This window comes from Salminus brasiliensis, chromosome 4 (assembly GCF_030463535.1).
Source record: "Salminus brasiliensis chromosome 4, fSalBra1.hap2, whole genome shotgun sequence".
Classification (NCBI taxonomy): domain Eukaryota; kingdom Metazoa; phylum Chordata; class Actinopteri; order Characiformes; family Bryconidae; genus Salminus; species Salminus brasiliensis.
In genome coordinates, this window is record NC_132881.1 from 42404020 (window position 1) to 42474889 (window position 70870).

Here is a 70870-nt window from a genome sequence, read left to right on the forward strand (position 1 = left end):
AGACTTCAACTATGGACACATATTGCAAGTAGGTCAAGTGACAAAGCAAGTGGTTCACAAGGCTGATGCAGACACAGATAGTGTGAAAACAGATGAGGTGTCCTGTGCAGGTCCTGTGTTCATGGTGTGAGAGCTGCTGGGAAACCATGACAGCAGAAGCAGAGTCATCAGTGAGAGAACAGTGGTTATAGTCACCACCGTCAGCAAACTACGAGGCCTTGACGGAAATATGGAAGCCATAGAAAACCCCTCTGCTAAGCAGACCTGTCAATCATTGTTAAGCTACAGTCCGAATTCGCTGTTATTGTCTGAGAAGTTAAAGATAATCTCAGTCTGGGATTGGTTTTGAAGAAATGCTGCACAAACAGAAAAACAATCGAGCTTTCATGTAGCATTATCTGTGTCTGAAACCACACACTACTGTACTATAAATACACACTACTCCTAATGTACTGTGTGTGTTTGACCTGCAATTTAGAGAGGAAGTGTGCAATAAACAGATTCCAGGCTCTTTTTTCTATACATTTTTCTCCCAACAAACCCACCCATTTCTAGCTTCCCCTAGCACTAGCAATGCTGCCGACACTAGGAGGGTAAAGACTTAACGCACGTCTCCTCTGATACATGCAAAGTCAACTTCCTCTTTTCAAACTGCCGCCCAATGCAGCATTGCCAGGCAGCTCACAGGAAAGCACCCGTTCCCCAGCTCAACCGCACCAGCTAACAGATGCCTAGGATGGCTAACATCAACTAAAAGTGATGAGGGGAGAGAGCGCCACCTACCCACCTGGAGAGGGCATGGCCAATTGTGCTCTCTTTGACTCAGACTGCTGACGGCAAAGCAGCATGGTTCAGGATTTGTACTCTATGCAACTATGCAACGCATTAGTCCACTGAGCCCCTCAGAGGTCCCAGATTGGCTCTTTGAAACATACAAACATTTATATTTAAGGCATTTAGCAGACACTCTTGTCCAAAGTGCTTCACCGTTTAATCAGAAAATATCCTTAGGTATTTTGTAGATGCCAGAATCTAGATACACAGAAGCTAGAATAGATATAATACAAAAGTCAGTATGGATACCTAGATTCAGAATACTCAACATACTATCCTTTGAGTGAATGTCAATCGTAAGCCTTAATAAATACAACATAAGTGCTGATTTAGTTACTCTAGAAATAGGGGGGTCTTCTGACGGTCTTTAAAGAGTTTAAAATCAGGGGAAGTTTGTTCCACTGCTCAGTAAAGAAAAAAGTGTGGGTGCTTGACTTCCATGCATCTTTAAGGAAGGCCGAGCCGTACTTAAAGCTTGAAGGGGTCTTGGTACGAATCAGAAATTGACCATTTTCATCAAGTATGGAGGGGCTGGTCCTTTCCTGGCTTTGTAGGCCAGAATTAGGGTTTTGAGTCTGATGTGGGCGGCTACAAGAAGCCAATAAAGAGGACACAGCAGAGGAGTTACGTGGCTGAACTTAGGAACACTGAAGACGACCCATGCCGACACTCTGGATCAGTCTGGCTCAAGGGCCTGATGGTATGCATAGTATGTGTAGCCAGAAGGGAGCTGCAGTAGACAAGTGTTAATATGACGGAAGACTGAACAAGTCTGGGTGGCCTCACTAGGAAAAAAAGGTCAAACTCTCCAGATGCTGTAAAGTAGAAATTGCTTGACTGAGAAATGTAGTACATGAATTGAGAAATTAAATCTGGTGCTTCTGCAGATGGAGAGACCAGGAAGTTTTTGAGAGAGACTGCAAGATCATGGTGAAGTCCTGTAGTTCCAGGAATGTACAGCAGCTTAGTCTTGCTGGGGCTAAGTTTCAGGAGATGGGTTCCCATCCATGACGAGACATCAGCGAGAGATGCAGAAAAGAGAGTTGAAACTTAAGCATCAAAAGGTGTGAAAGAAAGGATGAGCTGAGTGGCATCACCATAGAAGTGGTAAGAGAACCCAGGAGGGGATATTACTTCTCCAAGAGAGTGAGTGTAGAGTGGACCAAGCACAGAGCCCTGAGGGATGCCAGTGGAGAGTCTGCATGGAGCAGATGTAGCCCCCTGCCAAAGTACCTGGTAAGAGCGCTCCTAATTAACTGATCAGCACAGTGATTTATCAGTCTACTCAGGCTTTAGTAGAGCTCAGTAACACTGAGATAAATAACTGATCAGCACAGTGATTTATCAGTCTACTCAGGCTTTAGTAGAGCTCAGTAACACTGAGATAAATAACTGATCACACAGTGATTTATCAGTCTACTCAGGCTTTAGTAGAGCTCAGTAACACTGAGATAAATAACTGATCAGCACAGTGATTTATCAGTCTACTCAGGCTTTAGTAGAGCTCAGTAACACTGAGATAAATAACTGATCACACAGTGATTTATCAGTCTACTCAGGCTTTAGTAGAGCTCAGTAACACTGAGATAAATAACTGATCAGCACAGTGATTTATCAGTCTACTCAGGCTTTAGTAGAGTTCAGTAACACTGAGATCAATAACTGATCAGCACAGTGATTTATCAGTCTACTCAGACTTTAGTAGAGCTCAGTAACACTGAGATAAATAACTGATCAGCACAGTGATTTATCAGTCTACTCAGGCTTTAGTAGAGCTCAGTAACACTGAGATAAATAACTGATCAGCACAGTGATTTATCAGTCTACTCAGGCTTTAGTAGAGTTCAGTAACACTGAGATCAATAACTGATCACCACAGTGATTTATCAGTCTACTCAGGCTTTAGTAGAGCTCAGTAACACTGAGATCAATAACTGATCAGCACAGTGATTTATCAGTCTACTCAGGCTTTAGTAGAGCTCAGTAACACTGAGATAAATAACTGATCAGCACAGTGATTTATCAGTCTACTCAGGCTTTAGTAGAGTTCAGTAACACTGAGATCAATAACTGATCACCACAGTGATTTATCAGTCTACTCAGGCTTTAGTAGAGCTCAGTAACACTGAGATCAATAACTGATCAGCACAGTGATTTATCAGTCTACTCAGACTTTAGTAGAGCTCAGTAACACTGAGATAAATAACTGATCAGCACAGTGATTTATCAGTCTACTCAGGCTTTAGTAGAGCTCAGTAACACTGAGATAAATAACTGATCAGCACAGTGATTTATCAGTCTACTCAGGCTTTAGTAGAGTTCAGTAACACTGAGATAAATAACTGATCACACAGTGATTTATCAGTCTACTCAGGCTTTAGTAGAGCTCAGTAACACAGATCAATAACTGATCACCACAGTGATTTATCAGTCTACTCAGGCTTTAGTAGAGTTCAGTAACACTGAGATAAATAACTGATCACACAGTGATTTATCAGTCTACTCAGGCTTTAGTAGAGCTCAGTAACACTGAGATAAATAACTGATCAGCACAGTGATTTATCAGTCTACTCAGGCTTTAGTAGAGCTCAGTAACACTGAGATAAATAACTGATCAGCACAGTGAGTTATCAGTCTACTTATTTACTTAATTTACTTACTTAAGATTTAGAGTTTGTTAAGAAGCCATTTGCCAACCTTTTACTAAAGTAATAATGATGTTTTGTAAGGACTTTGTTTTCTCAATGTATTAGTTAAGTATTTCTAACAGTATTAGAAACATTCTAAAATGATTCTAGTACTTCATCTAAAGAACACTTAATTCCATTAAAAAGAATTCCCAGTATTGTCACATGCTAAAGGTGTGATTCTTTGGTTAGTGTTTGTTATCACACCATAGGTGATACGATACGTGAAAAAGATGCAGATGCTTTGGTTAACCTTGAGTCACAAGTGTGAAAAACACAGAACTGACACTTTTCTAAATCTGTTTTATAAGGGCTGTGTTATGCAGCGGAGTGCGGTGTATATATACTTTCTTCATTTCTACACAGTGAGTAAATCTCAAATTCATTACTAGAAACATAAGTTTAGAGCTTGGTGGTGTGCTATCAGTTTGCGGATTCAGAGGGAATATCAGTCACAGCAGCAGCAACAAGCTAATGGAGACACATCAAAACGTACTTACATGCTTACATTTTATGAAAGCTGCCACTGAAATATCAGGTAACTGTACATTATGGTATGTTTTCAATGTGCTTGATCATTTCCTCTGCAGAGCAGTGGTCAGGCGCTGCCCCTGGACATGGCCTACAACTCTGTGGATGACTCTTTTAAAGGCTGCAGTAAGGAAATGTCTAAATTAGTCAAGAGAAAGTTAATTGAAGATGAACAACAGCACACCCCTGGTTTCTCAACTGCCTGGACAAATGCACTTCAGAGCTGCACTAAAGGTGGACTCAACGTAAACCAGTCTGCTGCCATTTACCTGTACACTCAGGACTATTCCTTTAATCCACAGTGCTCATATAAACAGTTCAACAAAGCCTGTCAGGAAGGAAAAGCAGCGTATCTGAAAGGAGACTTTCCGTTTTACGCACCCGATTCAGTGGTCAGTTCTGATCATCAGTTCATCTTCAATAAATGCTGCATTTTACTGATTTGCAGAGTCCTGGTGTTGCACTGCGTTAGTTATGCTGAGATGCTGACCTCACTGTACACCACCTGCTTCTAAATGTGCAAAAAATCATGTTTGCTATTAATATAGGCACAGGCATTAAATATTTTCGTTAATATACTGATTTCATTTTCATGCTTTACTTCAAGAGGAGCTAGACAACTACTACCTGCTTTAGAGTCTGAAGAGTTCAGGTTGAAAAATTCACAGAAGTCACAAAAGTTTGTGTTATAAATAATCTTTATTCATTTTTTATATGTAACTTTGTTTTATATGTGCTTTGTAATTTCTGGACTAAAGTTATTAAATAAATAAATACATTCATTAAAGTTGCTTGTTCTATTCCCTCTGTAAAACCCTGGATATTATAAAGTGTGGATGAGTGTTCTCTTACCTTTACTAAACAGTCAGTGATGTATGAGCTTTTTAACATTTCCACAAGATTATAAGAGGTAGACGTTATTTGTGCTCAACAAAATGTCAGTATATTAAATCTTTTACAATGAAAACTGAGCCGTATATCAGACAAATAAATATAAACTGATTGTGGCCATTTAGGGAATTCAGAGTTATGTAATGTTATTAACAGAACCTTAACCCTTTGCTGATTATTAATAAACATAAGAGCTTATTTACTGCTGATCACTGTGTGTTTTAACTGATGTTCAATTAATTATGTATTAAATGCAACTGAACTTTGAACTAAATGTAACCGATTCTATTAACGATCCAAACTTATATAATTATATAATTATACATAACCCTGACCTTACCTTTCACCCAACATCTATACCTATCCCTAGCTTTAACTTTAATCCAAACTCAGCTCAAAACATTTACCAAACCTTAACCTGACCTTGAATTTGACCTTTAACAATTTTAACCCAACTGCAGCAATACAATAAAGCACAAAAGGACACAATGTATTACTAAAAGGATGCAATTCTGAGTAAAACTATAATTACAGGCTAAGTTGCCGCCATGTTTACGGTCCATGTGCATGTTAATGTGCAACACTGATCTGCTGAGTGTTTTTCCTGTAGTCTGAATATGCAGATATCTTATAACTAATTGAAATGATCCAAGACTATGTGAAAGCTATAGGCTGTTGTTGTAGGAAAGGTAATAGCATGTAAAATGTTTTGTGATCCTGATACAGAAGTAATCAACGAACAATGTGTTCTTGCATCATGTGTCAATTCAGCCTCCTCTTCCAGCCAGGTCTGAAAGCACCATGGCACTGGCACTCACCGTCATGTGAGTGGAGGTGTTGGACTGCAGCTGTCTGCTAGGACTTGGTTATAACATAAGTAAGTCCATGTAGTCTACTGTAGGCACTGGTCGCACAATTTTACTTCTCACAAGAAGCAAAACTGGAGCTGGAGCAGGCCTCTATATGAGACCTAAACTCTGCACAAACACTTTGCAGAAAGTTCATTTGGCAGCAAGTGGTTAACATAGCTGGCGCAGGCAGAGATGGTGTCAAAATGAAAAAAGAAAGTGAGCCGCTGCATGTCGCGTGTTCTGAGTGCTGAGGGCTGCTGGGTGACCACGACAGCAGAAGCTGTTATCAGTGAGAGAACAGTGGTTACAGTCACTACTATCGGCAAACTAAGCGGCCTTGATCCAAGCACAGAAACTTTCTGTTTTAAAACAGCCGCTCTTAAGACCACAACATGGTTTTTGCTTTGACAAAAGAAAATATTCAGGGTCACCATATGTCCTAAACCTAACCTTTAAACCTAACCTGAACCTTAACTTCAGCCTAAACCTAATCATTAACCTTAACTTTCAACCAAATCCAATCTAACCCTTAACTTCAACCATTAAAACATTAACCTAATCCTTAACCTCATCCTAACCTTAACTTTAACCCAAACCTAATCCTCACCTTAACTACAACCTTTAAAACAATAACCTAATTACTAACCTAACCCTAACCTTAACTTTAATCTACACCCAAACCTAATCCTCACCTTAACTACAACCTAAAACCTGAAGGATGTTGCAGGCAGCAGATCGCTCTCCACGGCGTCTCCAGACTCTGTCACGTCTGTCACATGTGCTCAGTGTGAACCTGCTTTCATCTGTGAAGAGCACAGGGCGCCAGTGGCCAATTTGCCATTCTTGGTGTTCTCTGGTAAATGCCAAGCATCTTGCACGGTGTTGGGCTGTGAGCACAACCCCCATCTGTGGACGTCAGCCCTCATACCATCCTCATGGAGTCGGTTTCTAACCATTTGTGCAGACACATACACATATGTGGCCTGCTGGAGGTCATTTTGCAGGGCTCTGGCAGTGCTCATCCTGTTCCTCCTTGCACAAAGGCGGAGGTAGCGGTCCTGCTGCTGGGTTGTTGCCCTCCCACAGCCTCCTCCACGTCTCCTGGTGTACTGACAGACACAGCAAACCTTCTTGCCACAGCTCGCATTGATGTGCCATCCTGGATGAGCTGCACTACCTGAGCTACTTGTGTGGGTTGTAGAGTCCGTCTCATGCTACCACGAGTGTGAAAGCACCAACAACATTCAAAAGTGATCAAAACATCAGCCAGAAAGCATAGGTACTGAGAAGTGGTCTGTGGTCCCCACCTGCAGAACCACTCCTTTATTGAGTGTCTTGCTAACTGCCAATAAGTTCCACCTGTTGTCGATTCCATTTGCACAACAGCATGTAAAATTGATTATCAATCAGTGTTGCTTCAGTGGACAGTTTGATTTCACAGAAGTTTGATTTACTTGAAGCAGTGTATAAATATATATATATATATATTAATGTACACAAACATAGCCGCACAATTTTATAGGTAATTGACTTCTGCCAATTCCACTGCCACAGTCAGTCTTACAAGTCAAACAGCCAAACCACGGTGGTCACCCATGTTTTTTTTTAAACCCAACATATGGGCACCCTACAATTAGAAATATATGAAATATATATTTGCTGGCTTTTTCTGTGGCATTTCTTCTTAACCAATCACAGACTGTGTCTCAAACCACATACTATCATACAATACAGTACATATTATACTAATCACACAGTTCACAGTACTGTTATCGCCTATTGTTTCTGATGTACTACTTAGTATAGAAGTGTGCTATTGGACATTGGTAGTCAAAGTGATTTCACCTTGTTTTCTGATTTTTTTTTAGCAACAAGCAGCTCACCAGTCTTTGGTACCATATGCCTCTTCTAATTGACATATATTTAAGTGTTGAACAAAGACATTTAATTCCCAGGGGATGTTGTGGAACAATCCTGATCCAGAAGAACCCACTGTTCTGCAACACTGAGATTAATAACTGATCAGCACATTGATTTATCTACTCAGACTTTAGTAGGAAATTGAGTTTGTTAAGAAGCCATTTGCCAACTTTCCGATAAAAGTAAGTGTAATGATTGTATTTTTTACTAAAGTAATAATGATGTTTCTTTTAAGGACTTTATTTTCTCAATGTATTCGTTAAGTATTTCTAACAGTGTTAGAAACATTCTAAATATGGTTCTAGTTCTCCATGTAAAGAACACTGAGCTTTCTTCCATTTCTATGAGAATTTTTTTTCTTTATCACATGCTGAAGGTGTGATTCTTTGGTTAGTGTTTGTTATTATCACACCAGAGGTGATATGATAGGTGTAAAAGGTGCAAATGCTTTGGTTAACCTTGAGTCACAAGTGTGGAAAAAATTTGTTTTATAAGGGCTGTGTTATGCAGCGGAGTGCTGTGTATATATATACTGTTGATGCTACGCATAGAAACAAGTATCTGATCAGCCTGAACTGTCTGACTGAACCCGTCCCGATCATTTAGAATTGACTTGCAAGCTTGAGCTCCCTGGTGGCCACCGTTCTTTCCACAGCAGGTCAGTAACGTATCTTTGCACTTGTGTTGTTATTATGGTGTTATTGTGTCTAATTGGTTATCAGACAATTTCATTGCAAGTGTTTCAAGTGACTATCAATTCTTTCGCCACAAATTTATATTTTTACCCAAAAATATATTTCTTATATTTTTCTATGATCTATTTTCTATTATTGTCACATAATTGAGTTCATCAAACCCACTAAATTCTGTCTTTAGTCTTGAGCTGTATGAAGATGACTGTATTGATGGTCAGTATGCTGTTACTGCTGACAGCTTTGTCTATAAGGAAGGTAAGGGTCATTTCTACACAGTGAGTAAATCTCAAATTCATTATTAGAAGCATAAGTTTAGAGCTTGGTGGTGTGCTAGTTTGCGGATTCAGAGAGAATATCAGTCACAGCAGCAGCAACAAGCTAATGGAGACGCGTCAAAATGTACTTACATGCTTACATTTTATGAAAGCTGCCACTGAAATATCAGGTAACTGTACATTATGGTATGTTTTCAATGTGCTTGATCATTTCCTTGGTCAGGCGCTGCCCCTGGACATGGCCTACAACTCTGTGGATGACTCTTTTAGAGGCTGCAGTAAGGAAATGTCTAAATTAGTCAAGAGAAAGTTAATTGAAGATGAACAACAGCACACCCCTGGTTTCTCAACTGCCTGGACAAATGCACTTCAGAGCTGCACTAAAGGTGGACTCAATGTAAACCAGTCTGCTGCCATTTACCTGTACACTCAGGACTATTCCTTTAATCCAGAGTGCTCATATAAACAGTTCAACAAAGCCTGTAAGGAAGGAAAAGCAGCGTATCTGAAAGGAGACTTTCCGTTTTACACTCTGTATTACTTTTTGACTAAAGCTGTTCAAGCGCTCAAACAAAGAAAGTGTGTGACGGTGTATCGCAGAACCAATTATACATATAACCTAGTCGTCCCAAAACAAAGAATTCGATTCGGGTCGTTTGCTTCCAGCTCTTTGACAATGAACCTGTTTAATTATGGAAAAGTTTCCTGTTTTAGGATTAAAACTTGTTTTGGAGCCAAACTGGGAAAATACTCAGCTCTGCAACACGAGAAAGAGGTGCTCATTCCTCCCTACGAGGTCTTCCTCATCACTGACATCAACACAAAAGACCTGGCCAGAGATATGAAGTGTAAAGTCGTATACGACCTCAAAAGCGACGGTACTAAAAGTGCTCTGAACTGCAAAAAAATTGCTGTTAGTTCAGAGGATCAGCAGTGGAGCCATCTGTTTTAGCAACACTTCAGCTGGTCATAAAAAGACTGATCATAGATTAGAGGTCATTGAGAGGAAGCATCCGACTCAGTGGTCAGTTCTTATCATCTGGTCATCTTTAATAAATGCTGCATTTTACTGATTTGCACTGCGTTTGTTATGCTGAGATGCTGATGTTTGTGCTCATCTCAGAGCCTCACTGTACACCACCTGCTTCTAAATGTGTGAAATATCATATTTGCTATTAATATAGGGACAGACATTAAGTATTTCTGTTAATATACTGATTTCATTTTCATGCTCTACTTCGAGAGGAGCTAGACAACTACCACCTGCTTTAAAGTCTGAAGAGTTCAGGTTGAAAAATTCACAGAAGTCACAAAAGTTTGTGTTATAAATAATCTTTATTTGTTTTTTTTTATATGTAACTTTGTTTTATATGTGCTTTGTAATTTCTGGACTATTCCCTCTGTAAAACTCCTATATTGGCTATTATAATGGAGTGTGGGTAAGTGTTCTCTTACCTTTACTAAACAGTCAGTGATGTATGAGCTTTTTAACATTTCCACAGGATTATAAGAGGTAGACGTTATTTGTGCTCCACAAAACATCAGCATATTTTCTTTTTTTGAATGAACACTGAGCAGTATATCAGACAGAACCAGAAAAATATAGATATAAACTGATTGTGGCCATTCTGAGGATTCAGAGTTATGTAATGTTAATTAACAGAATCTTTGCTGATTATTAATAAACATAAGAGCTTATTTACTGCTGATCACTGTGTGTTTTAACTGATGTTCAATTAATTATTTATTAAATGCAAATGAACTTTGAACTGAATGTAACCGATTCTACTAACCATCCAAACTTACATATAACCCTGACCTTACCTTTCACCCAACATCTATACCTATCCCTAGCTTTAACTTTAATCCAAACTTAAACTTAACCCTAATCTTAATGTCAGCTCAAAACATTAACCAAACCTTAACCTGACCTTGAATTTGACCTTTAACAATTTTAACCCAACTGCAGCAATACAATACAGCACACAAGGACACCATGCATTACTAAAATGATGCAAGACTGAGTAAAACTATAATTACAGGCTAAGTTGCCGCCATGTTTACGGTCCATGTGCATGTTAATGTGCAACACTAATCTGCTGAGTGTTTTTCCTGTAGTCTGAATATGCAGATATCTTATAACTAATTGAAATGATCCAAGACTATGTGAAAGCTATAGGCTGTTGTTGTAGGAAAGGTAATAGCATGTAAAATGTTTTGTGATCCTGATACAGAAGTAACCAACGAACAATGTGTTCTTGCATCATGCGGCAATTCAGCCTCCTCTTCAAGCCAGGTCTGAAAGCACCATGGCACTGGCACTCACCGCCATGTGAGTGGAGGTGTTGGACTGCAGCTGTCTGCTAGGACTTGGTTATAACATAAGTAAGTCCATGTAGTCTACTGTAGGCACTGGTCGCACAATTTTACTTCTCACAAGAAGCAAAACTGGAGCTGGAGCAGGCCTCTATATGAGACCTAAACTCTGCACAAACACAAACACAGAAAGTTCATTTGGCAGCAAGTGGTTAACATAGCTGGCGCAGGCAGAGATGGTGTCAAAATGAAAAAAGAAAGTGAGCCGCTGCACGTCGTGTGTTCTGAGTGCTGAGGGCTGCTGGGTGACCACGACAGCAGAAGCTGTTATCAGTGAGAGAACAGTGGTTAAAGTCACTACTATCGGCAAACTAAGCGGCCTTGATCCAAGCACAGAAACTTTCTGTTTTAAAACAGCCGCTCTTAAGACCACAACATGGTTTTTGCTTTGACAAAAGAAAATATTCAGGGTCACCATATGTCCTAAACCTAACCTTTAAACCTAACCTGAACCTTAACTTCAGCCCAAACCTAATCCTTAACCTTAACTTTCAACCAAATCCAATCTAACCCTTAACTTCAACCATTAAAACATTAACCTAATCCTTAACCTCATCCTAACCTTAACTTTAACCCAAACCTAATCCTCACCTTAACTACAACCTTTGTTATGTTTGTCGGACTCCAGGAAGAATAGCTGCTATTGTAATAGCAGCTAATGGGGATCCAAATAAAGCAACAGTAAAACACACACAGCAAATTCATGAGTACAATTGTGAGACACATGAAATGTAAGGAGATGGTTTTAGTCATATGCTGTAAAGGCTATTTATTAGATTTGATAAATGAGTAAATGTATATATTTATATTAATGTACACAAACATTGCTGCACAATTTTATAGGTATTTGACTTCTGCCACTTCCACTGCCACAGTCTTACAAGTCAAACAGCCAAACCACGGTGGTCACCCATGTGGCCCCAGTGGGCTTTTTTAAAAAACATTTTTTTTAAACCAACATATGGGCACCCTACAATTAGAAATATATGAAATATATGTCTGCTGGCTTTTTCTGTGGCATTTCTTCCTAACAGACTGTGTCTCAAACCACATACTACTATACTATACAGTACATATTATACTAATCACAAAGTTCACAGTACTGTTATCTCCTATTGTTTCTGATGTACTACTTAGTATAGACGTGTGCTACTGGACATTGGTAGTCAAAGTGATTTCACCTTGTTTTCAGATTTATTTTTTTTTAGCAACAAGCAGCTCACCAGTCTTTGGTATCAAATGCCTCTTCTAATGTACTTATTTTTTATTGTTCAAGTGTTCAATTACATTTAATTCCCAGGGGATGTTGTGGAACAACCCTGATCCCGAAGAACCCACTGTTCTGCACATGAGTGGGCTAGGTGGGTTCCAGGTGGGAATGGGTTCTAAATGGGTTTATACGTACATTTTTAGGGGGGGGGGGTGCAATCAATGCTCCAGAATCTAGTAGAAAGCCTTCTTCCCTGGACAGTAGAGACAGATACTCTAACAAAAACAGGAAAATATCTTAATTACTGAAGAAACAATTAATGACCAGGTGTCCCAATACTTTTGTCCATATAGCATAAGGCCATACTGAACACAGACACTGAATTTCTGAATTTTATATATATTCCTAGTAGCTGTTAGAAGCCAGTCTTGATTTGAGACTCTCGTTCTCCTTCTAATGCATACTGAGCTTTCTTATCTTTGCATCAATTTTGTCACATGCTGAACGTGTGATTCTTTGTTTAGAGCTCATCACACCACAGAGAACACTGTATATGTAAAAGATGTAGATACTCTGGTTGCCCTTTAGTCACAAGTGAGGAAAAGGCAGAACTGACAACCACATTTCTAAATCTAGCAGGGGTATATAAGGGTTCTGCAGAGTTGGGCGTGAACATATCACATATATAAACTTATGGTCAGCTACGCAAAGAAATAAACCTCTCTGGTTTTAGTACAAGTTTTATGCAACTTGAACCGTCTGACCAACTTCTTGACCATCATGGTTTCATCCTGGACGATGAAATCTTAAAGCGAACATTTTCAGCAAGGTGGAGCTCACTGGTGGCCACTGCTCTTTTCACAGCAGGTCAGTAAAAGGTCTTAGTTCGTTGCTGTTAGCAAGGTCATAGTCATGAACAGAACACTGGGGGGACCAAGGTACCATTATAGGGAATTCAGTAACTCATGGGATGATTATTTAATTAGTACTATTATTATTACTATTATTAGTAGTAGTAGGCTCTGTTTGCTCAAGGGCCCAACAGCAGCAGCTTGCCAAGCCCGGGAATCGAACCCACAACCCTATTATTGATAGCCCAGAGCTCTAAGCACTGAGCTACCACTGCCCAGACTGACATCACTTGATTTAGTCTAATATTTCAGTGTTTGTGGACTCAATGATGTCATTTTCTGATAGCCCACAGATCTCCATGCTTAGTGGGCGGATTTTCCGACATTACCCAAATGGAGTAAAGTAGTATTTACTAGATAATAATCTGGAAAAAACAACCTTTCATTGAGGGATTTGAATGCAGTATAAAGCGACTGTAGATACAAATGCTGACATGAAATTAATGCGAAATCCAGGACATTTAACAACAATCCCAGCTGGATGCATTTTTTACATCCCAAAAAAGACCATGTCCTGAAAAAGGTGGAATTATAGGAAACAATACAGGGAATGTTTTTAGTTTTATATATTTTTTACAATATATTAAGGGGGGGGGGGGGCGTATCCCTCCCAATATATATTGTGACTACAGCCTTGGTTGTAGTGTTATTGTAGTTGTAGTGTAACCTTGTCTACAGTACAGTACCCCAAATATACTGTATTTATGATTAATGATTTTCAAGTGAACTGAACTGATTCTCTCTGCAGTCCTGCTGTTTATCTGTTAAAAACACCTGAGCTGTATGAAGATGACCGTGTCTGTGGTCAGTCTTTTCCTGCTTACCGTTTCATTGTCTATAAGGAAGGTAGGAGCCATATTTATTGATACCATGACTAAATCACACACCAATCACTAGAAACACAGAAACAACAGTCACAACAGCAGCATCAATTTTATTTAGACACACGAAACCATCCTTTCTCCTGAAAGCTGCCATTGAATTATCATCTAACTGTTGTGTTTTTTTTTTTAACATGCTTGATCATTCCTTCTGCAGAGCAGTGGTCAGGTTGTGCCCCTGGACATGGCTGTAAACTCCATAGACGACTCTTTTGAAGGCTGCAGTGAGAAAATGTCTAAGAAAGTCATGACTGAATACTTCGAAAAGGAAACTAAGGAAGGTTACTGTAAAGACGCCTGGAAAAATGCACTGAGTAATCACACCAAAGGCAGTCTGGGGGAATACCAGTCTGCTGCCATTCACTTGTACACACAACCCAAAGAAATTAATAAACAATGCTCATATGTCCAGTTCAACGACGCCTGCCGTGAAGGAAAGGGTGCATATGTGTCAGGTAATTTTCAGTTTTACACACTGTATTACTTTTTAACTGATGCCATTCAAAAACTAAAGAAAAGATGGACTCAAATGTGGTGTGTAACCGCATATCGCAGAACCAAACTCACATTTACCGAACTGGCCATCAAACAAAAAATCCGATTTGGGTCATTCACTTCCAGCTCTTTAAAAAAAAAGTGTATCAATTTCGGAAATGTGACCTGTTTTAAGATTAATACCTGTTTCGGAGCAAAACTGGGAAAATATTCAGCTGTCAAACACGAGGAAGAGGTGCTCATTCCTCCATATGAGGTCTTTAGAGTCACTGGCATAAAGAATCACACCAATAAGAATAAACTGTGGTGCCAGGTGGTGTATGAGCTCAAAAGTGCTGGTAAGAGGAGTGATCTTCAATGCAATAAAACAAACACAGAACCATATCCAGAAACTCTAGTGTAGTGTAACCTTTTATTAGAACTGTAATAACACCAATAACGGCTCGACCCGCCATCCCTCAAAATCTGTGGAAGACAAGCGTCCAGGCTTTTTACTGTCCTGCACCAAAGTGGTAGAACAAGATTCCCCTGGGTGTCCGAACGGCCGAGTCGCTCGCTGTCTTCAAACCCAGACTGAAGACCCTCCTCTTCCGAGTGTACTTGGACTAATAGCAGAGTACTATGGTCACCTTATTGTCTTGTGTTTAGTAATGTCTAAACTTAGAGGTATCCTTGAACTATTAGTCTATTCTAACTAGCTGAGGTTTTTCTTGGGTAAATAGCAAAACGCTACTTTTGTAAGTCGCTCTGGAGAGGAGCGTCTGCTAAATGCCTTAAATGTAAATGTAATTTAAATGTAACACCAGTAAACAGGCCAAGAGTACAGAGTACAGTGGATGGCTCTCAGAAATCAGAGAAAGGTCTTAACTTTGTTAATTGCTAAGGTCTTTAAGAGAGGCTGGTCTCAATTTTTCTAAATGTAATAAATGCTGTATATTACTGATCTGCAGATTACTGGACTTGAATCAGGTAAAGTCAGAGCTCATCTCAGAGCCTCATTTCATATGTTTTTGAATTTCAGAAACAACATTTATTGTCATTTGCTTATTTAAATTAAGAACCGTCGATGAATAACAAGCATGCAGCACAACGTAATATATTTATGAGTTTGTAGTGTAAATATATGTGATGGTTGTGTTTGTAAATCAGTGAGCAAATGTCACCAGCTTTCTTCTGAGTGGAGCGAAAACATTTACTTTGCTTAATAAGGTGAAGAGTAAAGTATTCCCTCCTAAACACCACATCAACAGGTGGCTGTTTCAATAATAATTTAAATATTCTTGTGCATGATTGCACATTTTACTTGTGGACATGTTACAGAGAGTTTATGTTTATATTATTTGTTTACTTTTTAGTCTTTATAATTTTCTTTTTTTCTTTACAATTACTAGAATTCCATTTAAATAAATAAACCTTGATTTGTTCTACTTCTTGTTTCAGTTTTTGCTTATCATTTCAGTACATACTGAGTTTGAAAGTCTGTAGGTTCGCCACAAAGTGAAAAACAAGCAATAATTCCATCCCTATAGCAGCGGCCTGGCGTGCAAAGTTTTCCCAGAAGAGTAGATGCTGTTACTGCAGCAAAGAGGGGACATTATGTCTTATACTTGTAACTATTCTGCTAATAGGGAGTAAATCATTACAGAAACTACATTCTCCTCGAGTTCTGCTGGCCCAAAGCAAGTGTTAAGATCATCTTAAGAGGCAGAGAGAGTGTTTATGAATTTATGAATCACTTGGTCATTTAAGAATCATTTTTGTGCCACAGTACTGAAGTCTCCTCTTGATCCCATATTAATATGACTGAGCTTCTGGCTTTCTGCTAGTTAAAGTTATTGTACTGGTGTGATGTTACTGCTCATCACAGAGCCATTACTGGTGGCCTCCTGCTTCTAAACCCTTTTAATTCAGAGCGTGTAATACTGATACCTTTTTTGGCTCGTTGGTGTGTTGCTAAAATGATCTGCATTAGTTCTGGACTATTTTCTTTGTTATCTGGGTTATCTGTTTTTTTTTTCTTAAACACTACAGCATTATAAACTTGAAAAGCATCTTATCTGGGCTTCTGGGGACCAAAACCTTGTCACACATCCTTGCAAATGTCCAATATATCCAAATCAGATCAGGTAAATTCAAGACAAAGCTGACAGATATTCAACTATTTGGAGTAAGGGGAGTTCTGAGAGCAAGAATCCAAAAGCTTTTCTTAAACCTTGCAGCATTATAAACTTGCTTGTGCTTTAGGCAGGTGTTTGCCATGTTGTACATTTAGTGTTTATAAATGAGACTGCAGCTATTTTTCTTACAGAAACTTGATATTATACATTAGACTGATGCTAGTAGACTGATCATACTGTACGGTGGAAGACCTACCTGCCAACACCTGCTTAAGGGGCTTGAGAGGGACAATTAATTTCCCATAAAAAATATTTATAAAAAATGGGAAAAAATGGGATGTTTCCCATACTTTAAGAATTGGTAGGGAAGTAGATATTTTAGAAAATGGTTAATCGTGCATTATCCAAAATCTTTGAATTTCAATGTCAATACATAGACTCCATATGATCAAATTCCCAGAGTTTGGAATATTTAGCTCTGTATTTGAAAGGTGAAAGGTGCACGTATTTGTCACTGTACAGTGTACAGCGAAATGTGTCCTCCGCATTTAACCCATCTGGTAGTGAACACACACTCACACACACACATGTGTTAGGGGCAGTGAGTACAGACACACACCCAGAGCGGTGGGCAGCCAACTCCAGCGCCCGGGGAGCAGAGAGGGTAAAGGGCCTTGCTCAAGGGCCCAACAGTGGCAGCTTGCCAATCGAACCCACAACCCTGTTATCGATATCCCGGTGCTCTAACCGCTGAGCCACCACTGCCCCGTAATGGATGAAGTGAGGGATCTCCAGGTCTGAGCACGGTACAGTGAATAGCAGTAAAGTTTGTTGTTGATTGATGCATTTGGAATTAATACAACTGACCCCATTACACCTGGCCACCTCTCCCCTACACCACTTTTGTTTATTTGCTGTATTTAAAGTCTGTCTGTCCTAAGCCTTTTCAACAGCACTCTGACCTTAGTTTTGATTTTGCTGTTCTGCAGTAACCCTCCTCTAACCTTGGACTGTATCGCTGGTCCTGCATTTATATTTACATTTATAGAGAAATATTTAGTCTGTCTTAGGGTCAACTTTGTGAGTAAATTAAAACTCACATTCACTGAAAACCCAGGAAGTCATAGGACAGAACTAGTATCATGTCCCATGACTTTTGTCATGAAGCCAAACAACGCTGCAGTGAGATGCTGGGTGTGCGCTGGGGGCCTGTATTGATCTGGATGTGATTTCTGCCACAGTCAATTGTCTGTTTGTATGGTGAAATCTAGCCAGAAGCCTCCAGTCACAATCATTAAGCACCTGTGGGCAGACACTGCACTGTCCACTGGGGGTGGAAATGGCATTTTCCTGGTATACATGACACTGTGGACCAAGGAATGTTAAATATCCAGACAACTTCGGAAATCGAATGTCCCATCCACCTGGCACCCACTATCAGGCCTTGTTCGAGCACCGATAATTCACATCGCCTTGCCATTAGCACACTGGCCAGCGTTCAACCTCACTCACAAGATAACACCTCACAGATTATACAGGTGTGGGCGATCCCAAGACGTCCTCTGAGGTAAAAGTTCCTGATCACTTTACATACTGCTAGACCATGACTTCTGGAATGTCTGTGTACATTCCCACCCTAGAGCCCACCCCCTTCACCTTTAGCAGCTTAGAATTCATTACCTGGTGTCAGCCTGGAAAAGCACCTTATCTGGGCTTCTGGGGACCAAAACCTTGTTGCACATCCTTGCCTTCATGCTCTTTTATGTATTAGTTTCTTGGTTTTGCCTAATCAGTACTTCACGGCCTCACTGAATGTAGTGACAGAGCTGACTAGCAAGTGAACCCAAATGTCCAATATATCCAAATCAGATCAGGTAAATTCAAGACAAAGCTGACAGAAATTCAACAATTTAGAGTAGGGGGAGTTCTGAGAGCAAGAATCCAAAAGCTTTTCTTCTTTCACAATAAATTTCAATACAAAAACAAGATTTGCTACATTTTTCTGAACATGTAAATTGTGGTTACAGTAGCTGCGCTCCAATCTATAGGCAAAGTACAGCCCAGAAATGCAACCTATGTTTGGGGTAATTTGGAGGACCCAACTGTTGTACCCTTCCTTGCCCTTGTATACCCACAGTTCTCTGTGCACAAAAAAATAAAAATAAACAGCACAGTGAATAAATGAAAAAATTAAGTTTTTCTGGGGACGTCCGGGAGTTTTTGTAGGACAGTCCTACTATGGACCTGCCCTACCTGCAGCCTTGGGCTTTAGCATGCAGAAATTGTATATGAAGGCATCTGGTTGTAGCTAATCAAACTTACTAACTAACTTACAATTTGGGCTTTACAATTGCGCTCATCACACTTTTATTGTGCTCAAGACTAGGCTGCATAGGTTTTAAGTGGCTTTCAATGGAAATAGTACAAATGATGAATGGATGAGAGGTCAAGTCAGGTGTTCTGCCAATGTATCATATTGACCTAGAGAGAGTGTAGGAGTAAAGAGGTTTTTTTGAGGAAAGCAAAAGAGCACTTTAAATAATGGATTGAAGGATTTAAGAACTTAAAGGAAAGTGAAGGATTCTTTTTAAATTACTATTAAAAATAATTTTTAGTTACATAAACTACATTACATTAACCTCAGTAATTATTTTCAGTTCTTTTTGTTATAATTGTAAAACTGTAATAGTTTTACAGGATCACTAGTATTTAGCATTACTTCAAAGTCAGTGCCTTGCTGAAGTAACCCCCTAATGGCCTCAGTTTTATCTGGATTACAAATTATGCCTACAAAGATCCATAGTTCCAGACAGTATTTGTAATGCAAACCCACTTAATTTGAATGTAAAAAGCACTATTTTTGTCTTGTCTGTCCACAAACCCTTTCTCTACATACAGGCTGGGCTGTTCTCTGATGCTCTGATGTTTTTTTTCTTCAGTAATAGCTGAACTGTCCCAAACACAGTTTGAGTAGCAAAAAGATCTCATAAAATTTGCACACTTGACTAAAAGTGTACCTCAACAGTTAGTAGTATTTGCACAAAGACACTTTATACAGATTGTATGCTTCACAAAAGGCACTGGAGTTGCTGTTTTGCAGATATTCATACTGTTGTACTGTTCATACTACAGCCCCTGCCACTGGTGGTGCTGTACTCGAAGACAAATTGAGAACACAGTGTCGATACAGCAATGTTCATGCTGATTTTCTCTGTTATGGAGCTTCTTATGATAAGATTTGTTAGTATTAGGTTTAGCTGAGACCGGCGGTGAGGAATGTCCTTGTCTAGGCAGTGCCTGGGTTATATGAGGCCACTTTCATTTCCTCACAGATGATCAAACAGTGCTTTTATGCAGAAAAAGTGAACATTTGATGATTTACAGGTAGAATTATATTTGTACTGTAATTTAATTAATTTCTTCACAGTACAAAATATCAAAACATCATTTGTAACCTATACAGTAAATGTGCCTGTGTTAAATGGTGTAAGGTGTTTACTTAGTTTAGAGAGTCATCGCAAAAACAATCCTTTTTTGGCAGAAGGGATTAGAAAACAAATATTTGTTGTTTTTCTGTGGCAGGTTAAAGGTTCTTCACTGCCCTAGAAACAACAAATGAAAGAGAAACTGAACTGCTACTATCTTTAAACAAAGGTAAATATGTAGAAGCAACACAGTTCAAACACGCTGTTCTTAACATTCATCATGATGTGTACTCCACAGGTCAGATTCAGAGCAATGTATCATTTAATTTAAGTCAATGACAGCATTATAGGCACACTATAGAAAGATAAAATCAAAGAGAAAATTAAATCTCAACTAAACTACAACTAATTTTAATAAGTGAAACCAGAAGTGAAGCAGAGCACATTACAGTACAATATGCCTTTACAGGTCAAATATACTGTATGGAATTCCCTTGAAAATCATATAAACCCACCTGGACAATGAAACTACAGTTAACGCACTGCTGAATAGAGTTTCAAGAAGTTGGAAATATACATTTACATGTAAGGCGTTTAGCAAACAATCTTCTCCAGAGCGACTTACAAAAGTGCTTCACTGTTTACTCAGAAAATACCCTTAGCTAGTTTGTATCAGCTACAATCTAAAATATACAGTTGCCAAATACAAAAGTCAGTATGGAGACCACGTAATACACTCTGGCTGAATGTCAAACAGATCAAGTAAGACAATTGTAAGCCTTCACTGCAAGTGCTGATTTAAATACTAAATACTAAAAAAGATGAGTTTTCAGTTGGCATAATACCAGCACTCATAATATTTATTACAACAAATATCTTCAGTCTGCATAACATCCATTACACATTACATCGTAATTATATGTCTAAATCCTACATTATTGCATGGCATATTTACAACAACCACATTCTGTTTACACTAAAATGCAAAAATTTTCCTAAATTTTTATTAAATCCTTAGAATTTTTGCTCTAAAGCTCACATTTCTTAAACCCTGTGTAGATTGTACACCTGACACTATTACATTCAATTCTTAGAAGACCCATAAGATAGTAAAATAATTTGTCCTTGTGAATACATTGTTCACATTTCAGGACATTCACTGTTCCCTGAGGAAGTTTTAGGGCTTCTAAAATGTTCTAAAATGTTAAACTGTGGAGAAACGTCTTAAACGTCTTCTTATTTTTTTTTTTAGAAGAAAAAGGTTTCTTGAAGGTTCTTCAAAGCACCTTTAGAGGAGCCTACTACTTTTATTGTCTGTCTGTCATTGTAATTATTAATTGCAATTAAGCAATTGTATTAACACAAATGTGAATTCTTCTCTCTCAACATCGCTCATTATGCTGTAATTGTATTAAAGCTAGGATATGGTTTCAATTGAAGGGATGTGTCCATGTGAATCATTGGAACATGCCATGAAGTCTAATATGGTCTAAAAAAAACAATTTCAGAAACTTCTCCTCCCTAAAGAAATCACATTCTAAAAATGCCCACCGATAGCATCTACATCTCATCAAGCCTTGATCAAGCTTTGTGCCTTCATACTGCTTCACAGTCCATCAGCTAATAGCTTAACCCTCCTGAGATGTTACAGGTTGAATTGACCTGTAAAAAAGTTTCAAGATACAGGAAAAAAAAGAATCTATGAGGATAACTCATTTTCCACTGTAGGATGTAGGAAGGATGTAAGATCACTGCAGATGGACTCAAACCAACATTAGAGAAAAAAAAGGCACTGGAGCTTGAGCAAATAACATTGATTATTTAGACTGTAGTAGAAAGTCCTAAAGAGTTGCGTAAAAGGATATTGAGGAGGTGGGTTTAACTCTTTATACACATGTACAAAAGGGCTGAGGCTTTATGTGCTCTCACACAAAATAAGCTGACATCCTCACAAGACAAGATCTTTTGGAAACAACTGAGTAAGTGTCTAACATTTTATTTTATTAAAAATAGCGAGTGCTTGTCTGGTTTCTTTTAAATTCCAATATAATTTAACCCATGTCAGTTCACTACAAAGTGGACAGTTTTATATAAAATCTAGCCCAGAGTATCAAAAACTCTTAAACTTTTGCCTAAGAACATTCTCCAACAGCAACTGCTCCCAATGCTTTAGGTGCAATTTTGGCTATGGACAATGCTTTTTCCAGCAGGACAACGCACCTTGTTACAAGGCAGAAGTGATCAAGTCGCTTGGTGAACACAACATTGAAATTTTGGGTCCAATATTTGGGGAAACTCCCATTGAAAACAAGGGTGGACAAACAAAAACACAGAATGGGTTGCAATCAGTCAATAGTTTGTCCAGAACCTGACATCCAGCAGGCCAATGCAATTTGCAGAAGTCTTAAAAAAGACGGGTGACATTGTAAATATTAACTTTGCTTTAACTGGATGTATTTGTCAATAAAAAAGCTTCAAAACTTACGAAATGCATATTATTGTACTTCAGTATACCATATAAACATCTCACTAAAGCATCTAAAAAAACTAAGGCAGTAAATTTTGTGAAAAACAAAATAGGACATGGTATCTTGGCACACTTTTGTGGTCTGTTAATACAACTTAATCATTGCTCCCTGATCATGTGTATCCCTTAATGGTCACAATTTACACATCTTCTAATGTGAAGTGTCTTTTAGCACGGTAATGCACCAAATTTGGGGAAAGCTTTGGAGCATAACTTATGTAATAGGTATGATTCTGCTTCAATAGACAAATGTTTCCCATACCCTCAGCTTAAATTGTGAAAACATGCTCTGCTGGTAATTTAGCTTAAGAGAGCTACGTTCTTAAGTATGAATGGTTTTGTATTGTAATTAACATCAGAGGAAGGGCAGTTAGTCAAAATTATTATCATAATTGCATTCAGAAAGGTATCATCATTTTACATTTCTTATACCTAAAGGATCCGGTTTCAATTTTTTTTGTATTAGTTTTGATCTGTATGCGAAATCCAGCAGAATATTTCACTTTGAGTACTTCAAGAATATAGTAATAGTAAGTAAATATAGTAATATTTGAGTAAATTACTATTCTCAAACAACATCAACATAAAATATGCTTGTTTACTTTTGAATTAAATTATGAACACAAAAACACTAGTAAATGAACTGATGGACTGAATAGACACAATAAGCAGTTGTTTGGCACATCCATAGCAGCTTAGAAACATAATGATACGGGTCCTACAAGTGTATTTCTTTAAAGACTGTTTGATCCTTCTCCTTCTCTCTGCAGTTTGTGGCCTGTCTATTAGCAAAGACTTGAGCTGTGAGCTTGAGAAGATGAATGTGTCTGTGGTCAAAGGTATGCTGCTCCAGCTTGCAGCTTTTGTGTACAAATGGATGGTAGGTGTCATACAAGTTATCTGAGAAAGCTTTAGGGGTTCTAAAATTTGAAACTGTGGTGAAATATCTTAAGGTGCTTAGAAGAAAAGGGTTCCTCTAAGGTTCTTCAAAGCACCTTCAGAGGAGCCTACTACTTCTATTGTCTGTCTGTCATTAGCTACTGTATTAACACAAATGTGAATTCTTCTCTCTCAACATTGCTCATTACGCTGTAATTAGGGCACTGTAGAATAATAAGAATTGAAAATAGAATTAAAGCCAGGGAATTGTTTTAATTAAAAAGGGGTATTTCAACCATAGCATTATTTGGTCAAATTCATTTTCATAATTTCATTCAGAAAGGTACCATGATTTTACATTTATTACACCTAAAGGATCAGGTTTTAAACTTTTTTGTATTACTTTTGATCTGTATGGGAAATCCAATAGAATATTTGGACAGTGATTGGACAGTGACCCTGGGATTGACTGGGGACACTGGGTTAAATTTGTAATTGGGCCAAGAGGATCACAATACTGATTTAGAAGCAACAACTGCAACAACGTACTTAATGCCATTTTATCATGGTTACAACATATAATAGTCTGTCAGTCATTTTGTACCAGATTAATTGATGTGTTTTGTCATTTCTCCTGCAGAGTGGTGAAGAGGTTCTGCCCCTAAACATGGCTGATGACTCCGTGGATGACTCTTTTGAAGGCTGTAGAGATTCTATGCACGCATTAGTGTTGTCAAATTACACAGACTATGAAAAAGAGCATACGCCTGGTTTCAAAGCTGCCTGGGAAAATGCACTTAATAACGACGCTAAAGATGAACTCAACATAAACCAGTCTGCTGCCATTTATCTGTATACAGAAAATTGTTACGTTAATATAGATTGCTCATTTAAAGAATTTAACACTGCTACTCGTAAGGGAAAAGGAGCGTACAAGTCAGATCACTTTCAGTTTTACACCCTGTTTTTCTATCTGACTGACGCTGTTCAGCAACTCAATCTAAGGCATAAGAAGTGTGTGACCACATATCGCAAAACTGACAAAACATTTGAAACTGATGTTTTCAATAAAACTATTAGATTTGGGTCTTTCACCTCCAGCTCGTTGGACTTGAATATCACTGGATTTGGAGAAGACTCCTGCTTCAATATTACAACTTGTCTCGGAGCGGAGGTGTACAACTATTCAAGATATCACATCGAGAAAGAAGTGCTCATTCCTCCATACGAGGTCTTTCGTGTTACTGCCGTTAAAAACAAACATGAGCAGAAAGACCTTTGGTGCAATGTGGTATATGAACTCGAACATGCTGGGAATAAGAGTGATCTTAGATGCAGCAAAGTGATTGGTAGGCCATCAGTATTGAGGCCTCATTTATCTGAAACCAGTTTTGGCAAGTAACGTAACCAGAATAAAATATGATAAGAGTTAAGTATGTATAATCAGAATAAGATTCATGACAATACTGGGCTGTATAAAAGGTACTTACTGATTATTTTATTGAACAGAATGCTTTCAGATCTTTGAGCAAAAGGTGATAAACAAGGAGAAATCTCATGAAAATGAGTATTTATTTATAGAGAAGTCATCTTCCCCTAAATATTAATAACTTTCATGACCTTATCATGACAATATCTGAATCAACAATTCCCATCATTTAAAAATCAGCTTTTCACATTATTGAGAAGAAGGTTGAGCCTACTCCACTGATTTTATACATATATTATAAATTAGCAACTGTTAGGTACTTGGATTCAAGGCAGGACTGTGTGTCAAAAATATACATACAACAAAATATGCTTGTGTCCCATTAATGACAGTTTTTGCTCCCTATCTCACTGTAGAATCATGAACACTAACTTTAGCTGACAGTACAGATACAGTACCTGCAGTTCCTTGGTTGTTCTCCTGGAACCTGTGGAAGCTTAAGGCCTATCCAGACAGCATTCAATTTACACTGGGTTCTGGAGTAATTCTCTCTTTCACAGGGTCTCCCGTGATTTTATTCCCGTGCAGACTGATCATGTCTCTGTTTTACCTCCATTGTTCTATAGTTCTAAATTGTTCTAAATTATCCACCGTTTTTCACTGAACTCAGCAATTGTCCCTTCCAGATTTACATCTCTTACACCCTCCAGTGTCTCTTTGACAGTTTGAATACAGCTGTTGTAAATGTGACTGCTACCTCTGGAGATTTTATTGCTGTCCAGATGTGAGTTTAATCACTAAGGGGTTGTGTAAAATGTGTTAACGGATTTAACTAATTCAATCCGAATAGGGCTTTACTGGATGTGGTGAGGCCACTTCTGGGAAGATTCACAGACTTCCTAGGCCTCTCAATTTGGGAACTGGCTTCCTACCACAAGCAGAAGACAAATCCTGAGCTCTCCCCCTCTCTTACAGTCTTCCCCCAAATCACCATAAGCTGAAGACATGGTCCGAACTAGCAAAGGGCCAATATGTCTACAGAGCTACTGTTATTTTGGTGCAGGTCTGGCCTTTTATAATCGGACTAATTAAAGGCATGGCAAATCTTTATATGCCATTGATGGGGTTGTTTTCGAATACTGTACATATTTTTTATGCATTATACACGGTTTCCAAAAATATTTGAAAAAGTAAAAGGTAGCTGTATTAAGTCCAGTTTGAAAAGGCAGTATTCAGAGAACAGAGGCTATAATTCTGAGTACCATACATATTCCTAGCTTTTGCAGTCCATCCCAACACTGATCTTAACATATCTGTTCTGAGTGTACAAGTCATTATGCATACTATTGATTTCAGTGAACAAAAAACACTACTGTGTTCTGGTTGTGCGATGACAATATAAATGATTAGTTAACATTTGCAGAAAATAAATGCTTAATAAATGCTTGCCTTTTTGCTCCTGCTTAACTGAGTATAAAGAAAATGAATCTAATCACAATCTAAGCCACACTGTAAAACATGCGGATTTGCAAAAATGGTCAAAGGAGTCAGGGCAGAGGTCAAAACCAAAACTGGCAACCAGATCAAACAGAAAGGACAAAACAGCAAGAATGAATCCAAGCACAAAACCAGGGATAGCACTTGGTATGCAACAAGAAAGCGTATCAGGACCTCAGGTCAGGTGAGTTTTACTAAAAACATGTGAGACTGAACACAGGTGAACATAGTTGGTCATGTGGGTCTAGTGAATAGTCTGGGATTGGTTGTCTGAGGACATGTGATGATGACCTGGGGGTTAAATCATGGATACAAAATATGCCAGGTTTGGAGTGCTGTACATGGTAGTATGGGCTTGGGAAGTTTGACTTGCAAATACATACAGGAGCATGATGAACAGTAATTCAACTTAAACAGCAGCATGGTGTGAAAGGCATTCTGGTATATCTGGCTGCCCCCAAGTCCATACAATTCAGGTGCACGTATTTGTCACTGAACAGTGTACACTGTACAGCGAAATGTGTCCTCCGCATTTAACCCATCTGGTAGTGAACATACACTCACACACACACACGTGTTAGGGGCAGTGAGTACACACACACACACCCAGAGCGGTGGGCAGCTAACTCCAGCGCCCGGGGAGCAGAGAGGGTAAAGGGCCTTGCTTCACCTCCTGATGCATCCTCGACAACATAGTCGGAGCAAAAACACATCCAGGCGTTTAGACAGTTATTGGTTAGATGCAGAATTTGGAATGGAACAGTATTTGGGCTGGGACTCTTGACATTTCGCAAGTCCACAAGAACGCAGATTAAGAAATGCCCCCAGGAAGTGCAGTTTGTAAGGCTGAAGGTGATGGAGGAAGAGTGGGGGAAGTGTGACAGTTTACAAGCTGTTATACTTGCCAAAGGAGGTGTAATTAATACTGACAATGCAGGGAGCCTAAACATTTGCTTCAGGCCTTTTTGGTATTTTGAAATGGCAAAAGACAAAAATTAAAAAGCTATCCTGCTTAAAATATTAAAGAAATGCTTTATCTTTAAATCTAAGTCTTTTGAGGTGACCAAACATTTGCATGTCATCACATATTCGTCACCTGATGTTATGTAAAATTACTTGCATGCTTCATGTATGCCGTTAGTTCACACCATAGATGATGCACTATATTGACAAGAGTATTGGGATACCTTATCATTCATGGTTTCTTCCAAAAGCAATGGTACTATCCTGCTTTTCTTGGAGTAACTGTCTCTACTGCCCAGGGATAAAGGCTTTCTACTAGATTTTGGAGCACTGCTGTGAGGATTTGATTGCATTCAGAAACAAGAGCATTAGCAAGGTCAGGATGTTGGATGATCACAACCCCACCTCAATCCCAATTCATCCCCAAAGTACTCGATGGAGCTTCATCATTCCAGAGAACACAGTTCCACTGCTTCCCAGTTCAACGCTGGGTGCTTGTACTTGTCTAGTCTATAAAGACTAGACAAGCTGTGTGTGTGTGCACTTAAACATCTGTGCCAGCAATGCGTTCAACTTGAAGTAACTGAACGCATTTATTAGAAAGGGTGTCCACAAATATTTGGACATATAGTGTATGTGTAAAAGATGCAGACACTTTGGTTACAACTGAGTCACATCCAATGATTCTTCAAGTTCCAACCTTATGTTCTATTAGGGCCAAAAGACAAGCGAGAAACACTCTAAGATGAGAGCAAGACTGAGAGAGATGTCCAAACAAACCAAAAACAAAAGCAATGACCAAGCCTGACCTTACCTCAATCAGTGGTACACCAAAACTGAGGCCAACAAAGCAGCTACATCAAGATGTGTTTGGTCTGGCCAGTGGGAAGACATTCTGAGGAATTGTACCTCAGAATCAGTCCAACATCACCTTGTTCCTTTGCTTAAGCTCCACCAATCAAAACTCGTCCAACCCAGGTCCTATTAAGGGATAAGTGAAAAACAGAAGAGCAGAGAAACAAAAAGATGCATATTAAGGATATCGAAAACTGAAAATAAATTGTGTGTGTAAAATAGAATGACAATATATGGACAAAAGTATTGAGACACCTGCTCATTCACTGCTACTTCTGAAATCAAGGGTGTTAAAAAGAGCTTGTCCTGCTTTTGCTGGAGTAACTAGATCTACTGTTTAGGGATGTTTTTTTTTGGAGCCATGCTGTGCACGCATTTGCATATCTGTGACAGCAATGGCTGTGACTTAAAGTAGCTGAAAACACTTATTAGAAGGGGTGTCTGCATATTTTTGGACATACAGTGTGCAATCTGCAACTGTAGTAGAAACAACTACTATAGCATAAGTGATGGTGTTTTAGTTTCAATTACAATCTGCATGGAAGGTTTGACGAGAACTTTGTTCTACCAAACAAACATCCACTTAAATCATAAAATCAATAAATCATAACCCTAAATACCAAAGAACCGATACTCAGAAAAGGGACAGTGAGCTCTCAAGCTCTCTCAAGTTTCTGTTTTGTCTAAATAGGCTGATACCCTGGTTAAAGATCACGCTGAAGAAAGGCCACATGAGAAAGAGAAGCTACTGTTGCAGATGTCAAACAATGGAAAGTGTTCTTGTGCAAGACACCTATTCAGCCTCCTTAGAGACATAAGGGAAAGCACCATGGCACTGGCAGTCACTGACATTATTAAGGAGCTGATGTACTGCCATATCAGTGGTGTTACCCATTACTTATCATATGTTGAACCACCTAAAATAATCTTTCTGGAATTAAAAGTGACATAATATTAACCATAACCAACTTGTGCTGTACACTGGTCCTCCAGGTCCTGAAGAACCCAACAACTAGTGTAAATCATTGCCAGAGGAACAGAGGCTGTTAGTGCATACGCACTGCCTATTAATACTCTTGATTTAAATATAAACTCAAATATAAACTCAATACATAGAAGCTTGCTCACTAAACTCTGTAGAGAAGCTTTTTAATAATGTTACCTCTGTTGTCTGAATACAGACTAAACACATGCTACTGTTTTATACTAATAAAGGTGCACCATTTTTCATTTTTAAACCTCTTAAATATAGAAGTACAATTCAAATGATTTTTTCAGAGAGGAGAATAAATCTGTGGTTCCCAACATTGGTCCTTGCCTATCCCCTATCCTGCACAATATCCTCAAACTTTCCCTCAAAAGAACAGTGGGGACAAACTAAAGTTCTGCTAGAAGGGCTGGAAAAAATTCCTATCCCCAGGCAATCCCCAGGAAACACTGGATCAGAGGCAGGGTGGTAATTTTGGCCAAGCTGAGCATGCCCTTGAAAACCATAAAGCCCAGACACTATACCTTCAAGGCATGTAACGGACTTCTCCAGCTTAACTTACAGGAGGTTTCCCAGTAATAGCTCTAGTAACAGCCTTAATGACATACCTGATCAGGTTGTAGACACTGTGAAAGTCTAGTTTAGAGGCCAAACAACACAAACAACTGGGGTGGCATTGTTTCCAGGCATTGGTTGATGGTCCTAGACTTTCACAGTGTCTACAACCTGATCAGTCAAGCAGGGGGCATTATAAATATTAGGTAATGCTGTTTGGGCTCTTGAACACATGTAATGTCTACCTCAAGGACATACTCATTTTCAGCTGGTGAATGAGTATGTAGGGAGGCAGAATCTGGGCCTTCTCTTTACTAAAAAACCTCTTGAGGTCCCAGTAGTCCCCAAGAGGTCTGGACTGACTGGGTGCTGGGGGGGTAGGGCACTCCCACTGTGGAGCCCAGCATGGAATGGATCTAACATGAAGGCCCCCAGACAAACTAAAATGGGTAAATTAGCCAAGGCAAGAGTTTTGTTGTTACAGCCATGCTGTAAGCACTGCTTTCTCACTACGAGAGCCCACTATCAACATGGCCTTAACAAAAGGTTCAATAGGCAATATTATGAAAGGTTTAGTGCATAGACTGCAAAACCAGGAGGTTGTGCAGGCTACTGTAGATCTTCCTGTGTGGAACTGGGAGGAACTGGGAGGGCTGCTTCTCAAAACCAGTGAGCACTGCAAGAGAAATCCTCTTCCGGAGCCTTCCGGATCCCCAGCATATCTATTTGGGGAAGCCACACGTAAATCTCTCTATTTAGAGACTGGGTTAGTAGAAGAAAGAGGAAGTGCAGTAACAGGCTGGGCAGCTTCCATTAGGGCCTTGGTTAAGCAACCTAGTACTTCAGGACTGTCTTTAACAACGTTCCACTCTGCTGGGTTTATGATGGTGACACCTTTTCTATCATGGGATGGTCAGGGAGCCCACTCAACTGCAAAGAAAAAACTAAAGAACTAAATGACCTAAATGATAATTATATATGTATACATGTATTAGAGTTAATGTGTAGATAATGCTTAGATGAGCATAATATCTGAACAAAATAAGCGTGGATTGGATGTGTTGGGCGACACTGCCTCACTGTCATTGCCCTCTACCGGTAGCAAGGAGCATAGGTTGACCCCTTACAAGTTCATAATGCAATTAAGAAATGGCAGTTAACAAGAACGCAATGTTAGTGAGTCTAACAAGATGCTTGCAGATGTAAAACAGCAAAAAATATTTACCTGGAAAAGAAAAGCAGCACAAAAGCCAGGCCAGGTCAAAACCTTAGATTCACATAAATGATAAACTGAAAGTAGTCAAAAATACAGACAGGGGTCAAAACCAAAACGGCTAACAAACCTGATTAAACTGAAAACAGCAAAACTACTTGAAAGGTTGGCAGTAGTTTTCAAGAAATACAAATAGGTAAGTATTTATACAAACATATGAGATTGAACACAGATAAACATGGTTAGTACAAAGGTGATGTGGATCTAGTGAATATTCCAGGATTGGCAGAATGAGGAGATGTGACTGACATGCTCTTTGGAACGATAGGAAGTACAGTTTGTGGAGTTCACTGTGACAGAAGGAGAGTGAGAAAGTGACTGTTGTGATCAGCTGTGATACTTGCCAAAGGAGGTGTTACTGATCCTGCAGGAGGCCTACATTTCTGCTGCAAGCCTTTTTGCTTTTGTTTTAACAAAACTATAAAAGCAATCGTGCTTAAAATATAAAAATATATATTAATCTTCGACTTTTATCATTTGGAAATCTGAATTTACTCACTTAGCTATTCATAGTAACAAGTAAATTCTGACAAACATAAAATAATTCTATAGAACTAATGTCTAAAGTCTTGTTGCTCCAAGCATGGGTAAATGTTGGGCTGGTGTTTAATCGGCTATTAGGCAATACAAGGCATACTGAGCTTTCTTATCTTTTTATCACTTTTGTCTGAGGTTGAATAGATGTTTCTTTGTTGAGTGCTTTTAGTTCACACCTTAGATGGTAGGTGTGAAAGATGCAGACATTTTGGTTACCTATGAGTCACAAGTGAGGATATCGCAGAACTGACAAACTCATTTCTAAATTTAGCGTGGGTACATAAAGGTCTGTGTTCTTCTTCAAAGTAGGGTGCGAATATATCACACCTGATACTCAGAGAAACTAACATCCCTGTTTTGTTGTTTTTAAGTTAAATTTTACTCAAAGTTGTCTGACTGACCTCTTCTCTACCATTTCGAATTGATTCTGAAATCTTAAAGCTATTACCTACAGGCTTGAGCTCACTGGTGGCCCCAGTTCTTTCCACAGCAGGTCAGTAAACTGTCTTAGTTCTCGTGTTATTACAGCCTTATTGTTGTAGTTTTAAATTGAAACTTTGTGTTTGATACCATGTTTTACTTTCGGTTTAAGCTTGTGTTAGAGATAGCCTAAATATATTTTTCATAGGTTCATCAGTTGTTTTCTTTACTTCCACACTTTATCATTATTTTAACGATGGGAATCGTGTAAGACGTTGATTTGTTGCATCTTTTTAAATCGATGATTATTTTTGTCAAGTTTTTTTATTTTCTTTAAAAAATAAAAGATTGTTTTACAAAGGTTGCAAACTGATTTGGCATTTTAATGAATGTAATTAATTTAATGATTGCAGTCTGTGTTACTCCTACAAATTTTACAAAGACATTTGAACAACTACAATAGTTTTTGAACAGATTTTGAACAGATGTTGGTGTTTGTTAGTTAACTGATTTCTTTTGCTTGTTGTAGGAGGAGCTGGACAGTTCCTAAGCCTCTAGAGAAGGAAATTAAAATGTTTTTGTTTCCTTTATTTTTTAGGGATATCATGTTTTACTTTCAGTTTAAGCTTGTGTTATTGTTCATCAGTTGTTTTCTTTACTTCTACACTTTATTATTATTTAATGATGGGAATCGTGTAAGACATTGATTTGTTGCATCTTTTTAAATCTATGGTTATTTTTGTCAAATTACACAAAAAAAATAGTTTATACAATGGTGATATGGTCTTACTTAATTACATCAGGATGGAATGAGTTCAACTGGCTCAACTTACCACAAAACACCTGGTTTATTGGTTCTCTTTGATTTTCAGATTTTCTGAGTATATGTTTCTAAACAAAAACTTCTAAAAGACTTCTTAACTAAGCTCATCTTTCCAAATCTGGAAACTGTCTGGATGACAGAAGCTGAAAATTCAAGAGAGCTGAGAGTTAAAGTAGTTTGAGGTCAGTGAAGGTGGTGGTGTTATGGTGCCTGAATGGTCATTATTAATATTATGCAAGTATGTATCTCACTAGTTATTAAACTTCAGCAGCTTTTTCTCTCTAGCTCTTTTTATATGTTCTGATGGCCAGGTATCTTTGATGGGTTTCTGAAGCCTGATTTCTCTCAGTATTGTGTGGTTTTCTTCAACAGACAGACTTGAGCTGTACAAAGATGAAAGTGTCTGTGGTCAGTATGCTGTTACTGTTGACAGTTTATTTGTCTATACGGAGGGTAGGTGTAATTTATTTGTATATATTATGTATGAATATATAGCTTTTCAAGTTAAAACTTTATAATAATAATGATAATAATAATAATGCATTTCCTCATTCCTCCCGAAGTGCAGTGCAGATGTTCTGCCCCTGGACATGGCCAAAGACTCTGTAGATGATGCATATGATGGGTGTAAGGATGCTATGAACAAGCTAGTGCTGTCAAAGTACATGGAACATGAAAAGAAGAACACTCCTGGTTTTGCAGCCGCCTGGAAATATGCACTTAATAAATGCTCTAAAGATGGACTTGACAAACACCAGAGTGCAGCCATATACCTGTATACAGGGAATCCTGAAAAAAATAAAAACTGCTCATATAGAGAATTTAACACTGCTACTCGTAATGGAAAGAAAGCGTACAAGTCAGGAAACTTTAAGTTTTACACACTGTTTTTCTTTCTGACTGATGCCATTCAGCAACTCAAACAAAAGCAAACAGGCTGTTTGACCACATATCGCAGAACTAATGTTACATTTCAAACAGACGTTTTCAATAAAACAGTTCGATTTGGGTCTTTCACCTCCACCTCTTTAAACAAGGCATCCAGCCGTTTTGGTGAGAAGTCCTGTTTTCAGGTGTACACGTGTTTCGGAGCTTCTGTGGAAAAATACTCAAAATTCCCGCATGAGAGTGAGGTGCTAATCCCCCCATATGAGGTCTTTCGCGTCACTTCCATTGAAAAAAACAAGTGGTGTGAGGTGGTTTATAAACTCAAAAGTGATAAAACAACGAAAAGTAACCTTAACTGTGCAAAAACCAAGTAGTGCCATCCTAATTTATTACTGTCCTACTGTTTACTGCTGTGTGGGTTATTTGACGAACAATAGATAGACCATATACTGATACTGTATGTCGATCTTAGAGACATGAGTATCTGGTGAGGAAGCTTCCTGTTGAGAGATCAGATCTGATGGAATCATTTTGTCTTTAAGGGAGGCTGATTGGCTTTAATAAATGCTACAAATTACTCATCTATAGATTACTGGGATAACACTGGGTACGGTTATTGTACTTGGGTAAAATTAGAGCACATCACAAGAGTCAGCGCTACATCACCTGCTTGTTTAAATACACCAATGTTTTAATATATCTGCATTTCAGTCTTTTGTCTGATTAATCAGTAATCTGATCTGGATTGTTTTAAAATTGATCATTTTTTAAAATTCCCCTCATTATTCACTGTTCATTTTTTTAGTTTCTTAAAAAAAATAAATGGTTGTTTTACAAAGGTTGTAAACCGATTTGGTATTTTAATGAATTTAATGAATTTAATGATTGCAGTGAGTGTTACTCCTATAAATTTTACAAAGACATTTTAACAACAATAATAGTTACAGATTTTGAACAGATCTTAAGCCTCTAGAGAAGGAAATGAAAATGTTTTTGTTTCCTTTATTTTTTGGTTCTTTTACTGTTTCCTGAAGATAGTAAGTAAAGGTATTATTGTTATATATCAGTGTGTTATATATCAGCCATGTCACTCCACTGCTGCATTCTCTTCACTGGCTTCCTGTAGCTGCTGCCCACATCAGATTCAGAACCCCCTGAGTCTGGCCTACAAAGCCAAGAACGGACCAGCCCCTCCGTACTTGATGGCGATGGTCAAAAGCTGATCCGCACCAAGAGCCCTTCCAGCTTCAAGTACGGCTCGGCTCGAAAATCCATGGAAGACGAGCGTCCAGACTTTTATTCTGTCCTGCACCAAAGTGGTGGAACAAGCTTCCCCTGGGTGTCCGAACGGCAGAGTCCAACGCTCGCTGTCTTCAAACCCAGACTGAAGACCCACCTCTTCAGAGAATACTTGGGCAAATAGCAGAGTACTATGGTCCCCTTACTGACTTGTGTTTAGTAATGTCTAAGCTTAGAGGTTTCTTTGAACTATTAGTCTATTCTAACTAGCTGAGGTTTTTCCTGGGTAAATAGCAAAGCACTTTTGTAAGTCGCTCTGGATAAGAGCATCTGCTAAATGTTGAGATGTACCATGAAGTAGTCACAGTATCATCAGTCTTGATTATCAGGCTTAAATAAGGAGGCCAGAAATGCAAGTGTGATCACAGCCAGATCTGCTTCACCTCAGGAGGTTGTCTGAGACACATTTAAGCCACATTATAGCAGTGTAAATGCATCCATCTCTCAAAGAAGCATACAACAACCAAAACCCCTCCTATTACAATCAAAATTACTTCCCATGCAGAACAAACAGCCACTTTCTCATTAGCATGGTCAGCCAAAGCTGTTGCCGTCCACCAAGTTTGAAGAAATGCATGGTGCCAAATAAAATTGCTGAAGATGTTTGCTGCCCCAAAACTCTTCAGCACAGTCCAGGAAAAGGCTGAATGGATAAACAACTGCTTGCAGTGTAGCAAGCGTATTTGCATATTCCATCCTACACTGCCACTGAATTTCAGTCCAACTAACCAAAGACGCATTTGACTCCTCAGTGTAAATGCATGCGGCTAAGATTTGTTCAGAATACAATCCATGTATCCATAAGTCATATTAATTAATAAATGGGGTCCAAATTGCCTCCATTAAACAGATCCACCTTAATTCTCACTAACCTTAACACTGGCCCCAATCCAAACCATAATTCTAACACTTACCTTAACCTCAACCTAAAACCCAACCCTAAACCTAGCCTTACTTTCACTCGCACACTGGCCCTATTTCAAGTAAATTCTCATTAACCATCTTGTAATCCACAACAATGTCACCACGACTCAAAACCTAATCCTAAACCTGTCTCTAATCCTAGTATGGTCCTCTAATCACAACCACAACCTAAACTTCAACAAAAACCTTAACCCCAACCCTGGCCCTAAACTTAACCCTATCCTTAACCCAAAATGTAATCTCATCCCTTACCATACTCTAATCTTGACCTTAATCCAAAATCTAGCCAACACCCTGACCCTAATCCGGACCCTATAGCTGTTATAGCTAGGGGTAGTAAGGAGGTAACATTAAAAATGTGTATGATTGAGGCAACAACACAGCAAGCAAGACAACCACAGCAGTAATTTCATAATCAAGAAGCCACAGCTTAACTTAATAATTGCATCAAGAAGGGTTTATTACAAACGGATAAAACTAACATCCAAATATCTGTTACAAGCAGATTGGATACAAATGAATATGGTTTAAACTTGCAAATTAAATAGTAAAGGTGGACACTGGACTGCGCTAAAGTTATAATAAAGCTTATTCAGCATATTGCCAATACATCATGACCATAATGAGCATACCTTTAATATAAGGTGAACATGGACACGATAAATGCTTATTTTCTGATATGTAGACCAAAATAGTAAACAGTAAAGGTGGACACTGGACCACGCTAAAGGAAAGAAAGAACAAAACTAATAGCCTGTCTAGCCCAAAGCTAAACCTGAAACATAAATACACAGGTGGCACCCTAGCCTAGTGTGTCTGAATATTAAAACAATGACTACCGTGAATGTATAGGCGCAGAACTTGCAGATGATGATTAATGGACCAATACAAGGTTAATTTTACGCTTAATAAAAAAACTTGATGGACCTGATGAAAGCTGTGTCATGTGGGAACAGCAGCAGGTTATGCAATACAGGACAGTGCAGGTCCAAATCCTGTCTCAACCTGTACAGCGTAATTCAGTGCAGTTCAGTCTGTAGGGAGACTCGTCGTAGAACCTTGTTGCAGTGGGTAAGAATGATGGTGCTCACATGTCACAGCTGTATCAGTCCGCTACTAAAGTCTACTACTAACTGTGCTCCTCTCTGACTGCAATAGGTGTTGCTCTTTGCACAGGATGTGGGTTGCTGTGTAAATATGACGCCAGAGTTGTGTGAGCATAAGATTGTTGAGACTTTCGATTTCAGTCAGGGAAGGCTTTTTCTAAATGCAAGACCAGATACTATAAACACATGATCAGGGATAGCTGAGAAGAATCATGGGAGGTAAGTGAGCGAGAGTTAAGCCACAATAGTCTACCTTTCAGTTTTCTGTTCATTTATACATACATTTATCAGTCATAGGATTCTCCAAATGTGTTACCAGCTTATTTCACCTCACAGTACAGCTGGGCGATTTGTTAAAAATGTTTATCATGTATCATATTTTGTCATGCATACAATATTCACCAGAAGCTGGTTTTAAAAACTTACTTAAAACTTAAAAAATACTCTCTGTGAGGAAACATGCTGTTGGTCAGTGTTCTTTAAGTACTGACATCATTGACATTCAATAAAATACAGTCACATTGCCCACCTCTGGCCAGCATTTTGGAAATAAGAACCTAGCAGAGCATCTTGGAGCTAATCTGTTGATAAATTACACTCACTTTTAAACATTAGAATGTATGATACACCAATCAGCCATAACATTAGCACCACTGACAGTGCCATTTGGCAAGGGGTGGGATCTACACATAAGCAAAAAGTGAACAGTCAGTTCTTGAAGCATGACAAATGAATAAGCATAAGAATCTGATCCATTTTGTGACCTCACGTAACTTGCACCACGCTAGCAGAGTAGTCAACGTTCAATAGCACGGTTCTGTGGCAAGTTAATTCACAGATTAAAATGAAGAAGAATATATAATGTACAAATAATGTACATAATAATCCATAATCCAGTGCAGTGTTTGATTTGAAGGTTTACGCACAGCTTCTTTGAGGAAGGCAGACGGTCAGACGGTTTGTTTGATGCACTCTGCTGTTGCACGACAGTCCCTATACTAGTGCTCGCTGTAGGGATATGGATTTTCACATGTAGGGGGCGGTAAATAGAGCACAGTTTTAGATTTGCATACACTTGTTTGTGTACTCTTTAGTTCTACTTTCTGCTGCTCCTGTCAATCACAGCCTGATACAAATTACAGGAGCTTCCTGAATATGTTGTCACATGGTGAAAGGATGTACAGAGCTCATACAAGAGAAAGGTCAATATCCTCGCTCTCTTCTACACAGTTAGTGAACCAGGTAGGAGGTGTGGCGTAGATGGTGAATGAGATTTTGTGAGAATGAGACGGCACACCACTGTCAAGGAAGGCTTGGATTGAAAAATCAGCAAAAGTGAAGCACAAAAGATTTTCTGCTACTGCTACTAAATCCTCCAAGACTTCCAAGAGTCTTTTCTCTTTAATCTGAATGATCTGATATTGTAGACAAAGCCATAGTCGTAGACTTCATATTAGGCACAGTGTGAAATGGTACACCCCTTATTCTAAAGGGCTTTCTGACAGTAGATGCTGTACTCTGGCATAAATGGTGGTGAGAGCTACCTATAAGTCCTGTGATGACTTTTTAGGATTGTTGGATATTTCTTTACTCCTTATTTGATCTCGGGCTGAACTTGCTTTGACAGACAGGCCTGGCCATATTGGCAGTAGTAAGAGTCTGGGAAGGGATTTAAAAAGATCTCAGAACAGTTAGAAATCAGTCCTGGCTGTGCCAGTGCCAGTGGAGAACCCCAGACTCCTCTAGATTTACAATCTTCTTTCTGAAGGCCCCAGTGAGCTCTTTGGATCTGGACATGGTGATCTTCTTCACCACTCACTTCAACAATCAAGAGCAGACCAGACTAAACGTCTGAGGTTTAAATAAGACCTCAGACTCCTCCAGAATAATCCTCTCCAACCATGTTCTGATTATCTGCAGCTGATGTTCTACACCTGGTTCTAGGTGTCCTAACTTGTTCCTCACTAGAAAACTCTATTAATTACATTTTACAAATTTATTTAACATTTTTTCAGTTTAATGTGTAATTATATTGCCTCCATCTCTCAATATAGGTCAAATGAAAATCAAGTGTGCATATTATGAAATTTAAATGTGGCATAGTATTTTTTCACGTCTGCATTTGTACTTTCCCTGCTTTCTCCAGCTCCGCAACTCTTCTTTAATAAGTTTTGATGGGCATGTGTCCTTGTAGAGATGCTAAGACCCTCTGATTTCTCTCTGCAGTTTGTAATTTGTCTATAAAAGACCTGAGTGGTGTGAAGATGGCCGTGTTTGTGGTCAGTGTGCTGTTCCTGGTGACAGTTTTTTTGACTATATGGAAGGTAGGTGTCAACAGAAAGTTGTTCTACAAACTAAATATATTAGAATTATTATTGTAATCATTATTAGTAATGTTCTTCCACCATTCCTCCTGCAGAGCAGTGCAGACGTCCTGCCCCTGGACATGGCTGAAGGCTCTGTGGATGACAGCTATGATGGCTGTAAAGATGCCATGAATGCATTAGTGATGTCAAATTACTTCGAATACGAGAAGAAGAATACTCCTGGTTTCTCCAACGCTTGGAAGGTTTCACTTAGTAAATATGTCAAAGCTGAACTTGGGAAATATCAGTCTGTGGCCATATACATGTATACAAGGGAACCTGTCTGTAGGAACGATTGCTCTTATTCTGAATTTAACACTGCTACTCGCCATTTAAAAGAAGCGTACAAGTCAGGACACTTTCAGTTTTACACACTGCACTTCTTTCTGACTGACGCCATTCAGCAACTCAAACAAAATCAAACAGGGTGTGTGACCACATATCGCAAAACCAAAGTTACATTTCAAACAGATGTTCTCAATCAAACTGTTCGATTTGGGTCTTTCACCTCCAGCTCTTTGGTAAAGAGTTTGACAGGGTTTGGTAATAAGTCCTGTTTTGAAGTGTTCACTTGTTTCGGAGCTGCTGTGGAAAAATACTCAGCATTCTCAAATGAGCGAGAGGTGCTTATCCCCCCATACGAGGTCTTTCGCATCACTTCCATTGAAGAGAATACATGGTGTGAGGTGGTTTATATACTCAAAAGTGTTGGGAAGAGGAGTGACCTTCGGTGTGCAAAAACCAACAGCAGTTCAGCAGCAGGAGCGCCGTCCCTATATTTATCTACCCTACTGTTTCCTGCTGTGTGGCTTATTCAATAAACAGATGGTATGAAGCTCCTACTGTATATATTATGAACACCCCTTTTAATGAATGCATTTCTTCTGAAATAGAGATGAATAGGCAGTTTATATACACTAACAGCCTCTATGCTTCTGGGAGGGCTTTACACTAGATGTTGGGTACCTTAGCTCTGGACCTGGAGAACCAGTGTCCAGGAAAAGTTGGATCGCTTTGCCTAATTAATTATTTTTATGTGGTCTTAAAGGTCTCAGTGTGATCTTTAACTAAGATTCAGATTACAGGCATGCACTCTTGATAGCTCATTGTTGCAGATACACTACCTGTCCAAATGTTTGTGGACACCCCATATAATGAATAGAATGATGGTGGTGAATTACAATACCTGCTCAGGGGTACGTTTCACTTTTCACTTAAACTTATGTTTGTTTGTTTTTCTTTATTTCCATGTTTTCTTCATTTCTGTTACTGGAATCACTGTTCAAAAGAAATCTATATATGGGTTTTACCATGACTTGCATAAATCATAAAAATGTACATTACAAAATATTTTTCTATTTTATGATAAAGTATTTACCAGGCAGGTTTTTTTTTTTTCCACACATGCAAAGTAACTTGAAGTGGTTTAAAAGGAACTGGAAGCTGAATGGTCAGGAAGGTCAGTCAGACTGGTATCAAAACACACTATAAAGCAATTTATAAAAAGTTGCAACCAAACTTTAAACTGGTTTTAGACTTTAATCTGATTCTATAAACTGGTCAGAAAAGGACAGTGATTTACTGGTGTTTACTGGTGTTCATTAACAGCATGTCTTATCTCAGTTGTGAGGCTGCTTATTTGTATAAACAAAGATCAGATCGGTATCGTCTGACAGTAAGCATTTGGGTATTCTGATTAGGACATCCCTAGCACATAGCTTAGATGCTATTAGTGGGATCTGTGGGATTTTCCAACTATCTGTCCCATGATATTTATATCTGACTGTTCTGCTCTTTTATACATACCCTATAGCCCACTTTAACACCTACTGAAGGTATTCCTCATTTAGCCTCAGCTTTCATAACCACTTACCACTTTAAGACATTAACTACCTGGCCAAGTGATAAAGTAACCAAACAGCAAGTAAACACCATGTCAAAACCACTTTAAATGTAGAAGACATGTCAGTGTGCATCATAGACAGGCAGCTAGGATGCCATTTGATGTCTGAAGCCTTCATTTTTTCTGCTGGGAATTCAGTATCAATGTAACTGGTGTTGCTGAATGTAAACTTTAGCATACGTTAATTTTTAGGGAGTTTCAGTGTCAGTGTTACTGATGAATACAAGCTATATACACACACCGGCTGTGGTGTATTATACACCAAAGCTTAGCCCACTGCACCACTAGAGGGAGACATGGCGCATGGTGCAAGGCTCATTGGTGTTGACCTACTGACTTAGTGGAGGGTGAGTGTTCGCAGAGAAAGCGGACTAAGCTGACTCAGACATGACCCTGAGGAGTCCATCTTTAGGCCATTCTTAAAGATCTGTACAGTATATGGCTTTTTTTGTTAAATAAGTTGAGCTGTTGGATTTTACACCAAGGATACACAAAGAGATATACAGAACCTCTCTAAGTCGTCAGCCTTAAGTGATGTTTAAAGTGTGAGCTTTAACAGCAGCCTCTCATGGTTCATACTTTCTACAGTATCTCAGACTAGCCTGGAGACAGGAGAAGGTGTATTGCAGACTGATGTGGGTCACTCTACGAAGAGGCAAAAGCAGCTATGAAACAGGGCTTTAAGCTTATAGTATGTAGCCAGTGAGGGAGTCAGTAGAACAGCTGAGTTGTATATGTTTAACATGACTGGTGCAGATAGAGAAGGTATGAACATCAAGCATAAGGCCGGTCATGTGGTCCTGGTACAGGATGTAAAGTGCTGTTGAGCAACCACGACACCAAAAACCAGAGTCACCTATGAGAGCGTCTTCAGGGGAGGGTAAAAAAGTAGAGGTTTCAAAGTAGCCTGTTGCCTGTCTCTTCAGTCTGAATGGCCAAATGACTTAAGGTTGTTAAACATATTTCTGTTATGATAGTTATATACATCAAACAGTGTCTTTTGATGGGTTGATGGGCTGCAGTCGGCTGGTCACAGAGGAAACTCTCCTGAAGAGTCAGCTTTAAGTTACTTGAAATTCATATATGAAAAAAAAGAAAAAAACATATATATATATACATACATACACACACACACACACACACACACACACACACACATACACATATATATATAATTGTTTTCATATATTAATTTTGGACTTGAAGTTGGAATTGGACTAGAAATTGGTGAGGATCTGGAGAGGGTTGTTTTTTCTTTTAGGCAGATATGAGGTGTTATTGTGCTATATATATATATATATATATATATATATATATATATATATACATACACATACACACACATATATGGTGTGTACATAGGGTGTACATAAAAGAATAGCACAATAACACCTCATATCTGCCTCAAAGAACAAACAACCCTCTCCAGATCCTCACCAATTTCTAGTCCATGATGAAGAGCATGCTGAGCAGCTTCATCACTGTTTGGTGTGGCAGTCATTCACGTCAAACAGATGACCACACGGCTCTGCAGAAGTTGGTGAAAACCAAAGACCACAAAGTTAATCTAGTACGTTCATCTTTACACGTACTCCCACCAGTCGTCTGTGAGATCATTCAGATACACCAACAATGAAGCTGATGAAGCCCAGAACAGTCAGTGGAATCGGTTTGCTCTCGTTATAGGTTTAGATCACCCAGAGGAGCCTGTTAAGCAATTTACATACATACACCAAACATAACATCTACAAGATCAATCGCAAAGATTGCAATGTAAAGAACTGCCAGATTCACATCGTGTGAAAATGCAGAAAACTGGAGTTAATGTGGCTCAGAATGGCTCAGTGCTGCCACAAATTTTTGGACATATAAAGTATGTGTGAATGATGCTAAATGATAAAGTCATAGGTGAGGAAAACGCAGAACTGACAAACTCATTTCTAAATCTAGCATGGATATATAGGGGCTGTGATCTTCAGAGTGGGGCGTGACCACACCACATATATAAACTCAGCTGTGCACAGAAATAAGCTCTGGTCAGCTGTTTCAGTACGAATTTTACTGAACTCCAACGTGATCCTGAAATTTTATTAAAGTCAACATTATTTGCAAGCTTGAGCTCACTGGTGGCCACTGTTGTATCCAGAGCAGGTGAGTAAAGTGTCTTTGTCCTCCTGTTGTTGGTATGGTGGTGTTGTCTAAATGGTCGTCATAGCTGTAAATGTAAATCTTGCTGTGTTTGAGATCACATGTTACTTCTGGTTTCTTACAGAGAAATTGTTAAATTAGAATTTTTAATTAGAATGCTTTAATCTGTGTTCATTAATTTTATCAGATACATACACTAAAATATTAGTTTATACAGTGGAGATGCAATCGTATTCAGTGGCATCATGATGGAGTCAGCTGACCTGGCTCAACTTACCCCAAACCATCTGGCTCACTGTTTCCAATTTATTTACAGTGACTTATAGATACAGTTGAGTGTCTTTGTATCATTTCATTGCTTCTTGATGTAAAGACTGGTTTTCCTAACTGAGCACATCTGTTCTACTCTGGTTAACATCTGGATTACAGAATTGGAAATCTTACATCTGAGCTTCAAGCCTGTGAATTCAAGTGTCTGCAAGTTTTAGGCAGCTGGAGGTCACGGTTCTACCAGGAGCAGGTCAGTAAAGTGTAAAGGTGCCTAATGGTCATTTTAGACTTCACCATCTTTCTTCCAAGCTCTCCTTTCATATGTTTTTTTAATGGTCATGTCTCTCATACCCTCTGATTTCTCTCTGCAGTCTGTAGTTCTTTTCATTCTTCCATAGACAAGACTTGAGCTGTATGATGATGACTGTGTCTGTGGTCAGTGTGCTGTTTCTGCTGACAGTTTCTTTGTCTGCAGAGAAGGTAGGTGTAATTTACAGAAAGGTGCAAGGTGAAATTACACATATAATAATAATAATAATAATAATAATAATAATAATTTTTATTATTATTATCATCATTTTCCTACTTTGTCAATTCTCTTTCAGAGCAGTGCAGATGTTCTGCCCCTGGACATGGCCAAAGACTCTGTAGATGATGCATATGATGGGTGTAAGGATGCTATGAACAAGGTAGTGCTGTCAAAGTACATGGAACATGAAAAGAAGAACACTCCTGGTTTTTCAGCCGCCTGGAACAACGCACTTAATAAATGCTCTAAAGATGGACTTGACAAAAACCAGAGTGCAGCCATATACCTGTATACAGGGAATCCTGAAAAAAATAAAAACTGCTCATTTAGAGAATTTAACACTGCTACTCGTAATGGAAAGAAAGCGTACAAGTCAGAAAACTTTAAGTTTTACACACTGTTTTTCTTTCTGACTGATGCCGTTCAGCAACTCAATCAGAAGCAAAATGCCTGTTTGACCACATATCGCAGAACTAATGTTACATTTCAAACTGACGTTTTCAATAAAACAGTTCGATTTGGGTCTTTCACCTCCACCTCTTTAAACAACGATTCAGTGCGTTTTGGTAATAGGTCCTGTTTTGAAATCTACACGTGTTTCGGAGCTTCTGTGCAAAATTACTCAAAATTCCAGCATGAGAGTGAGGTGCTAATCCCCCCTTACGAGGTCTTTAACGTCACTTCCATTGAAAAAAAGACATGGTGTGAGGTGGTTTATAAACTCAATAGTAGTGAAACAAAGAGGAGTGACCTTAACTGTGCAAAAATAGTGCCATCCTAATTTATTACCGTCCCACTGTTTTAACACCAATAAACAGATCATACACTGATACAGTGCAGAGATCTGAGTTCAAACGCAGGTTTGTTGTGAGGGCTTGTTTGTCTGGTCTGGATTTTTTTTCCTTTTTAAATTGCCTAATTATTCATTTTCATAGTCATAAAAAAAATCCAAAGTAGGGTTAGAGATCTGAGTTTAAACGCAGGTTCATCTTGAGGAAATAAATAAATTAGTAAATGCTGTAAATTACACTGGGTAAAACGTTACTGTACTTTACTGTACTGTACTTTTTATTCATTTTTAAATTGCCTAATTATAATTTTCATAGTCATAAGTCATAAGTTTTACCTGGGTCATAGACCCTTAACTGCTTTGCTACTACAGTAAATTCTTAAAGGTCAGGAGAAGGACATTTAAATCTTTTGCTGTTTTTTTTTATTTTCCTTATTTTTTCTTTACATTTACATTTTATTTTGTTCCTGAAATCATTGTTCCTGAATTATTTTCAGAATAAATATCAACATGTTTTGCATCAAACTTTGTTTGTTGAGCTCTGGCTGTTACAGTGACTTGTGAGCGAGTGGTCTCTTTCTAAAGCCTCTAAACATTAAACCTGAGTCGTGAAGTTGGAACTGGAGATGCTGGTCATAAACTGGACAAGACTAGACTAGGTGCACTGAGAGGGGAAAGAGGATTTACTGAGAGGTACAGATATGTGAACAGGCCGCCAAGGCCTTTACATTCTCCCAGAAAGAAGCCTTTAAGAGTCTAAGAGTCTTAAAACAATCTCTAAGGTTATTTAAACAGGTGAAGGAAAAGCATAAATCATTCTAGAAGCCTTACAGAGCAATATATGTAAAATATGTAATCCCAAACCTGGCCCTAATCCTAACTCACTGCAGCTCTAAACTTCACCCCAGTCAAGTCTGACCCTCACCCTGCATTCAACGACATCTGTGTCAGCAATGGGTGCAACTTAAAGTAGCTGAATGCGTTCATCAATAGGGGTGTCCACAAATATTTGGACCTTTAGTGTATATACTGTTGCACCTCTAATTTGACATCATTTGAACCTGACAGTTCTTTACAATGTGTCAAAATGTCATGAATGGACAATAGAAATGCTTTTCAAGATCTATATTAAATTATTCTTACTTTACAAGTGTACACTGTACACCTTTTTGTGTGTGAGTACATCAAGTCAAGTCAAGTGTGTTTATTGTCATTTCAACTACATACAGAGTACACAGTGAAACGAAACAACGTTCCTCCCGGACCATGGTGCAACATAGACAGTGCATACAAGACACAAGTGCAACACAAACAAACAAGTGCGGACAGACAACACAACACAGTACAGACAGAGGATAATAAATAATGACTGTAGTGTGCAAGTTGTGCAATGAAGTCCAGTGAGGTAGTAAAGTTATCAGTGCAAATGCTTGTGCAAAAAATGCTTCCCATGTTACCTGGGATAAATGGTTGGAAAGAGAGAGAGAGGGAGAGAGAGAGAGAGAGAGAGGGAGAGTGTAAGATATCAGTTCAGGAGTTGAGTTGTGTTGAGGAGTCTGATGGCTTGGGGGAAGAAGCTATTGCAGAGTCTGGTCATGTTGGACCGGATGCTGCGGTACCTTCTTCCTGATGGCAGGAGGGAGAACAGTCTGTGTGAAGGGTGGGTGAAGTCATCCACAATGCTGGTTGCTTTGTGGATGTAGAGGGCAGTGTAAATGTCCATAACGGAGGGGAGAGAGACTCCGATGATCCTCTCAGCTGTCCTCACAATGCGTTGGAGGGTCTTGCGGTCAGAGGCTGTGCAGGTCCCAAACCAGGCAGTGATGCAGCTGCTTAGGATGCTCTCTATGGTTCCCCTATAGAAGAGAGTGAGGATGGGTGGAGGGAGACGGGCCTTCCAGAGGAAGTAGAGACGCTGCTGGGCTTTCTTGGCTGTAGAGCTGGTGTTCAGGGACCAGGTGAGGTTCTCCGCTAGGTGGACACCAAGGAACTCGGCGCTCTTAACGATGTCCACAGAGGAGCCGTTGATGTTGAGCGGAGAGTGGTCTTGTCTTGTTTTCCTGAAGTCAACAACCAATTCCTTGGTCTTCTCTACATTCCAGTGAAGGTTGTTGACTGTACACCAGTCTGTCAGCTGCTGCACCTCCTCTCTGTATGCTGACTTGACACCTTTGCTGATGAGACCCAGCACAGTTGTATCATCGGCGAACTTTATGATGCTGTTGGAACTGTGTTTTGCAACACAGTCATGAGTCAGCAGGGTGAACAGCAGAGGACTCAGGACACTGCCCTGGGGTGCCCCAGAGTTCATTGTGATGGTGCTGGAGCTGCTGTCCCTGAACCGGACTAACTGGGGCCTCCCTGTCAGGAAGTCCAGGATCCAGTTGCAGAGGGGGGTGTTGAGGCCCAGCAGGCTTAACTTCCTGGTGAGATTCTGTGGGATGATGGTGTTGAATGCTGAATTGAAGTCTATGAACAGCATTCTGACGTAGGTGTCCTTCTTCTCCAGGTGGGTAAGGGAGAGATGAAGGGTGGTGGTGATGGCATAGTCCATGGAGCGGCTGGGGCGATATGCAAATTGCAGGGGGTCCAATGAAGAGGGCAGTTGGGTCTTGATGTTCCTCATGACTAAGCCTCTCGAAGCACTTCATGATGATGGGCGTGAGAGCTATGGGACGGTAGTCATTGAGGCAGGACACCGTGGACTTCTTCGGTACAGGGACGATGGTGGTGGTCTTGAGGCACGTTGGGACAGTGGAGCTGCGCAGGGAGACGTTGAAGATGTCCGTGAGAACATCTGTCAACTGGTCTGCACACTCTCTGAGCACTCTGCCGGGGATGTTGTCTGGTCCTGCAGCTTTCCGTGGGTTGACTCTGCGCAGAGTTTTTCCTCACGTCCACTGCAGTCAGACACAACACCTGTTCGTCTGGCTTGGGTGTGATCTTGCTCACCAACGTGTTGTTCTGTGCCTCAAACTGTGCATAAAAGTCATTCAGGGCATCGGGGAGGAAGGCATCACTGTCACAGGACGGTGGCATTGTCCTGTAGTTTGTGATTTTCTGGATGCCCTGCCACATGCGCCATGTGTCACCCGTGTCTTTGAAGTGGCTGTGGATTCTCTGGGCGTGTGCGCGCTTTGCCTCTCGGATGGCTCGTGACAATTTGGCTCTTGCTTTCCTTAGGGCCGCCTTGTCACCCACTCTGAAGGCCGAGTCGCGGGTCCTCAGTAGTGCACGCACCTCAGGAGTCATCCACGGCTTCTGGTTTGGACGTGTGGTGATGGTCTTGGAGACAGTGACATCATCAATACACTTGCTGATGTAACCAGTGACTGATGCTGTGTACTCTTCCAAGTTAACAGAGTCGCCTTCAGTTGCAGCCTCCCTGAACATGTCCCATGCAGTGCACTCAAAACAGTCCTGAAGGGCAGAGATGGCTCCTGCCGGCCAGGTTTTCACCTGCTTCTGAACTGGTCTGGAGCGTCTGATGAGAGGTGTGTATGCTGGAGTCAGATACACAGACATGTGGTCCGAGAACGCGAGGTGGGGGTGGGGCTCCACCCGGTACGCGCTGGGGATGTTTGTGTAAACAAGGTCCAGCGCGTTCGCTCCTCTCGTTGCAAAGTCCACATGTTGATCGAATTTAGGGAGGACTGACCTGAGATTTGCGTGGTTGAAATCTCCGGCGACAATGAACAGTCTGTCTGGATGTTTTGTCTGCAGATCGCTGATGGCCCCGTGCAGTTCCCACAGTGCCTCCTTAGCATTAGCATTAGCACTTTACATTACATTACATGTATACAGATACACATGTACACACATATACATTATATATATATATATATATACACACACACACTCTCCTCCCAGAATTAACCCTCTCTTTTTACCTTCTCCAAGTAAATGGTCACCCAGCCCGACCTGCTGGAAGATTGCCCGCTGAGGTCCACTCTACCTGCGTCAGAGCAGCTGCCACCTACCAGTCCGACTATCGGGCCCCCCACCCACCACCACCCATACCAGACCAGTGGCACACCCTCCTACCACTGCTACCTGTTTAATTATCATGTTAAAACCTAAATGGACTCGTAACTATCTGCCACTATTAATATCACCATTATTAACTATCTGCTGTATCTGGTTTGGTCATTTTTATCATTAATATTTAAATAGTTCTGACCAGAGGAGGACCGGTCGGGTCCCCCTTGTGAGTCTTGGTTCCTCCCAAGGTTTCTTCCTCCAGCCCTGAGGGAGTTTTTCCTTGCCACTGTCGCCGTTGGCTGCTCACTGCCAACAGCAGGAGGCAGTGTAATTCTCAGTGGTAATTATTAAAGCAGCAGCAATATCATCAGACTACAGTATATAATGAAGGTTGGAGTGTCATAACCAATAAGGTTATGGAAAACAGCACAGTGCAAGTCAAGAATTCGGTTTACATTGACCTGTACAGTGTCATTCAGCACAGCTCAGTCAGCAGGAGATCAGCACTGTCCCTACAGTAGATACACTCCTCGTAGAGCCTTGTTGCAGTGGGTAAGAATGATGGTGCTCACATAGTGCAGCTGCTGCATCAGCCTGCTACTAAAGTCTGCCAATAACTGTGCTTCTCTCTAAATGCAAGAGGTGTTGCAGTGTGTGCTCTTAGTAAAGGAAGTGGGTTGATGGGGAAAAATATGACCATATAATCGGTCATATAATCTTCACATGGTCAGGGAAGGCTTCTTTTAAATCTAAGGCAAGGAGTCTAACTGGGGAAACAACCCAAGTGTGAGTTAAGCCACACATACTGTTCTGCTATACAACTACAACCCACTGTAACCACCTTAGTGTGGGTTTGGTATTGACTCATTTAGCCTCTTCTGTCCTTCATACCATCGGTTTTCATAAGACCTACCACTTTTAGACTTGATTAACTACCTGGCCAAGTGATAAGTTACTAAAAAATGGCCGCAAGTAAAAGCATTTCTAAATTTAGAAGAAGATACATTACTTTGTATATAAGACAGGCAGCTAGGACAACCTTTGATATCCTCTGAATCCTTAAATTTTGCTGCCAGGAATTCTGTATTAATATACCTGATGTTGCTGCTACAGAACACTGAACACTGAACCGTAGCACATTATCTTTTTAGGGAAGTTCATTGTGAAGTTCATTCCATATCTGAGTGGTAAAGACACTAAAGCATGGAGACCTTACACACACATACACAATCCAAGTGCTCAGAAATCAAAGACCTCAAAGCTCAGGTTATTTGGGGCTGGAACCCAAATTGCTGCAGTGTCAGGGTTACAGAGCACTGGATGCTGATGTTAAAATGACATACTGGTTCACAATCTGGATACATACACTGGCTGTGGTGCATTATACACCAAAGTGTAGGCCACTGCACCACTGCATGGACCTCCAGTGCAAGGTTTATTAGTGTTAACTTTGCAAATGTTTGACAGACAAGATCCTGTGGTGTCCACCTTTAGGCCGTTCTAGAAGATCTGAGAGTATAGGTTATGTTGGATGAAATGGCAAACACTGCCCTCACTGCAGGCTTGTTACTCAGTAAATGGGTTAGGAATGGTTTGGAAGTCTGGTTGGACCTGATATCTAAGAGCTGCACCTTTTCAGTCTGGTTAAATCGGACTCTGGGTCGCTTTCTCCCTTGATGCGATTCATTCAGGCAGGTGTGAAGACAGTAATTGTACTCAGGTGTGGACCAAAACAACTGCACCCAGACCCAGACTTGAGAGGAGGTGGTTTCGGTACAGTCCCAAAAAAACTCATAAGAACTGTTAGCTTGTGGTGAGGACGTAATCTGACCTCGACTCGACTCAACTATCAGACTAACTCTGCAGGTTCACACTAAATGCCTCTGCAGGTACAGTTTAACCTGGCATACAGTCTAGATAATTACTACAGCGATGAACAGATGCCATCTCTGCTGTTGCTCCATGTTGAACTGCACAGAAATCTGCACCAGTCCAGAACACAGGACCTACTTCCTGGATTTACCTTTTTGTTCCGGTCCTAGAGACGTCTAACCAGGTTTGCTGTGATGCAATTTGGTGAGCTTTAATTTTTTCGAGTGTGAAAACAAACCAAAAAAAGGAGGAAAGGCTCAAACTTTCCAACATCAGTAACAGATTCAGACCAAAGCAAGCAAACTACAAGTTTATCATCAATAGTTCTGACGCTGTAGTAGCCAATGAAGGATCATAGGCCTGATTACATTTAACATTTATACATTTAGCAGACACTCTTATCCAGAGCGACTTACAAAAGTGCTTTGCTATTTACCCAAGAAAACCCTCAGCAAGTTTAGACACTACACATTTACATATATTATGTTTATATATATTTACATACATTTACATATTTCCAATTTTTTTTCTGGGTCAATTTATGTTAAGTGGTTGGATTTTACACTAAGACTTTACTAATGTTCAAAATGTGAGATCTTTATCTGCAAACTCACAGGTTCTACAGTATCTCAGGCTAGCCTGGAAACAGGAGAAACACAGAGGGCTCCTTTAATATTTCCCTTCTATGAACTGCAGGTGGGTGTATTGCCCACACTGATGTGAGTCACTCCACTAAGAAGCAAAAATGGCTGAGAAACAGGGGTTTAAACGTATGGTCTCTACATAGTAAGACACAGTCTGCCATGTGCTTCTCTCTTAGCAGAGCATCAGTGATATGACATCAGTGCAGTAGCAGCAGTGAAGGATCCAAATACACTGGAATAAATATCCTGAAGATGTCCTGTTGAAACACTGGTTACATCAGAGGTGTATTGTTGGTCTTGTTGATCTGTTATATGAAGTAGTATAAATGTATCAATGTAACCTATATTAAGCACATTTACTTCATTCTAGCCCACCCTGACCTTGATCAGCATAGTACTGATGCTAATGCCATAGTAGCAATGCTTGGCGATGCTTTACAAAAACTATTTGTAAATGTTTCCTAGGCAAACAAGAGGTCAGTCTTTGTGCATGCATGCTTCAACAGTCAGTAAGTCAGCCAGCAAGCGAAAATGCCACCTGCTCTAGGCCAACCAGCTAGACGGTGCAGCATTAGCACTCAGCCTAGTTAATCAGCTTTCTCAAGTACTAGTCAATGCATCCATACTTCATAACATTTCTGCTCTATTTTTAAAATGTGATTATTCAAAAAATGCTGGTCTCTGTGTGTGTGTGTATGTGTGTGTGTTGTAGCCAGCTGCAACAACAGTCCGTGATATCCAGTCTGTTTAGTGTTACAGATTCATTCACTTGTCACTTGTTATTATCCAATGATTCAATAAATTCCAGCCTCACATTAAATTAGAGCCAAGCGAGTGAGGTGTTCTTGGAAGGACTTCTCTTGGAAATGAGACTCGTGACCACCAGTGTGGAGAGAATTCAGGGTGCCCCTCTGCTCTCTCTCCCTAGACAGAGGAAACCTCACGTTTTATACCCTACTACACATCATATGTTGTTGTACTGTTCCCATATGCAGGATGTCAGTATCTTATCCATAAGGAATATAGATCAGCCCCCACCATTGTTTAACGTACATGGCCTACATGGTGAAGACACAGCTGGACCCCTTAACATCCCTGTCACATTCAATTGAAAGTGTGTGCAGTCTAAACAATAGCCTATATTTACTTAGTTCATGTACAGTTTATGAAATTAGGCCTGGGAATGGATCTGGCTCTTCTTTCCCAAGTCTTACCCATGTGCCTCACTATATTATTCCTCAACTCCATACCATTCCTTCAGGTCTATGAACATCTGCATAGCTAATGAATATACTACACAAGGAACCTTCAGAACTGAAAGAGAGATTGAGAGATGTGCCCAAACAAACCACCAATAGCAAAGCAACTAACTCACTGAACTCACCTCAACACATTGTACCACCAACACCCTAAGACAGAGGCCAACAAAACAGCTACACCAAGGTGTGTTTGGTCTGGTTAGTGGGAAGGCTGATGGCACAGGTGTGAAATCTGAGTCAGTCCAACATCACTTTGCTCTCTTCAGCTCCTCCTGCTGCTCCTCCAGAGAACTCCTCCAACTCAGGTCCTATTAAAGGATGAGTGGAACGAGAGAAGGAAGAGCAGGAAAACAAAAAGACACAACATTAAGGGGTGTAATACGACTGGGAAGGACTTTGAAAAGCGAAAATGCACATGAAAAATAGAAATACACTATGTGGACAAAAGTATTGGGACTACTGTCCAGGGAAGAAAGCTTTCCACTAGATTTTGAAGACAAGAGCATTAGTAAGATGAAGATGTTGGATGATCACCCCCCCACCTCATCCCCAAATCCCCAACTCATCCCAAAAGTACTGGATGGAGCACCATCATCATTCCAGAAAACACAGTTCTTCCACTGCTCCACAGTTCAATACTGGGGGGCTTTATAACCCTCTTAAATCACTTATTTTGTTTATTGTAATTGCATTGTATTTACAGCAATTAATTACAAGTTGTTGGACCAACTGAAATACCCATAATTGTGGAATTAAAACATTAGCATGATGTTTCCTTTCCCAGACGGACTCTCCCAAGACTGGATTCTGGTCCTGAAGGATGGTGTACAGTGTACAGTTTGTTGTACAGTTTTGGGAATCAGCTGCTAAAGCATACTCAGCAAACCTGGCAGTAACAGAAATGTTGAGTCAGATGTTGAAGAACCCAACACCTAGTGTACAGCCTGCCCAGAAGAGTAGAGGCCGCCTATAAACTGCCTATTAACACTCTCGATTTCAGAAGAAATGTTGGATGAGCTGGTGTCTACAGACGTTTGGACATTTAGAGTAAGTGCTCTCTCATGAAGAGTGATGATGGTCACTCATCTAGAAGCAAACCAGACTGGGGGAAGAGGGAAACAGAGAGTGGGTGAAGTGGTGGTGTGTGGTTAATAAAGCTGATATGGACTAAGATGGTGTGAATATCAGCACACAGAAATAACCTGCATGTCCTGTGCTGGTAGCAAGGTGTGGGGGTGCTGCGAAACTATGGCATCTGCTACACAGTCTTCTGTATCATGAGTTGAACAGACATTAAACCAAAACACAGAAGCTTTCTGTTTTCTGTTGCCAGGTGTGTGATGGAGAGTGGTGTAGCTGAGCTGGAGTGATGGAGAGTGGTGTAGATTTTCCCAGTCAGACCTGCAATAGAAGTTGTTCAGGTCGTCAGCCTGGTCTTCGGTTGCCTCTGCAGGGGGTGATGGACTTTGGTAGCTGAATTCCTGAAGGCCTCGCCACACTGATGCAGGGCACTCTGATGTCCGTTGTCAGTGTGTTTCTGGACTGTTTGTACAGGGCACTGTCTCCAATCCTGTAGGCTTCTGCCTCGACCTGACAAAGCTGTTAAAGTTTGGTTGTGAACCATGGCTTTCTCCACATTTCTTCACAAAAACTGATGTAGGATGTTTCAGTGTCAGGCAGTCAGTTTAGGCTTTCAGTTGCAGAGTCTATTTCTTCACTGTTTAGTTTTTGCCTGGAACAGGATGAACCACGCAGTGAACAGAGTGCCACGAAGCTGCCTTCATGTTTAAGAATAGTGTAGCAATGGTTTAATGTATTATTATTAATATTTATACTGAGCTTTCCTCCTTTATTGTGCTAAATGTGTTTCTTTGTTCAGTTTTTTTATTAGTTATTAAATGACCTGTAAAAGATGAAGATGCTTTGGCTACCTTTCTAAATTTATCATGCGTGCATAAGAGCCGTGTCACTCGTCAGAGTGGGGCGTGAACACATCACAAATATAAATGCATGATCTTCTGCCCATAGAAACATGACACACATGAATTGTCTGACTGAACTCGTCTCTACCGCTCTGAATCCATTCTGAAATCATAAGGCCAACATCATCAGCCTGAAGCCTAAGCTCACTGGTGGCCACTTTTGTATCGAGGGCAGGTTAGTGAATCTTTGAGTGTTGTTAATATGGGGTGATTTGGTCTCTGAAGGATCGTCATAGCCTTAAATAAAAATCTTGTTGTGTTTGATATCATGTTTTCCTTTTCATTTAGGTGTTACACTGATTTTTATTATTTTGGTGTTGGTTATTCTGAGTCAAGAAGCTGAGCTTTTCTATCACCTGCTTCAATCTCCGGGTTTCCTTACTTGAACAATGATGAAAAATGCTCTTCATTTTTTTAAAGGGGGGCAAAGCTTTTTATTAATGCATGTAAAACTGTATCTGCTATGCATTTTTACACTACACTATAAAAAGTATAAGATCCTTGACTTGGAACTTTTGGAGGTTCTTCAGTTTGAAAGAACCTCTTAATTAAGGTGCTTTGAGGAACCTTCAATGTACATTTTTCTTCTACACTGTTAAAAGTATATGGCCCCTGAGGAACTTTTGGAGGTTCTTCCGTTTGAAACTGTGGAGGATCCTTTTAAGGTGCTTTGAAGAACCTTCAAGGAACCTTTTCTTGAAGGTTTCTCAAAGCACCTTAAGAGGTTCCTTCACAGTTTCAAACGGAAGAACCTCCAAAAGTTCCTCAAGGATATTTTACTTACTAACAGTGTAGAATAATAGTTTATACAATGAAGATATGACCTTTCCAAATTGCATTATGATTACTTCTGACTTCGTTGGTCCCACTTTATTTAGATATACATTTTTTATAGATACGGTTGAATTTTTATAATTTAACTGATTATTGATGTAAAGACTGGCTTTATTTAACTGAGCTCATCTTTATTCTAGTCTGGTTAAAGTCTGGATTACAGACGCTGAAATCTTACGGCTGAGATTCAGGTCCGCAAGATCAAGTGTCTGCAAGTTTAAAGAAACAGTAGTGTTATGGTGCCTAATGGTCATTATTAACATTATGTAACATTATGTGTGGGACTCAGATGGTTTATTTATGACGTGACCAGCTTTCTCCAGCTCCTTAACTCTCCTACTGTCAAGTCTCTGTGATGAAACCCTCTGATTTCTCTCTGCAGTCTGTAGTTTTCTTCAATAGACAAGACTTGAGCTGTATACAATGACCGTGACTGTGGTCAGTGTACTGTTTCTGCTGACAGTTTCTCTGTCTGTAAGTAGGTGTCATATTTACCGAAAAGTTTTATACACATTAAGTTTCATTATCTGCAATATTACAGTACTTTGTCATTTCTCCTGCAGAGCAGTGCACATGTCCTGCCCCTGAACATGGCTGAAGACTCTGTGGATGACTCCTATGAAGGCTGTAGGTCTGCCATGAACACGTTAGTGCGGTCAGAGTACATGAAACACGACAAAAATAACACTCCTGGTTTCGCAGCTGCCTGGAAAAATGCACTTGATCAATGTCCCAAAGATGGACTTGACAAAAACCAGTGTGCAGCCATATACCTGTACACAAGGAATTGTAGCGGAAATAAGGATTGCTCAGATTTACAATTTAACAAGGTTACTTCTAATGGAAAGGAAAAATACAAATTTGGAAATTTTCAGTTTTACACACTGCACTTCTTTCTGACTGATGCCATTAAGCAACTCAAACGAAATCGAACAGGGTGTGTGATCACATATCGCAGAACCAGAGATACATTTCAAACAGATGTTCTCAATCAAACAGTTCGATTTGGGTTTTTCACCTCCAGCTCTTTGAAAAAGGATTTGATCAAATTTGGGAATACGTCCTGTTTTGAAGTGAAGACTTGTTTTGGAGCTGCTGTGGAAAAATACTCAGCATTCCCAAAGAAGAACGAGGTGCTTATCCCCCCATACGAGGTCTTTCGCATCAGTTCTATTGAAAAGAATACATGGTGTAAGGTGGTTTATAAACTTAAAAGTGTTGGGAAGAGGAGTGACCTTCAGTGTGCAAAAACCAACAGCAGTTCAGCAGCAGGAGCGCCGTCCCTATATTTAACTGTGCTACTGCTTATACAGTATACAGTACAATATAGATACAGTATATAGCTCATAATATATATAGTACTATGTATAAACACAGACATATATATACACACACTATACATATTTGATATATATACTTTTAGTTTGCAATAAACCAACCAAACAAGGGTAACTTAGATAGCTCAACACAGCTAATAGAACAAGTGTTTTCTCCAAGTTCAACACAAAATATCACGTTTCCAGTGCCAGAAGAAGAAAAGCAGCCCACCCAAGCTTCACTGTAGGCAGGGTGTTCTTCTTCCATGCAACATATATTTCAGCCTTTTTTTGTCTGATTAGTCTGTGATCGGATCTTAATTTCTATTCATTTTTTACATTTACTGATTATTCATTATTTATTTTCTTTGTTTTAGCAAATACATCATCGCTGTCCAATGAAAAACATGTATCTCCAAAATGGCAACTTTAGTCATTAGAAAGTAATTTCTGTTAGTCAAATCCTCAAGAATTAATCACACAGTGTTCACAGCAGCTATAGGCTAAAATGATATAGGGAAAACTAAAAACAGACATGGGAAATGGAGAATGAAATGGAGCAGAACAGAAATGGAGATACATGTTTTCCATTGAGAGCAGCAAAATAAATAAAAGGTTGTATATTAGTAAATCACTGTTTACTACTATTAGAGCTACATATTATTATTGTTAATGGTGAACCGATTTCATTTGCTTGCTTTGCTTTGGAAGAAGCTGTTATCATGTTTGTTATTGTGTTTGTATTTACATGAATTTGTATTTTCATTGTTTATGTCTGTTGTTACTGGATTCATTGTCCAAGTACATTTCAAATACATATTTTTCACCAAACATTTCCCAACCCTATTTTTCCATTGCCTCCATCAAGCTCTGGCTGTTATTATGACTAGCATGAAGCGTAATAATAATAATAATAACTTACATTATGAAACATTTTTCTTTCAATGTTCTGATTAATTATTTAAAAAGGAAAGCCAAAATGAAATGAATGAATCCCAGAACATTAGCCTGCTGCACCCAGTCATGTAACTGTAGAACTATGCACCATGTACATTAACCAAACATATCATATCGAAAGCGTTTCGAGATCTATGCAACTTCTCTTTTTAAGGTTCTAATAGGAAATCGTCGATAGACACCAGAAACAACAGTAAGTAAACACCATTTCAAATTTAGAAGAAGATACATCAGCATTGACAACCTTTGACGTCTTTATATTTTTGCTGCTGGGAATTCTGTATCAATATGGTGTGTTGCTACAGAATACTGAACACAGCTTTTTTATTTTGGAAACTAAAGTTCTTTCCTCATCTGAGTGGCAAAGACACTAAAGCATAGAGACCTCACAAGCATTCTTCAGTCTCAGTCTTAGGGGCTGGAACCCAGACTGCTGCAGTGTCAGTGTCAGTGCTGATGTTGCTGATGTTGAAATGGCCTACTGGATACACACACCAGCTGTGGTGAACTATAAACCAGAGCTTAGCACCATAAAAGGGGGACAGGGTGCATGGTCCCAAGTGTAAGGTGTAGTAGCATTTTCTAAAAGCAGGAAATATAAACTTAAGATGAACCCAAGGGTGGTGGTAGAGAAGTCCTTTGCAGTAGGGGATAAGGTTTTGGTGTTTATGCCAATGCGAGGCAGTAGTTGTAGCTTCGCAGGACCTAATTCTGTGGTTAGGAAGGTTAGTGATCGCAGTTATGGGTTTGCCATGTTCATTTATTAAAGCCTTATTATTCCCGCTCGAAATTGCCACATGCTACCGAGCCTTTAAACTGATTGAAAGTGCCAATCACTATTGCGTCTGCTAACCATGCTGATGGGTTTCGGGTTTTCGAGTCTGTGGGACATCTAGACGAAGCATCTCCTGTCACTAGGTCTGAGGATAGAGTTTTAGAGTGGGAGGACATCGGGCAAGTTGAATTAGAAAGGAATTGTCTAAACGTCTCACTTATCTCTCATCAGAGCAGCAGGCAGGGATTGAGAGTGTGGTTCACAGACTTGTTTAAGGACTCTTGACATTTATGGCATTTAGCAGACGCTCTTATCCAGAGCGACTTACAAAAGTGCTTTGCTATTTACCTAAGAAAAACCTCAGCTAGTTTGAATAGACTAATAATTACTAGAATAATTCAAAGACACCTCTAAGCTTTAGACATTACTAAACACAGGTCAGTAAGGTGATCACCCTGCTATTCACCCAAGTACTCTTGGAAGAGGAGGGTCTTCAGTCTGGGTTTGAAGACAGCGAGTGTTGGACTCTGCCGTTCGGACACCCAGGGGAAGTAAGTACAGAGGGGCTGGTCCGTTCTTGGCTTTGTAGGCCAGACTCTCCAGACCTATCTACGTTTGCTGTGCATGATATGGAAATAGGGGGTGGCACCCCAAAGTACTTTTGCATTTGTCACACAGGGCCATTGTGTAGTTAGAACAGCTGGGTTTTATATGTTTAACATGAATAGACCTGTCCTGTGTTCCTGGTACAGGATGTAAGGGCTGCTGAGCAACCACACCAAAAAACAGGGTCATCTGTAAAAGCACCATCAGAATATGAAGAAGAACGTCCTGCTAAGAGCTTCAGTCGGAATGGTGGGATGAATTGTTACACATGTACCTGTTATGATATTTACATAGGTATGTGGTCCATTTATTATTAAATTTGGACACATGGCAACTGCCAGATTTACATAGTGTCAAAAAGTTTTTGCAGGGCAGTGACAATATTCATAATTTCATACATCGATCACCCATACCACCCAAAACCACTGACAGGTAAAATGATTAACATTGAAGATATAGAGTGCATCAACTCTTGAACCAGTGAAAGGGTCATGGCCACCCAAAGCTCCCTCATGTGATCCATGGAGGTCCCACCTCACAACCCTCAGGACTTGAAGGATGTGTTGCTTCTTGGTGCCAGATACCACAGAACACCTTCAGAGGTCTTTGGAATCCATGCCTTGACGGGTCAGAGATGTTTTGGTGGCACTAAAGGACCTCCCCAAGATGAGTCAGGTGGTATTAATGTTATGGCTAATTGATGTATCTCTCCTGTGTAACTAACTAGACTTACAGCTTGTACACAGTGAGTGGGTCAGATGAACAGCTGATTTGCATATGTTTAACAAATGCTTAACAAATAAATACTTGAAAATGAAAATGTCATGTTTTCCAGTTACAGGATCTGGGGTCGGCTGAGCAACCGTCACACCAGAAACAAATGAGCACAAGCCTCACAGGGAATACATAAGCAAACAAACTGACCATGTGTGTCCCTTCACGGCCACATTTACCCATCTTCTATCAGATACTACCAGCATGATGATGCACCATTTCACAAAGCAAAAGTGGTCTCATACTGGTTTCCTGAACATGACGATGAGGTCAGCGCCCTTCAGTTGAGCTCCCAGTCACCGGATCGGAACCTAATTTCTATAATGAAATCCATGCCATTAAGCATTGAGGCTGTTTTGAGAGCAATGGGAGACCCAACACAGTATAAGTGTTAGTTTTAGTGAGTGGGCATGTCTCGACTCACAAATAAAATGTTTCCTTATCTCTACTTTAAAGAAGCTTTGCTCCATTGCCCTAATTACACATTACTCAACATAGATATACTAAGACTGAGTACCTGCAAGATCTCCTTTTCTGAACCTTCATTACTACTTAGATCACAGGGTACTGGCTTCTTACCAGTTCTCAAAAGTCTTTTCTTATAAAGCCCCCTAACTCTGGAATAACCTTCCAGGTCTCAATCTTTAAGTCTAGGCTGAGGAATCACCTGTTTTATAGGTTTGTGGATGGTAGAGCTGATGGATGCCAGTAATTTAGGGTGCTCCCATGTCTGTGTTACCTTCTGGCTCGCTCCTTTTAATTAGGCTGTCATAGTCAGACGTGTCTAAATCAGCTCTACTTGACTTCACATGTGTCGGAGGAGACATGTGCCAGTCTTCACTCTCCTAGTGTTGGAGGTATAGCAAGGGATAGGGGGAGTTCACATTAAGGATGGAAAATAACTTTTTTTAATTGTATACATAACCATGTCAAATTTATTTATGTACATTTTAAATTACATTTATTTAACATTTAACATATATTTAACATGCATTTTTATTTAACATCTATTTCTTAAATCCTTTTACAGCAAAAAATATTATTATACAGCATTTTTTCTTTTTTAAAATTATGATCAAATGTGTGTAAAATTACAATAATTATCTGTAATTAAACATGCAGATGATAATATAAAGGTTAATTGTCCATACTCACAATGATTTATATTATACACTGTAAAAATGATAATTTTACTGATTTTACCTGATTAATTATGATGATGAATTATAAACACTTTTAATAAAGTGATAACACTAAAAGTTTTGCAAAGTATACATCTTTCCCATTGGCTCCTGGCATTATATATTTACATACAGGGCGTGACCTCTCATCTTGGACACTCCCAATCAATGTGTGTTGTTATTTCCCCAGGGCTGCCTTCTCTCAGCTTAGTGCTTATATGATTATGTAATGGATGACTGCTTGGGCTCAGTGCTGTAGGCTGTAAGAGCAAGTTATCTTTTTCTGTGTGGCTGAATGTGTTTATTTTGCTGCAGAACGTTTAGCACTGTCACTTTTTTGAAGGTGTTTCATTGTAAGAATTCAGAAAACATCTGTAAAATAATGTTTAATGTTTAACAATTTTTCCAAACTGGGTAGAAATTGGCGTATATTAACATGATTATCGATTTGAGTGGAGACTTAGTGCCGTCATATCTTCTGAATTAAAAAATATACTAGTGAACATTTGCAGCAAACCATCCATCTTCTCATCTGCTTCTTCCTAGTCAAGGTGCCCCCCCCCCCCACCGGCAAGGCATCAGTTCATCAGAGGGTACCACACACACCCTACAACCTAGGGGCAATTTAGAATAAACAATGAATCTATCTTTTTTATCGGGAGGAGAGAGGACCACAGTACCTTATGGAAACCCAGACAGACACAAAGCCGCATAACATCACCGTCCCTGCAGAAAAAAAAAAGATTTTTTTTATGAACTATTTAAATTACTTTATATAAATTATTCAGTCATTGATAGTCATTATTCCATATCTCCTATTGCTTGTGTTACTTACTGTTTTGCTATCTGGTGTCCACCAGAACTTCTCCTTTATATTCTTGGTTGGCCAACTGGTGCTTTGAACCCTTATCTCTGTAAAGCTATAAATATATGAATTAAATTTAAATAGAATTATCCTCACAATTTACTCTCTTAACCATCTCCTCATCTGTTACACTGCACACAATTGCTAAATCTTATATATATATATATATATATATATATATATATATATATATATATATATTTAAGTATTTATTTCAACTTTATTGTAAATATACAAATACAGCAATACAACACACAAATACAACCAAACACTATTAGGCTACGTGGTGCATAATAGATGACATGATACCATATTGTGAGGACAAAAGACAAAACATAATACAGGGTGCACTGACATATTTACTGTCTAGTACAAAGACACAAATAAATAAATACATAAATAGATTTATTAAAAAAAAGAAATAATTAATTAATTAAATAAATAAATATACCATATATACATAAATATTATATATTATAAATATAAAAATTAATGATATATAAATACAAAAATATTTCTGTAAATATTTTATATATTTGTAAAAATATAATTTTATATATACACACAGACATATATAAAGATATATAAACAATATATAAATATATACTTTTATAAATGTATGTAAATAAATAACATTTATAGGATATATACGAGGTATTTTTATTTTTTTTTATTTATAAGTTACCGTCTGATGTTTACTTTTCTGCTCTTCTGCACCTGTGATGTTTTCAGTTCTCAAATATAATCAATGCAAATATTATTCTCACCCTAATTCCCAGAGTAAAGGAAAAGCAGAAGCACTTAACCCCTGAATAACTAACAGGGGTCTATAAAAGTGGTTCGTTGGTGTCTGTGGTTCCTAAATCCAAGCCAACATTTTTTTTTGCATGATCAAGTTGCTGGAGATCACTTGCCAATCAAGAGCAGGTGAGTAAAGTACTATTACTGGTGGTATTGTCTCTGAATGGTTTTTTGTTGCTATTATATAAAGTATACACATAATTCATGTCCAAAAGTTTGTAGACACCTGCTCATCCAACTTCTCTTCCAAAATCAAATATCTTAATAGGCATCGCCCCCTCTTTTTTCAATAGCAACCACAATTCTGACTGGGAAGTTTTCGTCCTAAATGTTGGAACTGTGAGAATTTGATTGCCTGGTTGAGAGCATGAATGAGGTCAGGGCATGTAGATCTTAAGCTGCTCCAGAGTGTCCTATTCTACTATACTTGCACAACTGCATAGTAAAGGTGAAGCCAAATTTAGTAACTAGGGGTGTCTGAATACTTTTGGACACATAGTGTCTCGGTTGGTTGATGTTTATCTTGTTGCATGTGTTATGGTGATGTGTTGCAGTGGTCAAGTGTTTTCGCAAACCCCCTGATTTCTCTGATTTCAGTTTGCAGTTTGTCTATTAACGTCATGAGCTGTAAGAAAATGACCGTGTCTGTGGTCAGTGTGCTGTTTCTGCTGGCAGTTTCTTTGTCTGTGGATAAGGTAAGTGAGAACCTCTGTTAACTATATATATATATATATATATGGCTATATCAGTCTCAGATATATTACATATTATTACATATAGTACAGTACACTTAAACGCTTAAGGTCTTTGAGGAACTTTAGGAGGTTTGAAACTGGAGGAATCTCCCTAAGTGCTTTGAGGAACCTTCAAGAAAAGTTTCTTTAAGAAGAAAAAAGGTTCCTTAAAGGTTCCTCAAAGCACCTCCCTAGTTTCAAAGTGAAGAACCTCATGTTCCTCAAGGAAGTTATACGTTTAACAGTGGGACAGTATTTTACAGGTGTTCTGTTTGCTGTTCTTCTTCTAATTGTTATTATTATATATTGAGAAGTAAAGCCTCAATAAAACAAATTCTTTACTATAGTAAATAAAAACAGGTTTGTTTACTGAACTATAATAGTTAGAATTTCAAAATCTCAGTTTTGGAAAATGATTAAATCCCTTATTTATTGCTTGTGTATTCTTACAGTCTGAGTGCTAAACTTGATTTTGTTTTTATTGGTTGCTACAATCAGCCATAGGTTTCTTACTGCTATTTCATTATGCCTGCTTAGATACACATTATTCCAAGTGCAAGTCTGGGCATCTGATTATCTAATGCACTTTGTCATTTGTCCTGCAGAGCAGTGCAGATGTTCTGGACATGGCTAACGACTCTGTGGATGACTCGTATGAAGGCTGTAGGGAAGCCATGAATACGTCAGTGATATCAAATTTCTCAGAATATGAAATGAATAATACTCCTAATTTCAAAGAAGCCTGGAATAGAGCTCTTTTACATCATGTGAAAGGTGAACTTGGGAAAAATCAATCCACGGCCATAAACCTGTACACACGGCCAGGTGACGGGAATAATCCTGCCATGCATTCGGTACTGAACCTGGCTACTCGGAAAGGAGGACAAAATTACACATCAGGACATTTTCAGTTTTACACATTTCACTTCTTCTTGACTGATGCCATTAACCAACTCAAACAAAGTCAGCCAGGGTGTAGGACCACATATCGCAGAACTAATCGCACATTTCAAATTGACGATCGCAATCAAACAGTTCGATTTGGATTTTTTGCTTCCAGCTCTTTGGTCAAAACACTCACAGGATTTGGTGAAAAGTCCTGTTTTGAAATTTACACTTGTTTGGGAGCTGAATTGGGAAAATACTCACCTATGCAAAATGAGAAAGAGGTTTTAATCCCTCCATATGAGGTCTTTAATGTCACTGCTATTAGAAGAAGAATAGAGGATGAACATCTGTGGTGTGAGGTGGTTTATGAACTCAAACATGCTGCTAATCAGAGTAACCTTAAGTGCCATCATTTCACTACTAATCCACCAGCAAATTGTGGATCATTCCTCTATGCAATTTTCATGTTATTCATACTTATTCTGGGATGCTTATTCTTATACTTTGCTATTAGCTGTTGGAGAAGTCATTAACACAGAGCATCACTTACTTTTTCTAGCCTTCCCTCTGAACATTCCCAAAAAGTACCTTCTTTTTAGCAAGTGCAACTGCTTTAAGCTGCACCTACTGCTGACACAGGTATTCAATAGGCAATGCGTCCAACCTAAAGTAGCTAAATGCATTTGGACATACGGTGTAGAACGGGACACTAAGAAGCATCCCTATGGCCACTATGTCCAATGTCAAGCATTGACTACAGGGGTGTAAAAAAAAAAAAAAAACAGAACTGGGCTGTGCAGCAGGGAAACTGTTCTCTGACGTGAAGGAGCTCCATCCAGTACTTTTGGAATGAGTCTGAAGTGGAGTTTGCATCCCAAAACTAACATCAACACCTAATCTTAATATTGTTCTTGTGGCCAAAAGCAATCAAATACTCACTGCAATGTTCCAACACCTAATGCCTTCACAGATATTTTGACCGGGACCATGTGAAAACAAAACCATTAATATTCCTGGTTTCAGAGGAAATGTTTCTTTTTAAACAATGCTTGTATTATAGATGGACATTAGCACTAGCGCCTCCCAATCTAAGCTGCCGCTCTCTAGTTTCTCTCAAATAGATTTGTCTAAATTACATATAAAAGACTTTATTCTTTATTTTAAGAAAAACAAAATGGTACCACATTACTACATGTTTCCTCCTTGCATTAAAGCATCAGTATGTAGCATTTTCACCTTAAAATAGCAGCTCTCATTGCCACTCCAGGCCTGAACACCTTTACTATACTACATAACTTTGGTGCAGCAGACAAGAAAACGCTCACAAGGACTGTGTAACAGAGTAATTTTAGTGTAAAATTCTGTATTATTGCCATCGCCTCAGCCCACAAGCTTCTTTAGTATCAGTGATTGTTATATAACCCCTCTGCTCGTCCAGAAATGCATGTGTAAAGCAGATTCTTCTTCAATGGTGGCTCAAAGTGTGAATTACACATCCAGAATCTAGGGGGAGCCCACAAGCAAGAAACACCACTTCTTGCATACTGCTTATCCTTATCAGAGGAGAATAACACCAGCATCCCAAGATCGTGCCTGTATATTATTGCCTATTTTTTCCTAACTGGCTGCCAATTTCTGCATTTAACCTGTTGTACCAAAGTGGGAACTCAGTGTCACGTCATGTCTTTGTATTCTTGTGGTACAATTTGTGGAGAATTGTGAAGGCCATTCTTTCATCCAGCCAATAAGTAAACAAAGACAGTGTCTTCTTAAAAAAACAAACAAAAAAAATCACGTCAGATATACACAAGAGCAAGGTTAAGTCCTTGTTGTCTCCCACCCTCATTTATTTAGTGTTAAGGTTTTGTTACAGAGATGCTTTCATGTCTGAATTTACTGGATTCACTGTGAATAAACCTTCATGTTCTTTCTTCTGCATGTTGTTTTCGCTCCTCTTCAAACCCAGGTCTCCAGCCCTTCTAGTATTATGACTTGTTTGCAAGTAGTTTAAAAATCAACCATAGGTTTAAAATCTAAGACCTGAAAAATAGAACAACGTGAAGTTGGTTCTGTATAGAATGGTCTGTTTATTAAACCTGATTCTGATGACACAGGTTAGTCTACTGGGAATAAAAACTGAAGCTACACGGTTTAAAGAGACAAAGAAAAAAAAAAAGAAAAAAAAAAGGCAATTCAAGTCTTGGGGGAAGGCAAGCATGTTTTAGCAGACCATTACTACATGACATCTTGCGGTCAAGTGTATTAAAGTTCATTGAGTAACAAAATCTGTATGGTTAGTAAATTTGAGAGACGCTAAGAGCTGGTATATTTGGATGTTATTATATAATATTCATGCTTTGTGCATCCTGTTTATTTTTTTCTTTTATTTGTGCATGTTCACCAACTCCTCCAGTTTTGCCTGGTTGGACCCAGAGAACTCATCGACCTGTAGCCATCAAAAACAAGAGAGAAACTTCATCAATTACTACATTAGGCAAGAGCCAGCAACACGAGAAACATCACATTTTATACACATATATATATATATATATATATATATATATATATACATATATACACACACACACACACACACACATATATATATATGTATGTGTGTATATGCATGTATGTGTGTATATATATATATATATATATATATATATATATATATATATATATATATATATATATATATAAAAATAAATCAACAGTACACATCTTTGCCCATTTAAAGAAAATTTCACAATTACAGTGACCCTAAACTCTAAATATCGATCTTCACAAACATTCACATACACACTGGGGACGCAAATCTGGCTAGTGCGCCCTCAAGTGGTTGAAGATTTAGCTCTGCAGCATCTGTAACTACGCCTTAATTGATGGCAAAAATTGAGGGCAGTATTCTTACAAGTGTTAATGGTCACTGCAGAAGCAGAAAAACCTCCAACTGGCCACTTTCCATCCTGCCTGCTTTTTACTAAACCCTGACTCTGCTAGGTATTGACCCCCCCCCCCCCCAAAAAAAAAATTTAAAAAAAAAAAGCTGAGATGATAAACTGAAGGTTCACTAAAACTGAAGGTGGATGCACTCTTAAAAATAAATAAATAACTGCCTAATTTCACCGGTCAGCATACCTTCTTTCCGTTCTTGTAGAAGTGGAATGTTGGCATACATTTGATCTCACAAGACTGGGCCACATCCTGCAAACAAAAGAAAGAGAAAGTCCACTGATTAAATTGGTGCTCTCATTTTCGTAAAGTGAGGAAGACATTGAGCGAATCAACCAAATTATTTTACGTCCCTCTAAAACCTCTTGCGACAGAAACACCTGTTGAGTCACCGTGTGGTTAGGGTTGGGCTTTAGGAGGATATTCTACACTGTTATAAGTATAAGATTCTTAAGGACCTTTAGAAGGTTCTGGAGTTTGAAATTGTGGAGGAACCACTTAAGGTACTTTCAGAAATCTTCAAAGAAAAAGTTTCAAGAACCTCAAATTTACTCAAGGATTTTATAATTTTAACAGTGTACCGAGATAGGTTATTAAATATAGTCAAAACACTGACCAGCTGTGTAGAAAAGAACAACATAGCCCTGTTTAGGTGGATTAGACCACTGAGGTATGCAAAATGCATTTATTTTAAAATAAATAAATACTTTTCTTCACTGCAGTTTTATTAGGTGTTTTATCTCAGTTCAAACCTTATAAAGCAAAAACTACTGCAATATAACCTAGGATCCTACATCGCAATAGTGTACTTCCTGTATGGGAATAAAACGGTTTGGATTTCCACACATACGTCTGTACAGTACCTGTCCCCATATAATCAGTGTGCTGCTGTATATTGTGCATTTTCTGTCTGCAAATATGTACATTGTATATTACTGTACTTGCATAGTATGCTTCTTGCCTGTATTTTGTGTAGGGTCTGCAAATTCTATGTACATTGTATGCATGCTGCCATTTGGCAAAATGCGGACCACACTCACTGTGAGCCAAGGAAAGGGAGGGGACTTGAGAGATTTTATATATTAAACAGACGCTTGCGTGTGAAAATATACATGGCCAATAAATCTGATTCTGAGACCACCGCTTCAGTGATGTAAGAGGTGAGATTTACACAGTAAAGACATGAAACGGAGCTTAAATGAGCTCTCAGTTGAGATATTTGAAGGGTCATGCCGCTTGAAATCAGCAGCCGACGCACAATTGGTCTTACTCTCTCAGAGGTGGTTTGAAGGTACTTCTTCCCCACATTACTTCTCGGAGATGGGGAGCCACGCCTTCCTCAAAAACACACTGGACAGCCAGCGATGCTGCACCAGCAGCCGTTTGAAAAGTGTCTGGCTTCACGTGTAGATGGAGGCACGCTAGTTTTCACCCTCCTTTTGTTGGGGGGTTGGCAGGGCAAGTCAAACCGGATTACTTACCTGTGCGTCGTCCACGTCTACCTTGAGGAAGACCACGTTGGCGTTGCCCTCCATTTCAGACAGACGCTAAAAGAAAGCAAGACATAATGAAGCATAAAATCATAGCTACTCAACTCCACCAGAAGAACGACAAGTGTGCGTGTCTATAATATTTTCCCATGTATATTATTCAATATCTCTGCCAATATTCTGTATATATTGAACATTCTGCACTTGCTTATTGCACATCTGGTTAGATGCTACACTACATGTTATTGTTTTGTACTTGTAAATAATAAATGTTACTAAGCTTCTGTATACAGAATCTGACACAATCACATTGCAGAACATTATGATGACCTTGGCTTGACCTATAAGAGCCCAGACCCAGTTTTGAAAATTGTTTATAATAAAATCAGTACAATTTTAATGAGCAGCTCTTTGATGTTTGTGATCAATCAATGAGTGTTAAAATCAAGACGTAACAATTATCATTTTGTTGTAGAAATGGGTTTAGAACTGGTGAAATGTAATATGAGATTTTTAATATTTAGGTGCTTATATTGTTAAATGGGTTAACAGAGACCTTAAGAAAAAGAAGAAGAAAAAAAACAACAAAAAAAAAAACACTTAAAATAAGCTGGTTTTGTGACAGGCCCTACCCAAACACACTGACATTTTGTAAATGAGATGCATCCAGGATGTTGAATGTCTGGCCCTTAGGGACTTCATGAATCAAAGTGTAGCATAAAGTGCTGTAAGGACATTTCCACATATTTTAAAGGGTCTGTGTGTGTCACTATATATACACTATTATTAAGTAAAATCTGACACCCTTTTACTAAAAAAATGTGGGTTAGGGGCAAGACACCCAGGTCCACCAAGTTGGGCTATTGCTGGGCCCCTTGAGCAAGGCTCTTAATCCTCTCTGCTCCAGGGGTGCCATAGTTTGGCTGACTCTGTGCTCTGACCCTGGCTTTCTAAGCTGTGATATGCAAAGAGAAGAATTTCGTTCTACACAGACATTAATGACAGTCACATTATAAGTAAACAGTCAGGGAGCTATAGCTTCCCCCCCCCCAGAGCTCTTTTGCTACACCAACAGAAACCACCTAATTTTCTGTAATGAACCTGGATAAGGTCACAATGCACTGCTGACACTGGCAGTCTGGAGTCTGCACAGCAGAGGGAGCTGATAGCACACACAATGCTTTTGGATGCAACATTTAAAGAGTACTCACACTGGAAAACCTGTGTGTGTTGTGCTCGGTCACACAATATTCTCATATTTAATAATCTGTCAATTTATTTAAAAAAAAAAAAAATAAATAAAAAGCATCCAGCTTAAGGATATTTTCAGACAAGGCTATTATTCATAATTAACTGGATTAAACAAATAAGACATAAGAGCAGTCATTATAACTCACTATGGTTGAACTAACTATTTTCACTATTTTCAGAACTAACTAAAAAAACGTGAAATCGTTATATTTTTTCGCGATACATGTAATCACAGTCTAAAAACATCAGTAGTGACAGATTCTTATAAACTACGATTCAGATCCTCTCCTGTACTGAATACAGTGATTTATACTCAACATCTGCAGCTCTTCTTCTAATTAAAACATTTTCTAACTACACTGTTAGTAATGAAACCTGCAGCTGATCAGTGTTTATTAAGCACCAACAGTCTCCTCAATATGATTAGTAAAGCATCCAGTCATCACGATAACAAAAAAATATTGTCATATTGGCCAGCTCTTGGTTGAACATTATTAAAATAGGCTAAACTGGGACATTTACAGAGGAAGCCGATCCCTCATTTATGCCAACTCATGCACTGGCCCTGTAAATGACAACTAAATAAACTCACCTTCTGAGAGCACCTGAGCTCTTCTTAGTGCCAGCAAAGACCTGCATC

At 39.2% G+C, this 70870-nt stretch overlaps 9 protein-coding genes across 9 annotated transcripts in view; 8 read left to right on the forward strand and 1 right to left on the reverse strand.

Annotated features, from left to right (window-relative positions):
- The first annotated feature begins 8290 nt into the window (after nt 1-8290).
- LOC140554246 (T-cell ecto-ADP-ribosyltransferase 1-like) lies at nt 8291-10453 on the forward strand. Its single transcript, XM_072677117.1, has 3 exons — nt 8291-8372; nt 8591-8664; nt 8908-10453. Exons 2-3 carry the CDS (start codon nt 8602-8604, stop codon nt 9634-9636), a joined length of 792 nt encoding a protein of 263 aa, XP_072533218.1. The 5' UTR covers nt 8291-8372; nt 8591-8601; the 3' UTR covers nt 9637-10453.
- Nucleotides 10454-13008: 2555 nt separating this feature from the next.
- LOC140554247 (NAD(P)(+)--arginine ADP-ribosyltransferase 1-like) lies at nt 13009-15984 on the forward strand. The gene is made up of 3 exons (XM_072677118.1): nt 13009-13137; nt 13930-14027; nt 14220-15984. The coding sequence occupies exons 2-3, from the start codon at nt 13965-13967 to the stop codon at nt 14958-14960; spliced, it is 804 nt and encodes a 267-aa protein (XP_072533219.1). The 5' UTR covers nt 13009-13137; nt 13930-13964; the 3' UTR covers nt 14961-15984.
- A 7459-nt stretch (nt 15985-23443) lies between these two features.
- LOC140554320 (NAD(P)(+)--arginine ADP-ribosyltransferase 2-like) lies at nt 23444-24907 on the forward strand. Its single transcript, XM_072677204.1, has 2 exons — nt 23444-23506; nt 24146-24907. The coding sequence occupies exons 1-2, from the start codon at nt 23444-23446 to the stop codon at nt 24905-24907; spliced, it is 825 nt and encodes a 274-aa protein (XP_072533305.1).
- A 7111-nt stretch (nt 24908-32018) lies between these two features.
- LOC140554248 (NAD(P)(+)--arginine ADP-ribosyltransferase 1-like) lies at nt 32019-34413 on the forward strand. Its single transcript, XM_072677119.1, has 3 exons — nt 32019-32095; nt 33218-33298; nt 33409-34413. The coding sequence occupies exons 2-3, from the start codon at nt 33239-33241 to the stop codon at nt 34105-34107; spliced, it is 759 nt and encodes a 252-aa protein (XP_072533220.1). The 5' UTR covers nt 32019-32095; nt 33218-33238; the 3' UTR covers nt 34108-34413.
- Nucleotides 34414-37232: 2819 nt separating this feature from the next.
- LOC140554249 (GPI-linked NAD(P)(+)--arginine ADP-ribosyltransferase 1-like) lies at nt 37233-40930 on the forward strand. The gene is made up of 3 exons (XM_072677120.1): nt 37233-37281; nt 39289-39386; nt 39482-40930. The coding sequence occupies exons 1-3, from the start codon at nt 37275-37277 to the stop codon at nt 40247-40249; spliced, it is 873 nt and encodes a 290-aa protein (XP_072533221.1). The 5' UTR covers nt 37233-37274; the 3' UTR covers nt 40250-40930.
- Nucleotides 40931-42778: 1848 nt separating this feature from the next.
- LOC140554250 (NAD(P)(+)--arginine ADP-ribosyltransferase 1-like) lies at nt 42779-45570 on the forward strand. The gene is made up of 3 exons (XM_072677121.1): nt 42779-43999; nt 44121-44229; nt 44355-45570. Exons 2-3 carry the CDS (start codon nt 44164-44166, stop codon nt 45057-45059), a joined length of 771 nt encoding a protein of 256 aa, XP_072533222.1. The 5' UTR covers nt 42779-43999; nt 44121-44163; the 3' UTR covers nt 45060-45570.
- Nucleotides 45571-56048: 10478 nt separating this feature from the next.
- On the forward strand, nt 56049-57234 carry LOC140554252 (NAD(P)(+)--arginine ADP-ribosyltransferase 1-like). Its single transcript, XM_072677122.1, has 2 exons — nt 56049-56114; nt 56204-57234. Exons 1-2 carry the CDS (start codon nt 56064-56066, stop codon nt 56981-56983), a joined length of 831 nt encoding a protein of 276 aa, XP_072533223.1. The 5' UTR covers nt 56049-56063; the 3' UTR covers nt 56984-57234.
- A 5767-nt stretch (nt 57235-63001) lies between these two features.
- On the forward strand, nt 63002-66044 carry LOC140554321 (T-cell ecto-ADP-ribosyltransferase 1-like). The gene is made up of 4 exons (XM_072677206.1): nt 63002-63041; nt 63513-63626; nt 64265-64968; nt 65976-66044. The coding sequence occupies exons 1-4, from the start codon at nt 63002-63004 to the stop codon at nt 66042-66044; spliced, it is 927 nt and encodes a 308-aa protein (XP_072533307.1).
- Nucleotides 66045-66360: 316 nt separating this feature from the next.
- The window catches only part of LOC140554959 (thioredoxin-like), an 8547-nt gene continuing 4037 nt past the window's right edge, over nt 66361-70870 (reverse strand). Inside the window, exons 3-5 of the mRNA XM_072678513.1 lie at nt 68971-69036; nt 67676-67741; nt 66361-66983 (exon numbers count right to left, since the gene is read on the reverse strand). Of these exons, the coding sequence (XP_072534614.1) occupies nt 66921-66983; nt 67676-67741; nt 68971-69036 (195 nt within the window). The 3' untranslated portion in view covers nt 66361-66920. The remainder of the gene's footprint in view (nt 66984-67675; nt 67742-68970; nt 69037-70870) is intronic.

Bases quoted from the DNA above. Each gene is read 5' to 3' on its own strand.
- LOC140554246 (XM_072677117.1), top strand. From the start codon at position 8,602: ATGAAGATGACTGTATTGATGGTCAGTATGCTGTTACTGCTGACAGCT. The intron at 8,665-8,907 runs GTAAGGGTCATT...TTCCTTGGTCAG, and splicing joins CAGCTTTGTCTATAAGGAAG to GCGCTGCCCCTGGACATGGC.
- LOC140554247 (XM_072677118.1), top strand. From the start codon at position 13,965: ATGAAGATGACCGTGTCTGTGGTCAGTCTTTTCCTGCTTACCGTTTCA. The intron at 14,028-14,219 runs GTAGGAGCCATA...TTCCTTCTGCAG, and splicing joins TTTCATTGTCTATAAGGAAG to AGCAGTGGTCAGGTTGTGCC.
- LOC140554320 (XM_072677204.1), top strand. From the start codon at position 23,444: ATGAATGTGTCTGTGGTCAAAGGTATGCTGCTCCAGCTTGCAGCTTTT. The intron at 23,507-24,145 runs GTAGGTGTCATA...TTTCTCCTGCAG, and splicing joins CTTTTGTGTACAAATGGATG to AGTGGTGAAGAGGTTCTGCC.
- LOC140554248 (XM_072677119.1), top strand. From the start codon at position 33,239: ATGAAAGTGTCTGTGGTCAGTATGCTGTTACTGTTGACAGTTTATTTG. The intron at 33,299-33,408 runs GTAGGTGTAATT...TTCCTCCCGAAG, and splicing joins TTTATTTGTCTATACGGAGG to TGCAGTGCAGATGTTCTGCC.
- LOC140554249 (XM_072677120.1), top strand. The intron at 39,387-39,481 runs GTAGGTGTCAAC...TTCCTCCTGCAG, and splicing joins TTTTTTTGACTATATGGAAG to AGCAGTGCAGACGTCCTGCC.
- LOC140554250 (XM_072677121.1), top strand. From the start codon at position 44,164: ATGATGATGACTGTGTCTGTGGTCAGTGTGCTGTTTCTGCTGACAGTT. The intron at 44,230-44,354 runs GTAGGTGTAATT...ATTCTCTTTCAG, and splicing joins TTTCTTTGTCTGCAGAGAAG to AGCAGTGCAGATGTTCTGCC.
- LOC140554252 (XM_072677122.1), top strand. From the start codon at position 56,064: ATGACCGTGACTGTGGTCAGTGTACTGTTTCTGCTGACAGTTTCTCTG. The intron at 56,115-56,203 runs GTAAGTAGGTGT...TTTCTCCTGCAG, and splicing joins TGCTGACAGTTTCTCTGTCT to AGCAGTGCACATGTCCTGCC.
- LOC140554321 (XM_072677206.1), top strand. From the start codon at position 63,002: ATGATCAAGTTGCTGGAGATCACTTGCCAATCAAGAGCAG. The intron at 63,627-64,264 runs GTTAACTATATA...AGAGCAGTGCAG, and splicing joins TAAGGTAAGTGAGAACCTCT to ATGTTCTGGACATGGCTAAC. The intron at 64,969-65,975 runs GCAAATTGTGGA...CTGCTCGTCCAG, and splicing joins ATTTCACTACTAATCCACCA to AAATGCATGTGTAAAGCAGA.